The 72,089-nt window shown below is 39.6% G+C and overlaps 4 protein-coding genes across 5 annotated transcripts in view; 2 read left to right on the forward strand and 2 right to left on the reverse strand.

Annotated features, from left to right (window-relative positions):
• The first annotated feature begins 1,811 nt into the window (after window positions 1–1,811).
• Window positions 1,812–6,555, forward strand: LOC149297696 (cytochrome P450 1A5-like). 2 transcript variants are annotated; one of them, XM_089488246.1, is made up of 7 exons: window positions 1,812–1,833; window positions 3,201–4,006; window positions 4,469–4,595; window positions 4,780–4,869; window positions 5,188–5,311; window positions 5,608–5,694; window positions 6,255–6,555. In XM_089488246.1, the coding sequence occupies exons 2-7, from the start codon at window positions 3,311–3,313 to the stop codon at window positions 6,553–6,555; spliced, it is 1,425 nt and encodes a 474-aa protein (XP_089344372.1). In that variant the 5' UTR covers window positions 1,812–1,833; window positions 3,201–3,310. The 2 variants fall into 2 exon arrangements, with proteins under 2 accessions (XP_089344372.1, XP_089344371.1); XM_089488245.1 differs by lacking the exon at window positions 1,812–1,833 and having other exon boundaries at window positions 3,158–4,006.
• A 5,786-nt stretch (window positions 6,556–12,341) lies between these two features.
• On the forward strand, window positions 12,342–26,600 carry LOC149297697 (enhancer of mRNA-decapping protein 3-like). Its single transcript, XM_089488340.1, has 6 exons — window positions 12,342–12,514; window positions 12,905–13,191; window positions 18,805–19,149; window positions 23,378–23,531; window positions 24,798–25,015; window positions 26,266–26,600. Exons 1-6 carry the CDS (start codon window positions 12,351–12,353, stop codon window positions 26,598–26,600), a joined length of 1,503 nt encoding a protein of 500 aa, XP_089344466.1. The 5' UTR covers window positions 12,342–12,350.
• A 7,922-nt stretch (window positions 26,601–34,522) lies between these two features.
• Window positions 34,523–41,987, reverse strand: LOC149297698 (dual specificity protein kinase CLK3-like). The gene is made up of 12 exons (XM_089488171.1): window positions 41,839–41,987; window positions 41,149–41,371; window positions 38,806–38,899; window positions 38,034–38,100; window positions 37,837–37,953; window positions 37,010–37,176; window positions 36,739–36,833; window positions 36,535–36,664; window positions 36,300–36,382; window positions 35,899–35,978; window positions 34,977–35,067; window positions 34,523–34,705 (listed from the first exon to the last, which is right to left on the reverse strand). Exons 1-12 carry the CDS (start codon window positions 41,985–41,987, stop codon window positions 34,523–34,525), a joined length of 1,479 nt encoding a protein of 492 aa, XP_089344297.1.
• Window positions 41,988–69,407: 27,420 nt separating this feature from the next.
• The window catches only part of LOC149297699 (synaptotagmin-4-like), a 7,689-nt gene continuing 5,007 nt past the window's right edge, over window positions 69,408–72,089 (reverse strand). Inside the window, exons 3-5 of the mRNA XM_089488172.1 lie at window positions 71,886–72,048; window positions 70,318–70,484; window positions 69,408–69,557 (exon numbers count right to left, since the gene is read on the reverse strand). Of these exons, the coding sequence (XP_089344298.1) occupies window positions 69,408–69,557; window positions 70,318–70,484; window positions 71,886–72,048 (480 nt within the window). The remainder of the gene's footprint in view (window positions 69,558–70,317; window positions 70,485–71,885; window positions 72,049–72,089) is intronic.

Genomic DNA, 72,089 nt, shown 5'->3' on the forward strand with positions numbered 1-72,089 from the left:
GGGATTAGTATACCCTAGTATTACATTGTATTAATAAAATTGATAATATCAATTATATTGATACAAAAGGATAGATATTACCCTTGGTGGTGCATCATGAGGTATAACCCCCCGACATTATTATGCTTTACTATTGTAAAATAACATATTTCCAGGTGCAATATAGTAAGGTACGGATCATAAATTACCAGGGCATATATTTCTTCCTGGTGAGGTATGTACCCCAATATTGGAGGCACTATATGGCCATTTCAGTACATTGTTATCATATGAGAGCTCTGTACTCTAACAGTGTGAAATATGCTCCCTGATCATACAATGGGGATGGTGCTGCCTAGATTTGGGTCGGTACGTGTGTGTTTAATACAGGGAGAGGTAAGTGTCTGTGATGCTGATGGGACAGCTGTACCGGTATATCCTGAGCATATAGGAGAGGTAAGTTATGAATGAATGTAATAAGAACACACGCAGCTACAGGATGCGGCGCGCTTATCTCTCTAATTCGATCTAGCTCCGTTTAATTAATGATTTCTAGGAGGGTCCGTGTTCTTCACGCAACTAGTTGCACGCGTGCCAGTTATTTGGGGTTTGGAGCGATTTGGCTGCCGTTCAGCTGCACTTTGGTCATGTGACAAGAAGCCTTGTCCAATGAGGTGTGATGGAGGCGTATATAAGGACGTGCCGCCAGCACACACACTATGGTACTTTTTTAGGGACAGGAGAACACTGACCTGAAACGCTCAGCCATACAAAGGAGCACTTCACTGACCTGGAACCTTAGCCAAGGTAAGGGTTTTATTCACTTACTGGGTGCTAATGGAATTCAGCCTGTTACTACTGTACATTTTTAAACAGCTGGAAATCATAGTAAAATATTTTTTTTATTGTGTGGACTGTGGAATCAGATGTTTGCCCATGATGCAGAATTTATATTTGATATTAGATATTACAATCACAAAATGCAACATGTAAATTTATCTTTTACATACAGAATTGTATTTAATGAAATGAAGAGGTTATATATATATATATATATATATATATAAACCAGTCTCTACAGGGTCACTCTCTGTGGCTGCATGAACTTTGCATTATACAGCTTCTGGGAGTACAAACTAGATGTGGTTGGCCATTCATAATTTATAGTTCATAAATGTGGTGGGATCAGAACAACCAACTGTTTAGTGAACAAACTCCTATGAAAATTGGTGTAGGGAAATTGTGAGTACCAAAGGTGGGAGATATTTCAGTAAATAACCTGTGCCGGTGGTACGGGGAGCTGTAGGCTGCTGCTGCATCATTAGTATATGTTAGGTAATGCTTATATACAATGCAGATGTAGCATAAGAAAATTGACCATAAAATACAAAGAGCCAACCCTGACTTCTCTCAGAGAGGAGGATCATTGGCTTCTCTAAAATGATTAAGAGTTTTGCTCATAGAAAGGTTTGCTCATAGAAACACAGTAATTCAGACTAAAAAAAAAGATACAAGTTCAACCACGATGTAAATCCATAGAAGAAAAAAACTATAAACCAGGAATAGTTAAACTAAAGACAAATAAAGGGAATCTTCTAAATGAAGATAACGACCTGTTGATGTAGACTACCTAGATTTCAGTAAGGCATTCTACACTGTCCCCATAGAAAAGTTAAATTGCAGTCTTTGTGTGTTGAATATATGGATAATGATTGAGTGATAAGCGGGAGAGGGCTGTAGTTAATGGTGTATATTCAGAGGAAGGACTTGTTACCAGTGGGGTATCTCGGGGATCTGTACTGGGACCAGTACTCTTTAATATATTTATTAGTGATATTGCAGGAGGTCTTAATGGTAAGGTACGTCTTTTTGAAGATGACCTTATGGGTGGGACAATCAAATTGCAAATGACCTAAGTAAATTAGAAAAATGGTCACGACTGTGGCAGCTGCAGTTTAATGTTGATAAATGTAAAAATCCCAAGGTAGCATTTAGCATTGGGGACATTTTTCTGTCAGTGAAAAGCAAGAGAGTGACTAAGAGTAATTATTTCTGATGACTGAACGATAAGCAGACAATGCATTAAAGTGTCAGGGGGTTAGAAAACAGGGTGCTGTTTGTAGGTTGTACTTAAAGGGATTTAACAAAGTAGAAGAAGCAAGCTTACTTGAAAGGAGGAGCAACATTAGAACAAGAGGTCATAGTCTAAAACTACAGGGAGTTCTACTTTACTTAGAGGGTAGTAGATAAATGGAACAGTCTCCCAGCAGAAAAGAAACTAGAACAGGAGTCTGTTCACCAAGATTAAGCCCTAAACTGTGCTTAGTTAATGATCGACTCACATTTTCACCACATTCATGCCCATACATTATAAAGTGCTAAAGAAGTTTTATGCTAAAGTGGATATGGTCAGTTCCCCGGTAGGTAGTGTATGTAAGACACTAACTGTCCTTAATCGGCTTAGTATAATCATAGGCTGGCTGGACCATTACAGGAAGGGTTGGAGCAGCAACATTAACACTGTTTTTCCTAGGCTCTGTAGGTGTACAATAAGTGCATCTCAAATAAACATTTACAGCATCTGAAATTCCAATTTGCTAAGATCTACTTTGAATAGACATGTGATTTACTTTAAATTATGAAGCAACCTACATTAAAGATGCTGTTCCACTTAAACAACCAATTGGTCAAGCTCACTAGTATGTCATGCAAATACACCTTATATAATGAACAGTATAATTTGGAAACTGTACAGGCTTGTATATTGGGGAAAGACTTGTGCATGGGACATATTTACCCTTACTCGGTGTGTGGAATTCTAATAGTATTTTAAGTGGTTGGGCAAAGACTCAATTCAATATATGTAAGGGATGCATATGAATGTTTAGGCACATGTGGTCAGAGGTAGCCTAGTGTATTGAGAAATCCAAGTATTGTGCTGTGCACACTAACTATAGTGCCCTTATTCTGTAAATTAAATGTAACCATGCAAGCCTAAGAGGTCCTAATGTGATACCAGTCGTAGAACCCAATGTAATCCTATTCCATGTCTACAATGCAACCCACTAGCTCTCCAGCACTGCCACCTTATCAGACACACTGAAATCTCTAAAACTGGGGTATCTGCGTTTTTAAGACAAAATCTCACTTGTATGTTTTACGTTTTCTTTTCAGAAAAATGGCGAATTTCCTTAGTTCCATCCCTGAGATTATAGGCAAAGTCTCTACCACACAGCTACTTGTTGCATTAGTGACCTTTGCAGTTATCTACTTGCTCCTTAAGTCTTTTAAGCGGAAGATCCCACTAGGAACAAAGAGTGTGCCAGGCCCAATGCCCTACCCACTTATTGGCAACCTCCTGCAGTTGAGCGAGAATCCCCATCTTAGTCTGACCAAGATGAGCGAGACCTATGGAGATGTTTTGCAGATCCAAATAGGCACAAAGCCTGTGCTGGTCCTAAGTGGTCTGGAAACCCTAAAACAAGCTTTGCTGAAGCAGGGTGATGTTTTTGCTGGACGCCCAGACCTCTTCACCTTTCGCTTGATTGGTGATGGGCAAAGTCTCACATTCAGCAGTGATTCAGGAGAAGTGTGGAGAGCTCGTCGCAGGTTAGCAACCAATGCCCTCAAAACATTTGCCTCCTCGTCCTCGTCCTCGTCCTCTGGCACATGCCTGGTGGAAGAGCACATTGCCAAAGAAAGTGAATATCTAATAAAGAAGTTCCAGGAGTTAATAGAAGAAAAGGGAGAGTTTGATCCCTATAGGTATGTGGTTGTTTCTGTAGCCAATGTCATCTGTGGCATGTGCTTTGGAAAACGCTACAATCACGATGATGAAGAATTCCTGAGTGTGGTAAATCTGACAGATGAGTTTGGAGCAGCAGCTGCCTCTGGAAATCCTGCTGATTTCATCCCTATACTCCAGTATCTGCCTAGTCGCAGCATGAAATCCTTCGTGGATATAAACAAGAAGTTTATGGCCTTCGTAAGGAAGATTGTGCTGGAACACTACAAAACTTTTGACAAGGTGAGACCTACATGAATATCTACTACCAATGTTGACACAAACTGTTGCGTGTTAATGAGCAGTTAATCTAAGACAGGCAGGTTATAATGCTGACTTATTAAAGATTCTGGACCTGTATTATGCATTTGACACTTGGCTAAGCGTCTCAATATTGCAGCTTGGAGAATGCTACCCGCCTATGGGCTCTATTACCGTCTCTTTAAAGTATCATTGGGTTTGGTGATTATTTATATCATAACATTTTCCCCATAAACCATTTATATTCAAGACGTCTAATGACACCTCAAAATAAATTGTTACCTTGTTAAACTACCTATAAGGCCACAGCATCTATTCTGAATTTTCTTGTAGATAAACGGGTATCCACTCGCCAATAGTATATAATTATATAGCTTTCTAAATATAAGGATGACACCTAATCATTGTTTTTATTACTAAATGTTCTTTTATCCTTTCCATCAGAATTGTGTCCGAGATATTACCGACTCTCTTATCTACCACTCCCAAGAAAAGAAAGTTGATGAAAACTCCAATGTTCAATTGACAGACCAGAAAATAGTGAATATTGTGAATGACCTCTTTGGAGCTGGTGAGTATTGGTTACCAGATCTGAAAATGATCACTGAATACAAATAGTTAAAACTATTTACATGTCTATCATAAACTGATCAGCCAAAACACACCAATTATATATTTTTCCAACCTACTAAATAACACAAACCTTGATAACATTCAATAAATCCTATAATTTAATTTCATAATATTTGTTTCAGGATTTGATACGGTTACTACTGCCTTGTCGTGGAGTCTCATGTACCTTGTAGCCCACCCAGAAATCCAGGAGAAGATTCAGAATGAATTGGGTAAGCACAGAGACCCTAAAACAAATGTTTAAACAAGTAATGAAAATAAATTGTGTTATCATTGTAGATATAACCCCTAGGTTGTTTTTCATAAATTCAGAGGTCATATCAGTAGACCATATCCTCATTATAGGTAGATAATCTATGGACTGCTGATAAGTTAAACTGTTTGATTACAATGTGCAAACAACTGAAAGGTTTTTTTGAGATCATACAACCATTCAGTTAAAAATTATTGAAGTAGGCTTTTTTTCACCTGATTATGAACATAATTTGATGCGTGCTTACACTTGGTTGTCTTAATTCATCACTTAACAGATCAGGTAATCGGCAGGGAAAGGAAGCCCAGGTTATCAGACAGAGCCCAGCTGCCTTACACGGAAGCCTTTATCTTGGAGATGTTCCGCCATTCCTCCTTCCTGCCCTTCACAATTCCTCACTGGTAAGTCCTATCAGTAGCGCAAATGCTGAACCATATCTAATAAGCATTTCATGGCCAGCAGCCATTTGCAAGGTATCTTAGAAGGTCTGATTAGTTGAAACTGAATTACTGTAGATGTTGTACTATATATTATATACTGATTATCATATGTATGCATAACCTGTGCACTTGGATACAAGAGAATAAATTCTAGTTTAAAAAAAATACATTTTTTTTTTAATTAACTTTGTTGTATACTATACTGAATGTTCATATTTCATTGTGTTGTAGAATAACATTTTGTCTCTTTATTTCAGCACAACTTCAGATACTGTGTTGAATGGATATTTCATCCCTAAGGGAATATGTGTGTTGATCAACCAGTGGCAAGTCAATCATGACCCGTAAGTACACAAAGAGCACCTTCGTGTTAAAAGCTCGTTATGCAATAATGTTACAGAACGTATTACAGAATTACCGACACAATAATACATTTATTTATACACCAGCAGATTCCGTAGCGCTGTTACAATCGGTGGATAATTTAAAGTCCCACAGAATAACAAGCTGGCACAAAAGAGGGCCCTGTCTTTGTGAGCTTACAATCTAGTCAGTGGTGGAGGGGGAAGTGAAGCAGTAAGAGGACTGCTTGGACAGGGATAAGTTGATTGGGCCTGGATGATCTGTTGAGGTTGATCGTTAAGAGGGTTTGAATAGGATGATGGCTGAGAGTGCTTGGAGGAAAGGTTGTACACTTCTTTAAAAAGGTGGGTTTCGAAAGTTGCGTGTGAGGGAGAAAATCTGTCGGAACGAGGCAGGGAATTCCACAGAATCACTTTGGAGCCCAGGACCATCACAGCTTATCTCAAACCCCCAAAGGTGGCTGTAATGTAATTTTGGGATAATTTAAGATTGAGTTCAATTTGTTGGCTGTTTTTCAGCGCTAATAAAATATTTATTTCAGGAAAATTTGGAATGACCCGTACAGCTTCAATCCAGATCGGTTCCTGATGGCAGATGGCACCTTGAACAAAAATGACATTGATAAAGTCATGGTTTTTGGACTAGGAAAGAGGCGATGCCTTGGTGAAGCCATTGGGAGAATGGAGGTCTTCCTTTTCCTCACAACTTTGCTTCAGCAGATGAAGTTCTTCAAGCAGGAAGGAGAGAAGCTGGACATGTCTGCAAAGTATGGACTAACCATGAAGCACAAACGGTGCCACTTAACTGCCAAGCTGCGCTTTCCGCTGGTGGCTTCTGAGTAGTGAATATAGAGGCAGATGCCTATTTGAAGACTGTGTGTCTATTTGGACACCCATAAAACCTGGATGTATATCAGGCTGGACCATTGTATTAAGGTCTTTTACTCAGTGGTAGACTAAGTATATTATGTATGCAGTAACCTAATGTGAATGCTGAATTGAAGCCTGAGTTGAAACATTGCTGTAAATGATGTTCTAGAAGCTCTGTAAATGTGAACAACTAACCAGCAGAAATTCCCTATATCTCACAGAGGGGGAAATGTTTTCTTACCAAACCTGCTTGGTGTTGATTGTCGTATGAAGGAAGCTGTTATAGCTATGAACTAAGCTAATGAACATTCAGCTGTTAGCAGAATTAGATGTATCTAGTTAACCCATTTATCCATAATAGCCAATATTATGATAATTGCTTGATTAAGCAGGAAATTAAATATTACTCAGCTAAATACATAATTTTTGTGCTATGGGAAAATGAAACGTTGGCAACCATCTAAATTATTAAAAGCAAAGGTTTTTTTTCCCAGCAGTGTATTGAACATACAAAGCTTTCTGAAATGTAGTTACACTATCAACTATAACGTGATGACCTCTAATAGTTATCCTGCTGCTCGGACTGGCCATACCAAACGGATGTGATATATGATATATTCTCTACCTACACCCGTAGCATCTGACTTGATGAAACTACAGAGGTCGTGTGCTCTAAAGCCAAAAAAGGGCTTTACTAAAAATATGCATTGATCTGTTTTTATAGAAAATTCCGACCAGAGACAAGTGGCCAAGTGGACATGGGTCATGAGTCCAGTGGTTCATCTTTTTATTTTCTTCGCACTATTTGTAAGCCTGTTTTATGTGAATGAATGCTATATTTTGTATATATATTTGTATAAAACTATAATCTCTGTGAGATAATAAACTATGAATGATTATGTTGGTCTTCTATTTGTATAAATTGTGTACATAAGCTCTTCAAAGCTGGGTATAGCAAACATGCCTCAAATTTGGCAAGTTAACCACTGTAATAAGCCTGGGGTGACAGAACTGGGAGTACTTTTGCTCAAATGAAACAATGCTCAGTTTTACAAACCTTAATGAGCCTGTGCTATAAAAGTAAGGGTTTTTTATATAGCATGTATAATATATGACCATCAGGAAGGCTGGCAATGTATCAAATACCTTTAAATATCCTCCGTAGCATTTATAGATGACAGGGACCATTCAATATAGTATTTAATACTGAAAAGTTTCTGACCGAAGATAATTAAGATGATATTAATGAAAACTAAAAACACGTTGCTAAATGGCATTTGATTTATTCTTCCACTTTTAAGGGCCAGTTACCAAAGGTGTCAGAATTGCAAACACCGCAAGTACCAGACATAATTATGCTCAAACTTTACTGCTAAACTGTCCTTTGTCCTTATAGTTAACTTGATCTGACCATCGGTTGTAAAATAGCAGTGCGTACTTGAGCTTACACTGGTTTTATCCGCTAAAAATGCTATTTGGAACGAGTACATTTCCAGGGTGCAGACACCAAATGAAAGGGGCAAAAATCAATAAATGTTTTGGGTCCCCCTGCTGGAAATATTTGGGCACACAGTACTTTTTTTAAACTTGAAGCAGTTTTATTATTATTTACCTATATAGCGGCAACAATTTACACAGGGCTTAATAATACAATACATATATTCAAGGGGTATGACAAGACGAGAAGTGACAAACCGATACATTATGTGGCGAGGGCCCTGCTCGCAAGCTTACAATATTGAGGATTTTAGTATTTGGAGTACAATGAAACGGATCAGACACACAAACGTAAAATACGATCCAGCAGGAAACACTGATTACAATGCATTCACAAACTGATAAATATTTCCCTGAACAGCTGCTGTAAGAAAAATTCATACTTTCAGCAAAAGTCCTACTCATGGTATTAAAATGTATACTTTGAGGAGACCTGTAAAGATGACTTGCTTCATGTAACTATTAATAACAGCACATGTAATATTGACACCTTATAGCATAGAATGTATGAAGGAGACACGTCCGTGCTTTAATAAAATTGAATATGGATCAGCACATGAAGAGGATCAGGTTAGAAAGTAGCATGTAGATGAATCTTCAGTCTGTAGTTAGACTTGGTTGAATCCAGACAGAAACAAAAGTAAAATGACAGAGGGGCAAAATGTAATGATTCTGGACAATGTATGGTCTGATCACAAGAACTGGTGGAACACGCCTGCTAATGGATCAGTCTATTGGTAACTACAGTGATAAGACTACTTTTTTAAATTTTGGATCAGAATGACATTTTGTAACTAGATGCACCATTAGAAACACAATGCTTAATACTGCTCAATGCAAAACCTTACCTTAGAATGGCTGGTGGGGAAACGGCTGCATGAAAACAGGTAGAATAACTCATATTTGTGACCTTTACAACATACTATACCGTCCTATAAAACATGATCTAGATGACCAAGGATGTAATAATACATCCTATGGTTTTTACACCATTGGTATGCTGGAGATCAGTCTGCGACCGCAGGTAACATCCCAATACCTGAGAATGCCCAAACAGAAATTAGGACATTCTCTGCCGGCAGTACCAGCCCTGACACCACTAGAAACAACATTGGAAGTAAGAAGGTTCCCAGAGGGTCTATCGAAGGCAATGATGCACCATGCCGTGGAAGCCGTGCTGAGCCTGCACAGCCTCCATGGTGTTAATGGGCTGTTTGGGGAGATCTCCCACGTAACCGGCCCACTGTGCAGCAGGACACCAGGGGCTCGATCGTCCGCTGGATCTGCCTCTACTGGTCACGACATCACAAGGGGAACCACCCAGTTCCAAGAGAAATCCCTGGGATTTTATAAAGACCTCAATGGGACCTCCAGTCAAAAATGTAAAGAATTTTAAAACATTTAAAATATTAGAAATCGAAAAAAATGTTAAATAGGTGCCCAACTACCTCTTACCTCGCCCACTAGAAATATCCATTAAAAATAACCCCATCCTTTCCCCCAGTCCACAATTCAAAATTAAGAAAAAATAGTGTAGTATGTAAGAGAGCATTTTGCGACCTAGAAAAATGAAAAGCCCATGTGGGGTATTAGTCTTCTCAGAGCATGATGCAGAAAATAAATCAAGGGAAAGGGGTTTCCTAAGCAAACTTGGAAAAATGTTCCTTTTCTTCTTTTTGGTTGTTTTTTTGAAATTTCATTCAACTGAAATTAAATCAAATGAAAGGCTATACAAAAGGGGATGTGGCCAGCGGGCGGACAAAGATGTTTTATGCGACTGTGATATTTATTAATGTAACCCTGTAAAGCATTTAGAAGAATAATATATCGTATTTACAAACCAATCCAATTTATTATCCTTTATTTATATAGCGCCAACAATTTACGCATTGTTGTGGCTTTTCGGCTTGTAGAAAATATTGCGAGATTAACCTGTTTGTAAAATAGTTATTGCAATAGTAGTAGGTGATAACCACACACATTATAGGCTAGATTCTAACTTAAAATGTATCACAGATTTTGTCTGTCTTTGCTATTTCAGTCTATCGCAGAATTACATTTTATTAACAGCGATATATGACAGTAGAATCCGGCCCTATATGGGTTAAATTTACTAGATTTATACGGGCAAACAACACAGATTAAGACAAGAATGCACCGGTATATAATTGTGTTTCTATGAGCATTGTTAGCACCCAGTCACTTGGCGCACCGACCTGAACGTCTGACGCCTTCCTTCTAAACTAAAGGCGCCAGTGGTAGCCATAGCAACCACCCCTTAACTTTCCGGCCGGTAGTGGCGTCAGGGGCCATGCGTCCGGAACCGGAAGTCTACTGGTGACTACTGATTAGTGAGAAGTGGGGTTGTCCGTTCAACCGGACTTTATAATTGTACGTATGTCCGCCTCTGTGAAGTTATAAAGCGCTTTTATGTGATACGTTTATTCCGGGGTTCAATTAATATGCTGTGTATATCCGTAACATGCGTATACCACTGATGTATGTACCCGTTTGCTGTAATACATGTAACTTTTGGTCTTATGATACTTTGTGTTGACTTTTAGTTTGTGTGTATTTATCTATATTTGCATATATTTAGAAAATACCTATTTATAAAACATTTTATCTAGCATTTCTTGTAAAGGTTCACTAAATGTAAATTACATTTTTGCCTGATTTTTGTGGACACATTCCACTTACATAGAAGAAACCTTATCTCAAACACACCAATGTCTAAGCCTGCTTTCACACACTACCCCTACCCAATTTCCTCATCTGTTTTTGTTTGCTATGATTCTATAACACTACTTTTTTTTTTTTCTGGGGGGATTAAATTCCATCCCTATTAGAAATAAATGGCTGGCTATATACGGTGAGCAACAAATGATGACTTAACACCAGACTTGATTACACTTAGTTACAATTTCCTGTATTATTTTTTCCCCCCAGATTTCTATTTTTAATAAACTCCAATAATTGTAGTAAAATATTAGTTCACAGAGAGACGCCTAGGCTTGGGAAGTTGCCGCTCTGGATGGGAATGGATACAGTCTATGAAAATCAATAAGGATGCGTTTTTGTTGTAGTTGCTCAGAGGAAAGATATGCAGAAGTCAAGACTGTGAGCTGCTACACCATGGCCGGTGCTGATATGTATACATATACACAAAGTATTAATTCTTAGAGTCATGTCACGGAGATTTCACACAACAGGGATCCCAAATAAAGTAAGAGGTGCTGGATAAAATCTCTGGAGAATTTAGAAGTGATGCTTCCATAGTAACAGTTTAAGGTGGCACAAAACTTTAGGAGCAGCAATAACATTTGATTGAACATGCAATTTCACTTCCTGGCTCTTGTGAATTGTATGGCCTGGCCATAAGATATCTGGGGGCTTGGATACACGCATTTGGAAACAATTTTAAAGGGGACGCTCAGATGTCATATGCATTATAGGCGTTAGTGAATGAGTCAACATTTTACAGGGTTAAAGCATTATCTATGAAGGGTTTGGATATTCAGCAGTCCTAGGGGGATGTCTCTAATGCTACATCTAGCTCCAAATATGTTTAAATTAATCTGGAGTTCCTTAGTTCAGCAATAGCCAGATAAGAGCTTTTGATCATTACTAGAGCAAGTGAAAACAGTGACATGTGCTCTTGCAAACCATTTTTCAGGGTTGGAGAATAGAGTAAATGCTTCAGAAGTGTGGCACTGTTGGATGAGCGTCGACCTCCAACCATTTTCATGTCCAGTTGTGCTTACACCCTTCCTATCTGTTCATTACTAACACGTTGAAAGGTAATTTCTAAACTGAGCAGCCCTTTTTGCACGTTATGGGAATTATAACCCTCTTATTTTAATAGTGGACCAAAGCTAAAAGGTAGAGACACAATGACCACCTTCAACCTGTTAGTGGTAGTGGAGCCATGTTGTACTCCTGTCTTACACCAGATGATGAGTTTGTTATGTGAGCCATTATAATATGTCTTCCTTTACTTTCCAATTTAAAATGACTTATGTTCTTGGAAGTGTGAATGTTAAAAATCCTCACAGAAAGAAATGGAATAAACTGTTTTTTTATGAATCTGTTTTTAATATTTGGTACAGGTATGAGCCATGCAGTACACAATGTGTTAGGTAAGAGTGTAACACTGAAATTGCCACTTAGTCTTATTGTAATTGCATTGTCTCACATGTTTTGTGATGTCTGTTGCTAAACGTGTTTTCTGATTTTCAGTCATAGGTTCTGTAGTAATCCTGGAATAAAATATGGCGGCTGATTGGCTTGGGAGCATTGTCTCCATTAACTGTGGAGACACCTTAGGAGTGTATCAAGGCCGCGTATCTGCTGTTGACCAACACAATCAAACTATCTCTCTTACCCAGCCTTTCCATAATGGGGTCAAGTGCCTAGTGCCAGAGGTCACCTTCAGGTAAGAAAACTACTCATCATAAACTAAGCTAAAAATCCTGTTCAAACTGCCCGGGTTTGTAGAGCCACTCAAAATAAATATATTATGTTCAAAATGTAGACTACTAAATATGACAAACATTAGTTTGTGTCCTAAAATCAGTTGGGGAACTGTGATTCTTTTCTACAAATCAGCTACTGTGATAATATAAGTTCAAGGAAGCTTGATGTGTTCATAACACTCTCTAAAAGAATAAGTAAAAAAACTATTCAAAAAGTGCAGGCAAAGTGAGCCAGTTTTGTTTTCGTAACTGTACATATGCATTTGATACTAAATACAGTATTTGTACTTTTATATAAATGTTCATAGCTGTGTTCAGTCTCCTAAGAGACTTTGTTTCTTCACCTGTAGGGCAGGGGATATTGCTGAGTTAAAGATTTTAGAGATTCCTGTGGATAATCAACAAAACCGCCAGACCCATGACAACGCATCAGCCACCTCCTGTGTGCCAGCCAGCCAACAAAATGGTACAAGCAAGCAGAAGCCAGTCAGCGCACCGCAGAGTATCCCTCGAAAAACCGATGCACGGACCAATGATCCAGCGGGCACCTCGCCACAGCCCTGTTCCAAGAGCTACGCAGATAAACACACTGAAGCAATCAACCAACCCAAAAATTTCCGCCGTAGACACAACTCTTGTAAGTACCCTTTTTTCCCCACTTAAACCTCTGTAACCAGTTTGTTTTCTCCACTTCACAAATTTACCTTTTATTACACGCAATATAACTGAGGAAAGTCAAGTGGTTTATTTGGATAGGACATGTTTCAAATCCGAAAGAAGAGTGCAGTGCTGACTTCGGATTGTAACATACAGTCAACGAGAGCACAGATGGAAATTAGTGCTATGCTGACACTTTGTTTTCCGTATCAGCCTACATTTCTCTGTGTATTTCTTATCTGTAGAAGTTAGTCTAATTAAGTTTCCACATTTAAACTCAATACATTTCCTGAAGGTGCATTGCTAAACCCCTCTACCTAGAAAGCTGAGATAAGTTTTATTGCAGCAATTTCTCTCCCTTTAGCTGTGAAGTCTCAGAAGATTTGAAAAGATTATGTGCATGTAATAACGCTCCATAACTTGTTTAATGTTCTTCAGAGATTTTGTTCAAATTATCTGGTTACAACATTAACAAACGTGTGTCACGTATTTGAATCTTTCTCTACATGTGGTCAAGATTCTCCAGCTTAATTTTCATTTTAAATGGCAACCTGTTTCTCCTAACTCTACTGGTGTGTATTTGACAAGGAATGCAACCAACAAGAAGGGCTTGGTTGAGCCTGCCAGATATAATACCTTTTGCTCGGGCAGGTATTTGCCCTTTAAAATGATCCTTCTTCCACAAATTATTATTATCTATTTAGGATACTTCTAATTCTGCTCAAGATACAACATTTATCTGTAGGAGTTGTCAATCTCTCAACATAGAGTTCATTCACAAGCCTGTTACTGACTTACTATACATTTTTCCACATAATCAAAATATGTGGTAGTATGCCTTTCAGCCCTGATGGTAAATCTACACCAGATCCCTGGACCACACTCCTCAACAAAGGTGGCAGGAGGAAGGTGCTGATCAAACCCAATTAATAGTTGAATTCATCAGGGGAACCTTCCAGTCACCATCAGGGGAACCTTCCAGTTCCGAAAAATGTAAAAAAAATCCGTGCATGGGGGTGTCATGGAAGCCTTTGGGACTTGGGCGGAACCTGGATGCTGTATTTACAGGAGGTATCGCTGTACTCGAGGGATGTTGCTGAACACATATTGGGGTGTTGTGTGACAGTGACATATACTAGGGCCTGTAAATTCATACCGAAAGTACAACATTTTGTGGGAACAATACACACAAAAAATACTGCAAACTTTGACAAAGGCTGGTGGTAAAATATGTGCATGGAAAGAGTTAAAATACCAGCATTTGAAGTACCCTGGGATGTCTAGTTTTTAAAAATATATGGTTTTATTGAGCACACTGAATTGGCTAGCTTCAAATATGTACCAAATAGGGCATGGGCACAGGATCACCAAATGTCAAAGTTCAACATTGAAAAATGTGCATGCCCTAAAAAGCCAGGCAAATCCGTGCATGGGGGTGTCATAGAAGCCTTTGGGACTTGGGCGGAACCTGGATGCTGTATTTACAGGAGGTATCACAGTACTCTGGGGAATTTTGTTAAACACATATTGGGGTGTTGTTTGACAGTGACATATACCAGTTAAAAAAGAAAAAATGGTTCAGCACTCAACTCCCAGGAAGCTGGGTGCTAGCAGGAAAAAAGGGACAGCATAAACCCTCTTGAAGTATACACAGAAAAGAATCCCAGCACTCCACACGGCTTCCAATCCTTAGGTTACTTTATTAGAGAAAGCAAAACAAAAAAGGCAACGTTTCGGCCAAACAGGGCCTTTGACAAAGGCAACGTTTCGGCCAAACAGGGCCTTTGACAAAGGCCCTGTTTGGCTGAAACTTTGCTTTTTTGTTTTGCTTTCTCTGAATAAAGTAACCTAAGGATTGGAAGTTGTTTGGAATGCTGGGATTCTTTTCTGTGTTGGTGACATATACTAGGAGCTGTAAATTCATACATGAAGTAAAATGTGTGTGAAAAAAACCGCAAAACAATGACTACCACAAAGTTTGAAAAAGACTGGCGGTAGAATTAGTGCATGGAAAGAGTTAAAATACTAGCATTTGAAATACCCTGGGGTGTCTAGTCTTCAAAAATATATGGTTTGATGGGGTAAATTGCATTGGCCAACTTCAAAGATACCCGAAATGGCACATGGCGGGAAGAATTACCAGATTTGGAAAAAATGGTTTTGACGTAGCAAAACGCTACCTGTACTTATTGCCCCATAACATGCAGAAAAAAGCAAAAAAAAATTAAAAACATTGGGTATTTCTAAACTCAGGATGATTAGTAGAGTCTATTTAGCAGGTTTTTTCATTAGCTTTTATGGAAGAGTGAAATATTTTTAAAGTAAAAGTCAGTCATTCCCCCCCCCCCCTCTATTTTACACTTTTGTAATGGTAAATAATATGATACAATCAAAACAATGACTTCTAAAGAAAGCCCTTTATGTCCTGAAAAAACAATATATAACTTGTGTGGGTTCAGTAAACGGGAAAGAAGAAAATTACAGCTAAACACGAGCAGCGCAGAAATGTTAAAACAGCCATTGTCACAAAGGCTACAAAAAATAAAACCAGCCATTGTCACGAAGGGGTTAATTCCAGAGAAATTGGCTCCTGTGTGTTGTAGACAAGCATTTTTTCACAGCTGAAAACGAGCTAGCTTTTTCGCCTTTTTCCAGGTAAAAGAAAAGACAAAAAGGGTGGTGTTTTTTTCGGGGAGGGGATTTGTCCGGTCACTGATTGCTGATTGTGTCTGATTATTCAGTGTTTCATTGAAGGCTGCTTCCTGCTAAAGAGGGAGCACTGCTTTAGTAAACTAAATACACAGAGATTAGAGGTTCACAAAAAAACATGCGCTCCCCTTGCTCAGAGGAGCTGTCCGGAGATGTGTTGTTTTACTTAGGCCTCTAGGTGGAAATTCCAGTCTGTGTTTGCTAGGCTGTCACTCTTACAAAGAGAAGGGCTCCTTTTGATACTTATGTGAATCTGGTATTAGGTTTTGATAAGAAGTACCTAATTCCGGTACAAATATTGCATGTTTCCATTCATTATGTGCAACATAATAAGCAGGAAGAGTCTGATATCTTCTACACTCAGTGCCGTGTGGACTATTCATTCCCCATACATGCCATGTGGTCGGCATCCATTGTTTTTGCACCTCTTCCAGCCAAATTAAATTCTGCTGTAGTAGTAGTTTTGCTCTTTAATCTGCACTGTCGCAGAATGCAAAGCAGGATCCCTGTCCCTCAGTGAAGGGCTGACCATGGCCCTATTTTACCTGTTTAAGGGAGATTAATCCAGCTCATGGACACAGAGTGTGAAACATGATCTAAATGACCTTATTTGTGGGGTTCTTTGATGGCATTTTCAGATTGTACCCAACCAACAGGCACACGTATGAACTTCGGGAAGACTGCCATAGGGGAGATGTGTATGTGAAAAAAGTAACAAAGGGCCCTGCCGTGAGGTCATTTGACCCGACTACGATATCAGCCAATTACTGAGACTTCCTCATGGGGCAATCAAACTATCACCTGTCACAATTGAGTCCAATTTCTCTGTATTGCAAGTTCTATGTATAAACAAACTTTTTTTTAAACCTGCAGGTATATCTTTTGGTTTTTCAAGTTTCCATGAAGGGTGTATTTAAACATTGACTTTAGTGGCATGGTTTCTTCCCTATGCAGAGAAATTATATTGCCTGGCCTCCTGCCACAGTATGTCTATTGACTTTGGATTATGTGTAAAGAGAGTCTTAGGTGTTTGATGAAATACAGCATTTATAGTTTACGCTAATGACTTTTTCATAAAGGTGCCAGTTTACTTAACATTGTATATTTTTAAAGAAACCGCCAAATCCTACTTTTTTATGTGTTAAGAAATAAAGATGTCCACACCATCCTCACTGCCCTGCATAGTGTTTCGAAGGGCCGCTGATGCTGTTACCCAGTCCGGTGGCTTGCACAGGTCGTCATTGGATGCATTACCAAGCATAGTAACGGCTAAATGCCTTGGTAGCATGATACTTGCACACGTTTTCTCAAGAAGCACATAACCTGATGCCTACCACAAACCACAGTTTGGGAACAACCAATCCACTTTGGTGCTGGCCAACTTTTTCCTAATTAAGATTTAGGATTAAATCCTATTGATTAATGGTGTTGTATTAAAAGCCTTGTGTTTTCATTTCAAAGTATGGGCTGTGGGCAAATGTTCCAGTAATCCAAAATAAATATCATAGCTGTCACAGAAAATGGTGTGTAGGTTTTTCTCTACAGCTAAAATTAAGGCTCCAGATGCTTTGTCCTCTACATAACTGAAGCCCACCAACTCTCTAACTGCGCAGTCCCAAAGGAGCCGTCCTTCACAATAATCCAACACTTTTACTGTTTTAAGTAACTATCTCTACAGACACTATCACTACACAGGGAAATAAGGCACATACCTCCTTGTTTTTAGAATTATTTCTGAAATACATCCATATGGATGGCTATATAAAATTACGCTTTGGTTTCATGTCTATTTTTCGTTTTTAACCATTTCTGTTTGCTTCAGAAAAGCTATACAGTTCCTTACTACTCTCTTTCTTTACATTGATTCATTAGCCCAAGCAAGTGGATAGCATGCTGCTGAGTTTATGGAGCAACACTGCCTCCAGTCACTAGGGGCATGTATACATTCACAAGCACAACCGGGTTTATTTGTTTAAGATGTTACTGCTGGAGGAATTTGTGTGTCAGCCTGGAATGTAAAGAAAATTGTATTGTGGAGTAAATCATAATTGTATTCAGAAGTTTTCATTTGAACTCCGTTCAGTTCTCAGAACACCTCATAGTACAGCACAGGCAGTTCATACATTCACTCCGTCTTTCTCACAGACCCGACCATGCTCACAAAACAGCATCATGGGTATTCTGGATAGGGTTTGGATACTATGCTGCCTTTACAAAAGGGCAGGTGCAACAGTGCTTCTAGCTCAGTAATGTGTTTGGATGCAAATTAGGTGCCCTCAACGTTTGAAAAATATGTCGAAAATCATTGGTTGAATGGAATTTTTCTTCTAATTTGGAAGTAGCTGATCGCTTTCTTAAATAGTAGGAATGTGGTTGGACATTACAATATTGAATAGTTTAGCTCTCCTAAACAGTTAAATCTGCGCATCCTTTGCAGAATCAGTGAAAGTAGGTATTCATATTGAGTAGCATTATTGGGACTCTACATTTTACCTCTTTACTTTGCTTCTATGACTTGCCATGATCAGCCAGCATGCGGTTGGCCATAGAGTCCCTCCCAATAGGAAAGCCACAGAGCGTTGGGTATGGAGCAGATGCAGAATCAACAAGTAGCCTTTCTGAGAAGACAGAGTTCTGGAGGGGTAAGGTTGGAGTAGCAGTTCAAAAAAGTAAAGTAGTGCTTGCTTAAAACGTCTTTTTTTTGGTCCATTTTATATTTCTCCTTGGTTTTTGCTTCTTTTTTTTTGTTGTTTTGGTCAATAGCTTTTGTTAATCAATATCTGATTGTGCTTTTGTGCTAATGTAGGATGTGCACCACACTGTTGGCGCTTGATTTATCTAAAGAAGCTTTATCCAATCTATTTTTCTTTTTATTTGGCCAAAGGGTCTTCCAGCAGCCGATATCCTAATCAAGTCACACCAAAGAAGACTGGCCCAAAGAATGGGCAGCTAAAGGCTCGTGATGATGAGTGCTTTGGAGATGACTTAGAGGAGATTCCAGATGCAGACTTTGACTTTGAGGGGAACCTGGCTCTCTTTGACAAGGCGGCTGTTTTTGAGGAAATTGACACACATGAGAGAAGAGGTGGAGGAGGGGCAGCAAGGTCACGGGGAACTCCAAACGAAAGACCTCCAACGTACAGGCATGATGAGAATATTCTGGAGTCCGAGCCTATTGTATATCGAAGAATTATGGTTCCCCAATCTGGAGGAAAGGAATATTGCACAGGTAAGATCATACAATGAAAGCTGCACAAACTTTAAAAAAAAGTCTAGTCAATATGGATTAAAAAAAACAAAAAAATTGGAGTCCGTTTTATATTTTATTGGTATTAGAAAATGAGACGGATGTGTCATTTAAGTCCCTGGCAGTGTCTACTGATACCAGAAAGCATTAGTATGTAAACATCTTACACATTTCCATGGCAATTCAATTGACGTCACTAAAGCAGCTGCCAATTATATATAGCATGTTTATATAAATTAGCATATATTAATATTCAGGTAGCATACTTATGATTGGCTGGCAATTGTATAGACTGGAATACAAGCTCTACTTCGCGTGTCCAAGAGGCAAAGTGCGGTATGCACCCTGCTTTCAAGTAGGGAGCAGTTAAATGAGACAGAAGTCTCATTTTCTTTTTTTCTCAATTCTCCTTTATTGAAAATATGCACAATGAGAGAAAACAAGAGCGCACATAAAGGTTATACAGACAATGTGCACAGTAAATCAGACAAGTGTAAGACGCTTCATAAGCAACCTAGAGCCGAACATTGCGGTCGGTACAAAGGTGGAGAGCACCGGGTCAAGTCTCATTTTCTAACCTTATTATCCTAAGAATTCCTAAATGAGGGGAATGCACTGGAGTCCATGCAAAATGGCCTTTAATATACAGAATTAAGAGTGCTCCTGTTAACCCAGAAAAGCCTCACTCTTCTATAGAGTAATTTGTACAAAGGAGTGCCTTGCCAATCTGAACAGATCTGTTTATATATAATTTTTAGTTATCAGTTTAAGCGTTTAGGACAGTATTATGTTACTCAAGGCAACAGTGTGTATCTTGCTCGTGACCTATGCACCTCTTACCACATTGTGAATGATACCTCTGCCTGCACGCTCTGTTGCGTGCAGCTGAACTGATATCTTGCTTGGTTTCGCAGCCAGCTGTAAAATCTCATAGTAAAACTCCACAAACAACCCCCACCCTCCTCCTAATTACTTGGCTTCCGGAGCAGCCAAACCCCATGGCTTCCTATCCCAAGTATGAGCTGTTCTGAGTGTAATTTAATCGTGGACTTGGAGTTCTATGTTTTGCTTGGCGATTGCTATCACTTGCTCTCAACTGTTTTTCATTTCAGTCTTTTTCTGCCTTCTCGCTGTCTGCTTTTATATCTCCCATTTATGAAAGTTTACATTACATTTCTCTTTATGCGCCGTGTGGTAGTATGCACGTGTGTGTGTTTGTGGTAGTAGGCATGCCTTCTATACTTGCACACATGTTAATTAAGGAAGGCTAAACATTAGCAGTAAAATCTCCTGGTTGCGTGAGAGTCTCATCGTGGCCGTTTTGAAATCCTCATTAACTTGTATACAAAGCTACAGCTTCCCGGTACCTCTGTTTGGAAGCAGAATAGTTAAACACGCTGCCTGCCAGTTCCTGGAAGTTCACTTCCTAGTATACGGTGAGCGTGCCAGTATAATGTTATGTGGCACGCAAGGTGTTAGCACAGGGACACTGAAGCAACACTTAATTATGATTACATGATCTATTTAATGTGCAGTAACTGTCAGACAGGTTTTTATTATGAAGTATAAACACATAACCTATTTTATTGTGACATTTTGGTTATAAACATTGGTGTTTGCTCAAGGGAATTTGCTGGAGAGTTATGTTTTTACCTAACTTAATTTACTATGCATTATAAAGGACCACCCTGGGTATTGTCTGTAGCGTGACTGAGCTGGCCCTGTATAATATGCAGTGTTTTAGAGTATGCTTTATATAGGCTCATCCAAGCAGTACTTGAAGCAGAAGCTCCCTGGGATTGGGTTTTCATAAAGTGAAGTTTGTAAAATGAAATTACAACTCTATCTGGTGAAAAAACCCCAAGGTTGCTCAGATTAGGTTAGAAAAGGGGGAGCAGGCAGCCCCAGGAAGAGTCTCCTCTGAGAAGGGCCGAGTTGGACCTGGACATTACATATGCATTATTAGAGGCTTAACTCATCCAAAAATCATCACCAGGGATGGCTGTTTTTAATTTATTTTCAGGGCTGCCATTTCTATGATGAAGCCACGGTTTCAAAAACTGTTGTGTTTTTTGGCAAAATACTGGCGTTTAAACCAACCATACACAATACATATATTTTGCAATGTATAATACACAAGCGCCCCACGGTGTTTGTGAAAATGTGTTACTTAAAATATTTGAACCATGCAAAACCGATGCAAATAATAATTGATTAAAACGCATTTTGTGCGTGACCAGATGTAGTATAAGGTCTTCATCCCCAGTTATGATTATGAAGGGGTTAAAGAGTTTCATTGCACAACTATGTGAGAATGAATGAACAGCGCAGTGAATGAAGTTGCGTGTGAGTGCAAAACATATCTTGGGGTAAGCAGGTGCATCTGGACTAACCTGTCTGACAGCTCACAGCCTCTCATCCATGCCTGTGCACAGGCCTCGGCCTCGAGGGTCTCTGTCGGATGTGTGCATGATGTAAGGAGGACTGCTTCCTTTCTAGTATTTAGTATCCATCGTCTCGGTTTTGATAGCAGTCTTACGTCCAGCAAACATCTCTGCTGAAAGATGCAGTAAGCCCAATGAACCAATTTCACTATTTGCTCTGCTTAGTAATGGCTCCGAATAAATCTGTTTTATGCAGTGTTGTTTTGACGGTAACAGCTGCCGTGATACTTGACTCCTACCTCCCTCCTGATCAGCATATCCCGTCTTGTGTGCCTGTGCATGCGCGGGCTTTAGGAATGCTATGGGTGCTATTAAACTTCTATGAAAAGTAGTGTGGGTGTCTATATGTTTGCGAAGACACATACATATCTGTCATAGTTCATATGTTTTCTTACACTTGTCTGTCTTCGAGCTGGGAGGCCAGAATGGTGATATTTCTTTTACACACTGGCTATCACAGTTTTACATTTCAAAGAGTAGCGAGGAAATGCTGGCGTTGAAAAACGTTTCTCCATGTTAACGATGCTCTGTTGTGCCATTTAAACTCACACTTATTTGGGGGTTTTAGACGAAGGTTTAGAAAAAATAGCTGTGGCTTGTTGTGTTGTATAGATGGTTAAAAAAAGTATTTTTAAACGAAGAAATGTGTACACAACACCATTACCTGCCAGAGAAGATTTACAAAGCTACAATCCTCAAAATGCCTTTGCTGTTCCCATCCTCACAACCCTTTCCCTGAGCTTTCCCCACTTTCCAGCGTTAGCTGTAATGAGCACGATCCTGTAGGTACAAGAGAAGGGCTTGGCTGAAGTCCAGTTCCATGTACATAACGTGAGAAGGAGATGTAATGTTGCCAGGATTCACTAGCTGCCTCTGTTTGAGGTGAAAGCTTTGGCTGGGTGCCTTGGCTCAGTGTCGCTCTCGTGCCAGCTCTTAATTGCAGCTGCTAGACATTCGTGTTATAGAACAACAGACTCTGCTCTATACGCTCCACGTGGCTGGGGTGGCACCTATAATCAGACGACATCTCCTTGTCGTTGCACGCAACTCTGCAGGAGCGACAAGACCCATTGGGGATCTGAGGAAGAGGCTCATGGGCTGTGCCCAAGCCACATTCTCATTTAGTAACAAAAAACAAATTACCAGCTGAAATCCAACCCTACTTTCAATAAACATGGAGCTTTAGTGTGGTATTTTGGTCAAAAGTATATAAGATGACTAGTCGCCACATTAGTTTTTACCAGGGCTACCAACCACTTATTAAAATAGCCAATGTGGCTCTTCTGTGTGGGTTTTGACACCCCCCCCCCCGATTCTGTGGAATTAACGCTTTCGGTAGATGAAGATGTAGAAATCATACTGTTATAGACTGTTTTTGGTTAGCATGTGGCCCCTGGAGATGAGAATGATTTATGTTATAAAGGAGACAAAGGTCCTATATACACCATAAAGGATACATAACTTATTGAGACCAAGTTCATTGTCCCTCCAACTTATTAACATAGGTCTTTTTCCAACCTAAATTACTAAGTCTTTCAAGTTCACCCCTTCTACCAATCCTTCCTGCCTTTGATCCAACTTGTTGCTACATTTAGCAAATCACTTATTGAATTGCTGAATTGCATAAAGCCTGTATATTTATTTTTAAAAAAACATGTTGAGCAGAATTTATTCAGCACTTGCTTTTCTACCTAACAGTTCTTAGTAAGTTCCGTTCACTGCTGCTGTTTTTCACTGCTGACATATGTTCTTTTATTTTGTTACAGATTCTGGCTTGGTGGTACCCAGCATTCCATACAGCCTGCACAAGAAACTCCTCTGTGTGGCAGAAAGGCACGGTCTGTCAGTGGAGAGGCGGTTGGAAATGTCAGGGGTTTGTGCCGCTCAGATGGCACTTACGCTTCTTGGTGGCCCCAACAGGTAGGTAACTGTATAAAATGAATATGGCAGCCATTTAGTGACATGCAAGGGCACACATTAGAATGAGGGGCATCACTGGACCCTACTGGAACTCTTCACGCAAGCTGGTTGGCAATGAGTATGTGCCCTATTGCCTGGGAGAAGTGCTTAATCAAAAGCATTCCCAAAATGTGAATTGCTTAGAGGTTGGCATAGGGAGCAAATACATTCAAGAGATTCTTGTATATCCATATATATGTTTGCTCTGAGACAAACAAAAATGGACACACAGTTGACATCAAGTAAGCGTTCTAATGCCACTTCTACTACTGGAGAGCTGAGCCACCAGGCATGCAAGATAAGAATGAGGAATGAGGCCAGTTCTACAACCAGGCCCACGTTCCCAGTGTTAAAGTGATATGTGCAGCTAGGAATGTCTCATTCTTCACACGCGATGCAGCTCTTCAAGTCATCTGTCTTCCTACTCTTACACCTCTCTAGTAATACCAGTCCTTCGAGGCTATTGTAGGTCGTGCTTTGAAGGCTTTGCGTGTGTATAAACAAGTATAGATAATTTACTAGGTGAGGGCATGTCTCCAAAGCGAATAAACCGGATATCATTATCACAGCGTTCGACTCATTGACATTGTTGGGGATTTATGTCTCTTAACAGAAGTACAATGTTGGTTTATGGAATAATTCCAAAGCCCTTTGCACACACTGACTTGCATGCTGCTTTAGAAAAGTGACAGAGTGATCCAAGCCTGTAATGATATCTTTGTGCCGGGGTCTTAGATGATTACACAGTGGGTAACCAATGGCACTTGGGAGAAGCAGGAAAATAGAAAACACATGATGTTAAAATGTTTTTATTGCATGGGCTTTTTTTTTCTCTTTTGGTTAGTATTTCAAATAATATGATTGAATTGAATGCTTATCCTCATTTTGTTCAGCTTTCTAAATGTTTTTCTGTTCTGTTTTATCCCTCCATCAGTATCACTGTGTTTTTGCAATTCTGTACTAATTTACCAAACCAGACTTGAGCTCATAGGTCACAAACACACCAGGAATCTGCATAACCATGCATGCATACATGTGATTTAAGTTAGATATTTAGCTTGGGCTTCCTGTGCTCACACTTGGGATATCCAAACCCCTCGGTCAGGCCCTTTCTTTTTTTTGTTCCTCAGAATGAAGTAGACCTTCTTATATATATTGTTAGTTATCTGTATATTACATGTTTAAACTGATAATGAATACAGAACTTAAAGCACTGTTTTATTTTAGGCTGAACCCTAAGAATGTGCACCAACGCCCTACTGTCGCCCTGCTGTGTGGGCCTCATGTGAAGGGAGCACAGGGCATTAGCTGTGGGCGTCACTTGGCCAACCATGACGTGGATGTTATCCTGTTCCTGCCAAATTTTGTAAAGATGCTGGAACCAGTATCCAATGAATTAAATCTGTTTGGACAAACTCAGGGCAAACAGGTGTCAAGTGTGAAAGGTCAGTATATGTTAATGTGTATTGCGGGCCAATGACCATTTGGTTTAGTGCTTATGGAAATATCTTAACTTACTTTTGTATATATAACAGCTAGTTGTTTTGCTAAGTTGTACCTATTTGCAATGATAAAATTGGACTCACCCACTCCACAATGCATTAATTTGGCAAGCTGATTTTACCCCCTTAACGACAGTTAATGTGCCAGGAAAGTCACAGAAATGCATACAGTTAGTAGCTGGCATGTCATGGAGTTAAACAAGCTTAGAAAGCGATCTGCTGCTGGAAAGTGCTTAGGAAGCAAGAAAGCTCGGCCAGTGTTGCTGAATGCCCCAATATCGAGGCATTTCAGCAACAACCAAAAATAAAAACTAAAAAACAGGCTTTATCACTCTCTCCCGAGCATGCCTTTAGCAAGATGGCGGCATCCTGGAAACAATGGGAGTAAAAAAAGTTCCAAGACTCTCCCGAGACCCCTGCAGGCCGATTACGGGTACTGCAATCAGCAATGTGGAACAAGCCCTGTAAATATAAAATATAAAAAATTAAGCATTTTAAAATGGTTAAAGAATAAAAACATATGTAATAAAATTAAAAACAGCCTCCATTTATGTCTCCATGAAATTAAAAGGAAAACCATCCAGTTTGTGCCCCTCCTGCTAGAAATATTTTTTAAAAAGACTAAAAGATTAGTGTAGAAAAAGGGGCCATTTAACACCCTTATTAAATAGGAATACACTACTTGCAATTATTGCCCTATAACTTAAGTGTCGCAAAGGGTACAGAACTTGAAAAGCAGTTTGACCTATTGGTTACTTCTTTTGGGCATTTTTCAATTAATAATTTATCCTCTGGTGTTAAACAATAGAAACATTAATGAATATTGTGTTTACAAATACAAAGTCTGTTGCACAACAATAATGCATGAATTAAGGTTACGCTGCCTATTAAAACTTAATAGGGGTTTGTTTGCCATCTAGTGGAAACGTATGAGCATTACATGATCACAAACATTGACTAATACATTTGCCCCAAAGCAGTAAAACGGTGTTGCTTTACCTGTTATGTATGGTGTGACAAAATCATGTACTCTTCACAAAATGTGATTGGTGCATCTCCTTTCCTGGGAAACAAGTTTTGATGGCTTATTTTGTTATTTTGCAAGCTACATGTGTTTTTTTGATGATAAGATGTACTTGAATGTTAGAAATATGCACTAAAAAGACTAACTATTTTTCATTGTTGATCTACAGATCTGCCAGATTGCCCGGTGGACCTAGTTATTAACTGTCTGGACTGCCATGAAAATGCATTTTTGCGTGACCAGCCATGGTACCGAGCAGCTGTAGAGTGGGCCAACCAGAACCGTGCTCCTGTGCTTAGCATTGACCCTCCCGTTAATGACCAGGATCTTGGTATACATGCCAAGTGGTCACTGGAGCTGGGGCTCCCACTGCCATTAGGGGAGCAGGCAGGACGGGTCTACTTATGTGATATAGGTATCCCACAGAAGGTGTTCAGGGAAGTCGGTATCAGCTACCACTCACCCTTTGGCTGCAAGTTTGTCATTCCTTTGCACTCTATGTAAAGATGGCAGCTTCACAGACACTGCTGCCTTAAGAAGATGGGCACAGAATCCTTCCAAAGCCAACATGATCCTTATTTGTGCTGAACAGTACACATTTTCAACCTTGCCAACAATTGTATTAGGAGCAAATGAGATTCTGGAAAACTTTTTTTTGTTTTTGGTTTTTTCCCTCGCTCTTTTATTTCTTGGCAGTTGGCATATGTATATGTGAATTTACCTTTCTTTTGCATTTTCAAAGACCTGTTGTACCGTATGACTGCCTGTCCAAAGTGTCCACTGTTTATTCGGTACCTGTGACTGTCACAGAGGTGTGAGCAATTTAAACAAAAATGAACAGCTAAGAAGTGTTGAAAGAGTCAGGAAATACTACTGTGTTCTTTACCAAATGAAAATACAGTGTGTATTGATGTGTAATTTGTGGTTTTTGAGTGACTGGGGGTTTTCTTGCATTATCCAAAACATTGCAGCCCAACCAGAGAAGTGCCTGGACTTTAAATCCACACTTAAGTAAGGGGTATGTGCTGTTATGTACCAGTCTCCTTCTATACATCTGTCACTGAGAGGCTCCATCAGCGTGATTATAGATTTGGGAAGATAAATGCAATCTGACAAATTCACCAATGAAAATTTACCATTTTAATACATTTCCATGTTTGTGAAGTGTCAAATCTGCAGACACTCTCAGGGATTCTAGTATGTTTGTACCTAGGAATGCATGCATTATTCCCAGTGTGTGTGTGCCTGCGTGTGTATGTGTACATATATAAAGATTATAAGTTTAGTTCAGTGTAAGGTTTTAACACACTGAGCAAGTGAACACCTGTTTTCATGAATTAAACCCACCCAGCATCCTTACTAATGGTGCCAGAAAAGCCTGCCAAATTGCTTGTGAGGCAGGTATATGAGCTAATTTCTAACATCTCAACAATTGTTTGTTTTCCTTTTTACTGCCAAAAAATAAACAAAGATTTATGCAAATCTATATGTCTACATAGTAACAAGCATTTCAGATGTGTTTAAAATTCAGACTAGATGGGCCGAATGGTTCTTATCTTTTGTCAAAAACTAAACCTCCCATGTTGTACAATGGACCCCATGATCCCTGTTTGGGGGATATTCATCTCAGGGAACTAATGGAGCGTGTGCCTCAGTGGGGTCTCGTTTGAGTCACCCGAAGCGTCTGCTCAATCGACCCATGGACTACTCGCAGTGTTGGTGCTACACATCCCTGGCCTAGGTTGACTGACTGGGAGTCCAAGAATGTCTCTCATTCTTATCCTTCAGGGGATACAGGCAAAAAAAGCCAGACGCAGATGGCATTAGTCCATATCATCTAGCTGGAGCTTCTGAGCACACCGTTTCCCGCAATCCTTCCAATCCAGGAAGAGGATGTGCCTGGAGGCTGCGCCATTTTGGCAAAGTTTATCAGGAGGTTATGTCCCTGTCCAGTTGTCCATGAAGAAGTGGACAAAGAGTGAAGGCTTTTTGGAGCAGCCGAAGAAGACAGAAGAACAAGTAGATGCAAGATCAGGAGCTGGATGGCACAAAGACACGGACAAGGAAGTGGTCAACTGAGAAGGTGGGAGACATTATGAGAGAGAGAGTGAATGAGAGTGTGAGACTGTGAATGAAAGAGTGGGTAAGCATGTGAGAGTGAGTCAAAGAACCTAGAATAATTAAACAAATTCAGAGCTCTGCTTCATTTTCATCTGTTTCTTTGGGGTCCCTCATCGTTTTCGGTGAGCTTCTGAATTGCCAAAACATGCAAATTTCATTAACCCCCTTAATGACAAAGCCCATAGTAACATAGTTCATAAGGTTGAAAAAAGACCAAAGTCCATCAAGTTCAACCTATATACATATTGTGTCCCTACTGTGTTGATCCAGAGGAAGGCAAAAAAAACCTTATGAAGCAGATGCCAATTGCCCCATACCAGGGGGAAAATTCCTTCCCGACTCCAAATATGGCAATCAGAATAAATCCCTGGATCAACGTTCTGTCCCTATTAATCTAATATCCATAACTTGTAATATTATTGCTTTCAAGAAACACGTCCAGGCTCCTTTTGAACTCTTTTATTGAGTTTCCCATAACCACTTCCTCTGGCAGAGAGTTACATAATCTCACCGCTCTTACTGTAAAGAACCCCCGTCTGTGCTGGTGTAGAAACCTTCTTTCCTCCAACCGTAGAGGATGTCCCCTTGTTATAGATACAGTCCTGGGTATAAATAGGTCCTGGGAGTGATCTCTGTACTGTCCCCTTATATATTTATACATAGTTATTAAATCCCCCCCTAAGCCGTCTTTTTTCCAAACTAAATAACCCTAATTCTGATAATCTTTCTGGGTACTGTAGTCCTCCCATTCCCCTTATTACTCTGGTTGCCCGTCTTTGAACCCTCTCCAGCTCCACTATATCTTTCTTGTACATACATGTACTGGCTCAAAATGCATTGTTTTCAATGGGTTTAGGGACCGCCCATTGTTCTTAAGGGGTTAAAATGCACAAGTCTGGTCTACATTGTATTTCAGATTTCAAAAACAAGGACATTTCAAGGACTTTTGTGTGTGTGTGTATACACTGTGTGCACATTTATTAGACAAGTTGTATTTTTGACAATTTTATTATTGAACATAGGGCTGAAACAACTAATCGATAAAATCGATAATAATCGATAATGAAAATCGTCAACGATTTTCATTATCGATTAATCGAATCGATTTTTATCGATTATAAAAAGAGGTTTTTTTCAGAGCAAATGCTCTGAAAAACTCCTCTCCTTATATAATCCGACCTCAAACAGAGATCGGATTATAACACTAGAATCCGGATCCCCCGCAACGCTGCAGGGGACCTGGATTCCCCTCACTGTCGGCCGGTCTCTCACTTCCGTCTCTCTCCCCCTCCCATACGTCACTCTGCCTCTCTCCCGACTCCGTTATTGACAGGCACTTTCACTGCAGCTTCATAGAAGCCTCAGCGTGAGTGAAGGGCAGTAACGGAGGCTGTCTGTGTGATGCAGACCCCCACCAGCTGACAGAGAATCGAGGTCTCCTGCAGAGGATCATCCTCTCTGTCAGCCGGTGGGGTCTGCATCGCACAGACAGCCTCCGTTAGTCATCTTCACTTACGCTGAGGCTTCTATGAAGCTGCAGTGAAAGTTCCTGTCAGTAACGGAGCCAGGTAGAGAGGCAGAGCGGTGTATGGGATGGGGGAGGAGCCAGAGTGGTGTATGGGAGGGGGAGGAGCCGTAGTGGTGTATGGGTGAGTTATAGTGGTGTATGGGGGGTATTATGAATTTCAGGGCAGGACCGGCTCAAGGCAAAATGCCGCCCCCCCCCCCCTTATCTACCCTTCCTCTCCCTCCGTCCCTGCTGCCCCCCCCCAATTATCTACCCTTCCTCTCCCTCCATCCCTGCCGCCCCCCCCTTGTACTTACCTTTCAGCAGTCCTGCGGCGGGTCTCCCTGTTCGGTCTCGGTGCCGGCTTGTAATGCACTCAGCATTACAAGCCGGCACCGAGACCGAACAGGAAGACTCGCCGCAGAGGAGAGAGAGAGGGGCGCCGAGCGGGTACTGACAGCTTGGTAAGCGAAAACCACTCGGCGCCCCTTTCTCTCTCTTTCGCTTTTAAAAAAAAAAAAAAAGGGCTTGGGGCGGCAAAGTGCCGCCTGGAGCGGTTGCCCCACTCGGCTCCATTGTCGGTTCGGCCCTGTTTCAGGGCATATAGGGGGTATAAGGCATATCAATATTAGGCATATCAGGGGGGCATAAAACATATCTGGGGGTAAAAGGTTTATCAGGGGGCTCAGTTGGATATCACTGGCATATAAGGAGTATAAGGCATATCGGGGGCACAGTGGCATATCAGGGGGCACAGAGGAATATCTGGCATATAGGAGGTATAAGGCATATATGGGGGCAGAGTGGCAAGCTGGGGGTCAGATGTGCATAACCAGGGGCAGTTTGGTAAATAAAAAAATGTAAACCAGGCTTTTTTCTCAGTTTTTATTAAATATGAAAAATAATTAACATGAATTAATATTTACTAATAACTTTGCATTAAAACCTAGTTTGAGAAACACCGTGTTTGGGTTCTTGTAGCTTTTATTATTATGTTAGTAAAATAAGAAGGTGAATAGAGAGAGGCCATTGCAATAAAGAGATGAAAGTGTAAATTGTACGGTTTTTATTACATTATTTTAAATAGAAAAAAAATAGCATTTTTTTATCCGATTAATCGATTATTAAAATAATCGTTAGTTGCAGCCCTAATTGAACAACTACAGTGCTCTCCGTCAACCTGAATTTTTAAGAAAGTAAAAGTGAGGGCTTGACTTAGAAGAATATGTGTGCACAATTATTGGGCAACTAAACGAAAAATTATAATTTTCCCATATTAAAGTGAGGATACTAAACAAAATCCAAAATTTGCAAATAAACATTTGACATTTCCAAAAAAAAAAAAATCATTGACTAATATAGCCAGCCTTCTTTTCAATAACAGTCATAAGCCTTCCATTCATGGAGTCTGTCAGTTTCTTGATCTGTTGACTATCAACCACAGCCTCCCAGACACCGTTCAGGGAGGTGTACTGTTTTCCTCCACAAGTTTTCAATACGGTTTAGGTCAGATGAGGAAGGGGGGCATATATTTCATAATTCTTTTGTGGGGGGTAAACCTGTGTTGTGTTTGCAATTGTTTCATATCAATGTGAGCAGAGTGTTGTTTTTTTTAAAGAAAATATCAAAGGTTAAACAATAAAGACAAATTTTCACAGCCATATTTACCAAGGTTGCCAATATTTGCAGAGGGCACTGTATATCCACCCATTTCTCCAACTTGTTACGAAGTCTCGGTATATAAAATTAAACCTAAGCCCAAATTTCAAATATGCCTCACATCTGTTCTAATACAGAGCTCAATTTAAAACAAAAAACTGGTGTATGCGATCATGAACTCTTATTTGTGGCATTGCTATGCTCTTGCATTAGTAGGTGTAGTCTGTATATATTTTATTTGGATTACCAACAATAAGAAAATATGATGCCGATCTTATAAAGCATCAACAAAAGCATAAGTTGATTTGCAATGTGTTATCTTACAATAATGTGGAATTCTCAACCATTTTTATATTCATATATGGGTTCATTCAGAAAAAAAACAGTTGACAGAGTTTTGCAGAAGGTTTGTTTGAGGACCTTCACAGAGAAGTGATTTCTGTAGCACTTTGTTTTGTTGAGCAGGGCATAAGAACCTTCTGTGCTAACTACTTCAAACTGATGGCAAAGGCCACTCCGACCTGATTTGGGCTAGCCGTGCCCAAAATCAATCTCGCTGATCAAAGGCTAAACAAACACCTAAAAAATATAGACTAGGTTGTTTTCAATGCAGTTAATAACATGCATATACACTGTATATATAAGTATATAGAGAGCATATACCTGCACACTACATTCACACATGGACTCCATTAACATCTTACATGAGCAATCCTAATCAGAGCCAACATCTGTGTAACAGCTAATAATATAACTTAGTTCCATCTTTGATTTTTGGCAGATATTCTGCAAGAGGCCGGGGTCAATCAAACTGATCTTGAAACATGCAATGGCTCACTCTTGTACAAATATAATCTATGTGCAGGTTCTGAAGAAGTTGGAATTGATAGATGTCAGGTAAGAAGACAAAAATGTATATTTCAGTATGGTTTATAAACCTGCACCGGATATTTTGCACACATCTTGTTCCCCGGCACATATATCGCTAAGACAAGTAGAGTTTGTTTGTCATATGGGGCAAAAAAAACAAAACTATATGCCTTTGAAAGGAAGATGGATTACAATGAAAACCATTCACATGGATCCAAGATATAACAGATTTAGGCCACCATGTCATATTTATACTATGTTTTAGGCCTCCTTGTCACACTATTTTGTGACTTTTGTACTCGGTTGCTTAGGGTGTGCTTTTGGAAACCTTTGGGCAGCGAGACATTCTATTTACACTATTTTGGTGAGCACAAAACATGAAATTTAGTATTCTACATTCTATGAGGGACACTAGAGGGAGATAAACAGGGCTTCAATAATAGAGAGGGTGTTGGCAGATTTATCTCACTGACTTTACATTATGAAGAGTTAAAACAGAGTTTGGATGGCCCTGTATAAAGCATATCGGCTGGGTTTCCTGAACGTCAACTTACTGCTTGAGCAACGAAGGGCTAACTCAGCCACCCCGGCAGATAAGTTAGCCAGAGATAACCCTTTATACAATGCATAGTGAATATGAAGAGCTGAAACCACAACTTTCCTAAAAACTCCCCAGCCAACTGAATGAATCATCTTTGCAAGGGGAGTACAGTTTATATAGCAACTCTATACTAAAATGCCAACAACCCACAAGTGATTTGTACAAGTTACTCCCCAAATAGCACCCATCAGCTCAATAAGAGAGCCTCTACTGGTTTGTTAGTTACTCCAAAACCCGTATATTTTAAAGACCTTGAAATATCCACACAACTATACCTAATCACACTTTCTCCAAAAGCAGGAAACTCACTTTAAATACGTGGGTGACTTTGCTGGTTATTCTGGGGAGACAAGGGTCACAGCACCAACATAGCCTCCTAGGGGGCAGGTTAATAAGCGTATTACAATATAGCTAGCGGGGTATTAGACTGGTTTTGTAGCATTAGATATACCTTCACTATTGAAAGTTTTCTACATAATTTAACACGTTAGTCGCTACATTTTAATAGAATTGGTGTTATACCGTACATTAGGAGTTTGAGGTTGGCATTTAGCTATGGGTAGCACTTTCTTTTGTCTATTAGTTCACTAACTCCCTGTGTGCAAAACATATTGAATGGCGAGTTTGCATGCCTTAATTATCTGTATCTATGATATATATCTTTCTATAGTGCGTATGTTATAATATACACACATAATTGTTCAAGATATTTAAAGGACTAATTAAATTATAAACATTATATGCTTAATAAACTGAAGCACATAATCTAAATGTCCATTCCAACTTTATCCGTCTCAGAGTAACAGGAGGCTAGCGTGCTACTGTGTATGGAAGCTTGATCGAGGGATTCTGTAAAATCCTTGGTATACGGTATATACTTTACATGCTTAAACTAGAACTAAGCTTTAGAGCTTTGCATAGATGTCATAGATGCTATGGATTTGCAGTCCATTGTATACCATCACAAAAAAAGGAAAAAAAAATTCTGGGTTTTTCAATACTCCAGTGTGCTGTCTACAGAGATAACAGATTGCAAACAACCCTGGACATAATATAACGATAGTATCATTAAGGAAACTGGATACCTGTGAATAAAAGCTATCTGTAGATGCACATAAACATAAAGAAACCAGCCTGCAATGTATTCACGGTTGTAGAATCCTGGAACAAGTACTTAAGTATTTTTATTAATCTTTGTCCCTGAGTGTACAAATATATATATATGTATAAAATATGAACATATAAAGACTTCCCCATACCCACCATGCATTGAACCTCGAAGTCAAAGCAGAAAGACATGCATGTGATCTTAGAGACGGAAGTCATCATCCCCATGAAGTGTTAAGTGGCGGCAGCAGCAAGTATCTTTCGAAATTTGCCCGTGTAACTATTTGTAATGGTTTCCTGCATGGATAATTTAACCCTCTTAACACCTAACAGTGTTTAGCCGGCGCAATATCGAGAGGGGGTTTGACATCAGAATGCAAAGTGCCATCCTCTTCAAAACGGCAATATCACAGAGGGATGATTTTGGGAATATTGACTGCTTTAGAGCTAGGAGGTATGCAACACAGCAAATGCATCAGAACTGTCATTTCAAGATGTCCAAGATATGTGTCATCATAGTGGTTTGAGGCAGTGACCAAATGAGGGCAGATATTGTCATAGTCATCTGCTGAGGTCTCTAGAGGTCCGGCAGCCCAATGACCTTTCCTCAGGACTAAGATTATTGAAGAATGGGTGGCTCAAGGCTTCGGTCAAGGTGATCCTCAATGCAGGGTTAAACTCAAGCATCTTTTGCAGCAGATCAAAAAGCTTAGCATCCTCTGGTGTATTATTTGTCTTGTAAGTCTGAAGAAAAAAAAAGTCCATACAAAGCAAAAAATTACTAAAATGTCCAAATTAGTAAACAGAAGTATTTACAGAGCACAAGACAGCAGCAACTATGCATTAAAAAAGGCTAGGCTAGTCATAGTTAATAAAGTATCCCAATGCTTTACTTTTACGCGTTAAATCAGGGGACACTTAGTTCCTCATAACATAGTATTTCTAATCAGTCATCATATTTATTTATCCCCTGGTATTCTTCAGATGTACAGGTTGGGGCAGTGTAATTGCTTACCACGAGTGGGTGACAGTTTTTGCTGACATAGCGTCCATCTGAAGATGTCTCATCCCAGATCAAAGCACCATTTTGGAAGTATTTTTGTTTCCTAAAGTGAAAGATGTTATCTTAGGTGCGGCAAAACAAAACCCATCATAGGATAAAATTAAGCCATTGCAACAACAGACTGCAGATATTCCAGAGCCCCCAGAAGGATTCTATGCCACTTTCTGCATAGTTCAGAGTAGAGTTACAAAATCCAGTCGGTTTCACCTACATCCAGCTGATTCAAGCCTAGTTAGATTTCACCACTTTTACATCAGTTACTGTCACAGATTCAGTAGGTTTATAATAATCAAAAAGTTAGCCCTCCACAAATGTAGTCATGATTACCTGTCATAACCTCACTGAATGTATAGGTATCCACAGAAACACACATTTAAGTCAAATAAAGAGCCATTACTATATTATCCAGGTTACTGATGTGAAGGCTTGTATTATAAATTATACTAATAGCTCATAAGAGCCACCTTACCACTGTCCGCATGAGACATTTTTCTTGTAATCATGGATGTTTTGGCTTGTTACAAAAAGATTGTTACTTGGTGTTTTTTGTTTGTTTTTTGTTTTTTTTATAGGCAATCAGTACATATCAAGAGCAGTAGGTTAAAGAGAGCAAGCAGGTTATTTCATTACATCAAGTGTGGCAATACTGCACGCAACATTTCAAACATATTAAGTTCCACTATAGGGCTCAAAGCCTTACTGTCCTTTGTACAACGTTTCAGTTTAAAATTGTTAAACTAATCTCATCCTGAAAAACCTGTCATTTTATTTTCCTTTCACTTGTTACACGCACCATTGGCATTTTTGTAGTCTTAAACAAATATGGCACTGAAAGGGTTAATCACCAACAAGTAAAAATGGTTGCATCACTCACTTTGTCTTGTACATCATACGACGTGGCATCGGACCGACAATTTTCTCCATCATAACCAAGTGCTCGCGGTTATCATGAGTCTAGTATAAAGAAAAAATGCTCATGAGTTCACTGCATGCATGACAAGCTGCCGTCTACAACTTGCTTTAGAGACCCTTAGTTTTATATCTGAGCAAAGATATAAAAAAAAAAATTATCGGATTTGAATGATTCTCCTTTTGTCACAGTGGGAAAGACACCTGAAGCACCAAAGATGCAGTGCTCAAAATCAGAGATAGATTTAAGCCAGTAAGAGAAAGTATGTTAGAACCAATTAAATGAGACCTAGACAGATCATGGAATCAATAAGCATGTATCTGTGCTCTGTCAGATGTCACAGAAACTTGTAATGGGAAGAGTACCTGGAAGAGCGTGAATCCAGTGTAATACTCAAACAGAATGCAGCCCAGGCTCCACACATCACACGGCTGAGACCAGCCCAGCTCTGCAAAGGAATAGAAAAAGAAGCTCAGACTATTAAATAATCAAAGACTGATCCACCCAATTAAAGACTAATCTAGATTTACCACACCCTGGACATACATATTTTTTATAGATTTTCTTTCAATCAGAAATAACCCAAATCCACAGACTCACCCAAGATCACTTCTGGGGGGCGGTAGTGACGAGTGGCTACAATCGTGGTATGGTATTCATGATCAAATGTGGCACTGCCAAAGTCTACCACACGGATGCTGGAATTCTTTACAAATTTCTGCTCACATTTCTAAAAGAAGGGAGGGCAGCACTGTAACAAATGTAAAAGCAAATCGTATCGTAGTTAAAAGGTCGGACGCTCACCTTCCCCTCATTGTAACTGACATCAAATTCAGAGTTTACAAAGAGAATGTTCTCAGGCTTCAGGTCTGTATGTGTCAGCTGGTTGTCGTGTAGAACTGAAAAGGAACAATAACTGCATTATGGCAAGGAACCACAAACAGCTGCCTGCTCTTGTAACAGAAATAAGACACTTTCAAAAAGGTTATTTCTGCATCATCAACCTATAAATATACAAATTACTAGGTAAGAAGACAAAAAAAAAAAAAAGGAGGGTGGTGACAGGGAAACTCACATTTCAGTGCATGGCATAGCTGGAAAGCCATATGTCGGATCTGAGGGAGCGGATATGGCAGAAAGTTGTTCTCTTTCTGGAACTCGAACGTACTTTTCCCGAGCAGCTCAAAGGCGATGCACACATGGCCATGGAAGTCAAACCAGTCTCGCATCAGGACACACATGCTTGAAAAGGAATGGAGATTAACTGATGTTTAATAACGATTTGTTAAACTTTATACTCCAAATGTATTTATAAAGACGGACTGACTAGTATAAAATCAGTGACACAAGGAAGGAGATAGTTATATTAGCAGTGTTTAGTTTAAAGTGATTCTCTGCACCATAATTGATTTTATTGGTTAACACACTGGCTAAAAATGTCGAGCTGCGGTTCTTTGCAGTCTTAGATTAAACCTCTACGTACACTGCTATTCCATGCTGCCTGACTTTAGAGTGTCAGGCTAGGTAGTTAAGACTGAGTGGTTCTATTGTTTATCAAAGGGAGTAGGATAGGAAGTCAGGGCGTTTATATGTGCTCAGCGATCCATCTGCTAATCAAATGGCCCCTATGGGCCATGATTTGTATGACATTTTATACGACAATATCTATGTGATTTGCACGCTTGGACCAAGTACAGATGTCATGTGTACTTTATAGAGACATAGAATCTGATGACAGATAAGAATCATTTGGCCCATCTAGTCTGCCCATTTTCTTCTACCGTATAGCCTAAAATCTTAGCCAGTCCTTGGCCGTGCCTTAGATTCAGGACAGCCATATGCCTATCCACCACGTTTAAAATTCCCTCAGCTCACAGAGGAACAGATATGAAACAGACGTACTATTTGTTCTCCCGGTCTCTCTCTTTGATCTTCTTTAGGACATTAATTTCCAGCTGGGCTGCCTCTCTGTACTTCTTCACATTGCGGATAATCTTAAGAGCCACTCGAGTTCTCCCTCTACGGGCAAATAATAAATTGTGATTGCTTAAGCCAATAGATTTATCCCCCCCCCCCCCCCGAAACTGAAGTTTACAAACCTGCCATGGTCCATGCACTCCACAACTTTGCCAAACGTCCCCTCTCCCAGGCTTCCCACAATCTCATCTGAAAAACATAGGAGCCAAGTATTGTAAGACAGACAGAAACTAAAGACTTACACAAAGTCTATGGAACATACTGACACCAATTTCTTCAACAGAACTAAACATCGATATACATGTTTTATTAAAAGTCCAAGCTATAAAGACGACCTCGGCTGTGGAGTCTTTAGCATAACCGATAAGCCACAGTTGTACTGTCTTTGATTCTTCACCTAGCAGTGACCAGTGAATTATATATATGTCTGGACGTAAGCCCCTGCCATTTTAGTGTTTCTGGAGTCTGGTTACAATTCTAGACTTAATCTTATGTAGCTACTTTCAATGTCAGAATAAAATTCTCTTGATTGATTCTAGTAATCAGTTCTAACCAACTCCCCCGTTAATTGTAGAATCTAGCTTTAAATAACATTGCTTCATTAGAAGCATGTTTTCTCATGGCTATATAGTGTATATCATTCATCATGCATGTTGTGGTTAAGCCACACATATTAAGACCCCATGCCAAGTCTCTGCTAATTAATAGCTTGCTGGGAAATGGTAAACGATGATGTCACTGTTATTTTTCCAATGAGATAACATTAATTATACCAGGCATTCCCTTTACCCCCCTCAGCCCTGTGTTTTTTTTTCTTTGTAAGAAGTGGGGAGGTCAGGGAAAGGTAGGGGGAAGAATATAGAGGATAAAGTTTTACGGAAGAGCGGTAAGTACATCTCTCCGTGATGCGTTCTCCGGTCCGGCACAACAGGTGCCCTTCTTTGTCATCCTCCACACTCTGGCCGTCCTTTGCACTCCGATGGCTCTTCTGCAAGTCAACCCGCCAACAGACGTACGGCAGACCATTGGCGGTACAATTCAGGGAGGCAGGGACATTAGGGAGATGCGGGTCCAAGGCGGTGGAGATTGAGAGGTGTGCAGACGCATAAAAACATAGAACGATAGGGGATATTGCAAAGGGAGACGTGCAAGTTAGAGACGGCTCAGAGTTAAGGCCGAACTGAATGCAATCAAGCACTTCCTCCTGAGTTAATGGTAAAGTCCGGCAAACCTATTTTATACTCCTCTACCCCTTAGTATATGACATATCTTTACAAAAATATAGTTTCACCTTTTAATTTTGTCCTGTGACAATTTTACAGCATCGCTGAGGCATCTGCGTAAGTAGTAAATGAGGAGTGTGGGGGATGCTACGCAAATCACCGTTTCGAGAACCAACAGATTCTTGACTGCATGCGCTGTCCCACTAATAACCAGATGACAGATCAGGCAAAATATATGACGCAACACCGATCAGCCGACTCTGGGGAACAAGCATGGTCAGTGAAGACAGTCCCTCGCCACCACAGGTGCCCGACAGCAATCAGGTTATTAACTGGCGATAACATTTTACAGTACAACATGTAATTGACTTCACGCAAACATTTTAGTCAGTGAACATATGATTTGTGCAAGTATGATGGTGGAAATAGTTACTAACTGTCCAGTCACTGCTACTTAAACAAGTTACATCTCCTGTTATATCACCCATATCCAGCACAAAATGCTTCGCACGCTTCCGGGAAACCTGTTGGGGAAAACTGCTCTGTCAACGCTCTATTATAAATACAAGCACGTAAAATGCTCTGAAATATCCTCCTGAAGCCTTCTCAAATATCAGGATCAAACTAGGATTTCACCATACCCACTCGGGTTATCATATCATCCTTTGGCTCCAGGACACATGTAAGGCACTGCCCTGCAGTATGTGGGATTTATAAACCGAGATTGGATGTTTTACTATAGTAATTACTGAAAAGAAGGTGGAGCGGTCATCTTACTTTGCACACATTCATCACACACCAAGATCACTTCATTGTCTAAACCAAACTAGAACTTTGTTTAAGTAGAGGAACAGAGTTAATAACTAGGCTGAATAATGTGGGCAAATAATGCCTTATACAAAATGTCAATACTTTTACAATCTGTTGGTCCAATAAACAGTGTCGCATTCTACCCTCACTCCTCATTTATTACTAAATCAATGACATTCCCCAAAAATCAACTATATAGCACGTTTTTTACAAATGGCCGATTAATTGAAGAGTCAGCAACGGAACAGCGTGCCAGCCTAGAAACACTGTTTAGAATGGCTGGTATATTCAAATTATATTTTACTTTTAAATGGTACGGTCTTTACATTTATTCTAGGTCTACAATTGCTTAACTCTATGTTCTCACTACAGGTGTTGCTGCCTGGAGATAAAGCCCGAGCAAACTCAGCGCAGGGAAAAAACCCACAAGCACAGGTCGCTGGGCCATGTTCACTAAGAGGCATTCTGGAGGAAATTGCTAAATGTTAGAATGTGCTAGGAACAATTAAAACTCTCCAAGGATTGCTTTTTGTAAGAGAGACAGTTACCCAGGGGGGAAAAAAATAAATATATACTTTTACATGAAAAGAAATTAAAACTATATGCTAGGCACTTTGTCAGCAATGGCATAGACAAATGGTTAAGTTAGCGGGGAAAAAAATCAGCTATTACTGCTGTGCTGATAGATACTTAAGGCATAGAAAAAACAAATCCAAAAAGACGGCTGCTGGGAAGGCAATGCACGTGCCGGCATTGCCTAACATAGCAACGTCCTGAGGACTGCTGGCATACGCAGCACAACTGCAAACATCAAAAAATTATATTTTTACATTTCATGTGGTTTTGGTTTTTTTTTTGGTTTTTTTAAATACTAATAAAGATTCCAAATTCAAAGGCATAAAAACGTGCTCGACTGGGACACCATCACTGACAATGTTGGTGTAAAACAAGACCAAATGGAGCATAACATTGGATGGACTAACAATGGTTTCCTATCAGATGTAGCAAGCAATGTTATTTCGAGTAGGAGTTTGTTAACTTACCCCAGTCCCATCACAGCATAGTTACAGTAATGCAGCTTTTTGCCAAGGTAACTCGAGGATTCAAACATGACTACCCAGCAGCATACACATTAGGGGAATCAAGCCTTCAGCATGAGGTATGGTTTTTTCAGAGGTCACTCACCCATGTAATCTATACTCACCGAAGAATTCCAACTACCAGACCTGGAGCGCTTGCGCGAGCCCGAGCGATATCGCTTCTCATAGCGGTTTCTTTCGGGATTCCTGGAACACGGACGATGGGGTGAATGTGCAGAGTAAGAGTAGCTCTCGCTGTAGGAAGAAGAGCTGGCACCCTCCGAGTAACAAACATCACCAGAATATATATTATCGGGTTTCCCCCAGTATGTGTTTCTGTTGTGGTGGCTGCACACAAAAGAAAGGAAAATGTCAGTTTGTTCCAAAGTACAGTTTCTAAATACATCTAACGTATGATTAGTGTTTTGTTACTTACATTACAAACATATATGTGTATGTAGTGCTACTGACTAGAGCTAAAGCAGGGGGCTGGAAATAAACGATTACACCTCCTTTATCAGATAGAATCTAAACTTTAAAACACAAAAATCCAGGTAAACATAGATTTTGACATTTTCAATGGATAGGCTTCCTCAGCCAGGTAATTATATATATTTTAAGTTATTCTCACCAGTTATCTTTACCTGAAAAAATGCTTAATTACTGCAGAACTGAAGACAAAATTGATCGAAACTGTATTTAACCCTAAGAGGGCTGTCATTCAAGATACGAAATATGTAGGCAGCTACATAAAGCTCCAGGTAGACAAAGAAAAAAAAATAATTACAGATTTACAACTTCTGCCAGATGGTTACCTCCTTGAGCGAGACCTGCGTGGAGATTTCCATCGCTGGCGTAATCTTCTCCTTTCTTCTTGCTCCCTGCTTGGCGACCGTCTCCTCCTCTTCCACATCTGAGTTCTGTAGTGCTCCTCAGGAGACCAGTACCTTTTCCTACGGTGCATCTAACGCAGAGACAATACCCAGCTGAACATGCTTGCATTCACTTATCACGTCACACGCACAACTATTCAATCCCACAGCAAATAGCAAAATCATCAGCGATGTAACGTATAGGTCAGTAACATCTGCAGAGCAACCCGTTGGCCACCATTTATATACACTGTGATAGCCTAGTATGAAAGTACCGCTGTTTCCACACTGCTCCCCAGACTTATCTGGCATTTACCCATAAATGACTCTTCTACATTCTTAGACATCTAAAGAGTGTTTAGGTCTTTAGATGTTCTAAATAAAAACCAGTCAAGCCACACATAAAAAGTGATTAAAACCCAGTAAGAGTTTCTACATTAACACTGAGCAGCTAAGAAATGTACATATTAAGCATACAGTTAAACGGCCATTTTGATTTTGTTAACATACGTAAAGTAATTTTACGCTAGCACCAAGACGACATGTTTTTGCTGCCAACAGTGTGTATGAGTTTAAGGGAACCGAAGCTTCATGCCTTGTGAAACTGTCCCCAGTCTGCCTACCAAAAGGATATATAAATGGATGACGCGCTTACCTTTAATATTCTCGAGCTGGATCGTAAACAGATTTAAACAGCATTATCCGGCAGGTGCTTCTGCATTCACAGCGGACACCTTGGTACAACACAGTAACATTTCATTTAAACAGTAGCCATTTTTTTCCCCCCCCCCAATACATAAAAGTCTTAATAAAATGCAACACCTGGCAACAAAAAACTTTTACTAATTCACAAGTGAGAATTAGCAATAGAGAGAGCCCCACTATAGTAGCAGGTGTGTCAAAACATAAGAAAATAAAAAGGTAATATTTGGGGATTGCACATAGTAACGATGTACCTGTAAAAGGTATAATGCATATGATGTCCGCTACCAAAGTTATAAAAATAATTTATAACCTTAGGTCCCAAATTATTTTGCAAAAGTGTTTTTTTCTTTGACATGCTTTCACACACACCTATAGCAATACCTGCATAGACACAAAGGCCTCTCGCCTAGTCTGGAAGGCTGTATTCCACCTATAAGGCCCATATTTCAGCATCGCCAACTGCAAAGTGTAATTCACAGCAAACATACTCCACGTATATAGCGTTAGAATGCAGGATGAATTTGGGAGAGTCAGGGAGGATGAATCGGGCATCAGTCATTCCAATACGGAAGACGTGATGCCTTCTGACTGGGCCAAGTAATGTACAAATTCTGGCTGAGGTGTGGTTACAACGAGCTTTCGTTAGAATAGCAGATTAAATGGAATAGCACAAACGGTTAACACGCTCTACGTATATTAGCTGTGAGGCTGGCAGCCGAGTTAATATGAGGTTAATTGCTGCATCACGAGAGCTAGAAGCCGGACTCGAACGTGTAATCCCAGCGCTTAACTCCGCCATTAACAGACACGCACACGGGGCTAAAAACACAAAGCTGTACCGACGACTGCTTTACTTAACACACCAGCAATCTCAAACACAAGAAAGGGCAACCACTCCATTCCCACCAACGAACTTACCGCGCGACCCTACCGCAAGTACACAACCGCCACTTACGTCACCGACCGGTACCCCCGCCTACTTCCCCTTCGCTTTCTTCTTGCGTCCCAAGCCTCCTTTCAACCCCGCGCATTGATTGGTAGAAAGCGGATATACGGTGGCGAAAGCGAAAAACGTGGGATTCGTAATCCGCATTCTAGTGTTGGGGTATTCAAAGGGCGGGAAAGAAATAGCTAGAGTTTAAAAAAAATCATACAACACTGGAACCTTTCCATTTCTTTCGAATTAAAGCGGAAATGTCGGAGTGGAGCGTCTGAGCCACCTAATAGCAGCGTGACTAATACGTGTGCAATATTTTTGATATTAGAGGCGGAGTGTCAAGGAAAATTTTTCCCCGGGCCTTAAGTACATTGTTATACAGTAATATAGGTTAACTTTAACAATAACCTGGTTTTATCTTATTTTGTTCTAATAAACTTATTGTATATGCAGACCTGGAGGCAGCTATTATTGCCAATCAGATTTTGGGTGATTTTCTTGGTTTTCAATGATCAGCAGGGTCCCTTTGCTAAGGGCAGTGCTGCTGCGTGAAGCGCTTGGCTGGCCCTGTATAATGTGTAGTGAAATCAGTGTGAATATATACCGTATATATATATATATATTAAACTGGGGTAGTTCAGCCCTGTCGATGCAGCTTTCCAGCACTGGTCATTTATAATGTTTAGTGAAAGAGGGAGTTCAAATCACAGCTTTGCCTTTAGTGAATACATTACAACTAAGAACAGTTTTTTGTTTTTTTAAAAAAAAAAAGCACAATACTTTTGAAAACGTATTTTTAACATGATACTAGTAAAACAATGACAGGAGTTTCCCTTTAAGCTGTGCCTACAACTCAGTGTAATGTAATCGTGAAAATGCGAGTCCTATAGCCGTATTTGCTTGAGTATAAGACAACCCCCCAAAATCTGAATATTAATTTAGGGGGGGAAAAAAAAGAAAAGGCCTGAATATAAGACGACCGTATAGGAAAAAAGTTTTACTAGTAAATGTTAATTCACGTAAACTATTTTTTTAAAATAAAAGCTATGATTGAGAAAAAAAAATGTTTTTATTCCCAACCTGCCCCCCAGTTATGCACATTTGCCCCCAGGCTTTCCACTCTGCCCCAGAAATGTATTATACCCCCTATATGCCACTGTGCCCCCGATATGCCTTTTAACCCTCTAAATGCCACTGTGCCCCATGATATGCCTTTTTCTTTTTTCAAAAATCCAATGTTTATTAAGATTTTCAACATTTTCCACGGGGAGGGGAAAGGGGGTAGGGATACAGAAAGAAAAAAGGGATGGGGGCGAGGGAGGGACAATCGAGGACACGCATGACATCATACAGGCAAATGAGCCATTAAAGAGCGTCAAAATAACAACAACAACAAGATGATTACAGTCAAGAGTACAGAGTAGGGTCAAGCAGGGCTCGGCTCCTAGCACACAAAGCCCCAGTGGAAGCGAGAAATATACATCAACACAGGGGCCAGGCTGGGAACACCAGACCACAGAGCCTACAAAACGTGACGGGACAGATAGTGATATGCCTTTTGACCCCCTATGTGCCACTCTGCCTCCAGAAATGCCTTATACCCCTATACGCCACTCCGGTATTTAGGGAGTTAAAAGGCATATATTATCACCTGCACCAAGCTAGCTAGTGGGATCGGATACTCAGGCGTTCACTAGAGTGACGTAGAGTGAATGTCGCTTAGCATTTAGGCTTAGACAGGGGCATAAATAGAAACCACAGGGCCCAGGTGCAAAAATTGCCCAGAGATCCCCCAAGTTCCCTGAGCAACATGTCCTACAGTTCCACCTTTGTATGCACATTCATGTTAACACATATATACATAGACATTCATACTCACATACACTTATACACAGACATTCATGCTAAAATACATTTATACATAGACATTCATGCTCACATACACTTATACACAGACATTCATGCTAAAATACATTTATACATAGACATTCATGCTCAAATACACTTATACATACACACTCATGCTCACATACAACACTTTAGTACCACCCCAGTGGCACAGAGGAACAAAACCTGTACCGAAAAGTTGTGTTGCAGCCCATAGATAATGTGGGTTGGTAATCAAACCATGTAAAATTGTCCCATGACATCCTATGAGCACTTATCTAAGGCTTAAGCAAAATAGGAACAGTCTAGTTACTCCTGCTATATGCCTTCCCAGAAAGGGGCAATTGTGCTTGTGAACCATTAACAATGGTATGCACTGGGGAAACTTGGACAAATTATTTAATGACCTCATCCGATCAGCACTATCATTATGCAAAGTCTAGTTATCACCAGTTCCAGGGCACAATAACTTTAATCTGTTTGGATAACTTCCACAGTATGTCATACTAACCCATCCATATTTAGAGGTGGGGCCAGGGCTCTACCAAGAACTTTATGTGAATTTGTAACCCATTAATCATTATTAATGCAATTTAGTGAAACATTTCAATGACAAATTAACTATTTTACTTATAAACTAAAAATTCTAAGTAGGTGGGACCATCCATCCTAAACATAGTCACTTTGCATGTGTGAGCCATCAATGTCTCGCTGTCACTAGTTGAAACAATCTCCTGTTTTAGTAAATGTGAATAAACACAAATTACTGAAAAGTTACCTTTATCTAAGAACAGAGGGCTTCCCTTATCCCTTCTCTAATCTGGTATTGTTTATTTAGCCCAACCCCTGCCTATACATGCATTAATTGTCCAGACAGATACGTTTGTAGTAATGATCATGGCTGTAGAAGCATGTCCATTGCTTGTGTCAGTTGCTTGGTTTCACAATCTAAACTGGTTAATCAAAAAAGGGAGCAGCTCCAGTCTTGTTGCTGGATGTAACCATAGAAGCGATCTCAAGCTTCCATTTACTCCTTAAATTGTTCTGAGATTTAGCAGGGCACACAAGGGAAAAATCTCCTCTCCTATACCTCGAAAAATCAGGTAAGTCTTTATTCTGTCCCCATAATACCTTTGGCATACATAGCATCCAGTACAGGAGCTGATTAAGTAGGCATTAAATAAAAAACAACATAGGGCTCCCTCTCCTCCACCTTCACACAAGCATGCATACTTACTATTATGCCACTTAATTGTATTATTATCTAAAAAAAAAGTCTTGTTTGGATGCTCTTACTGCTTTGCGAGTAAAGAGTTTCTAATTATAAAAAACAGTATTTAATATACAAAAGAAGTCTTGTTTCCTTGCAAATAGTATTTCTTTCAATACTTTTTTATATGAGCAATACTTTTTTATAACATGGAGTGTGTTAATTGTATGGTCCTAATCATATCTATCACACTAAAAAAGTTAAATCACTGATGTGCTAAAAGGATATTTATATTTTTCTTTAGTTCGGTGTAAATTATGTTTTCAATGTTTTTTGATAATATGTATCATAGTGCTGGAGGGGGGGTTGTATAAATGAATATATTATGTATGAAGTGAAGCACACTGTCCACTGAGATATAGTCCTGCTAGAGCTGTGTCCAGCATTCATATATTGGTTTTATTAACACAGATGTATGAATGTTTTATGTCACTGAGGGGGTAGTAGATACGCTTCCCAGCATAAGTGGCACAGGTCAGTACAGGTAGGGGATATAAACTTGCAAGGGACAGGCATAAGGCTGTCCTGAATACCAAAGAAAATACCAATTTCTGAATAAGGTTTAAGGTATTTAAAGCATGAGGAAAGAGAACTACATGGACCAAATAATTCTTATTTGCCTCAAATTGTCTTTATATGTTCCTCTGCGTGAATGTCACATGGCATGAGGACTTTGATGAACCAAGGCATGATTCCAGTTAATGACCAGCTCTCATAGGAGATATACCCGTTATGTGTGCACCATATGTCATTGACTACATGCAACACTCAATTCTTGGGAAGGAAGATCTACACAAACAACTGTTTTCTCTTTCCTGATTTTAGGGATTTCATTTCCTTTGTTTTTTATGTACTTAAAAGTTCTGGTAGACTTGTAAACGTATGTATGTCAGCTTCTGGTATCTATACTGAATCCAGCCATAGAACTAAATTCTTAAGTAACTGAGACTGTTTACAGACATTGGTAGTAATCTGTAACCAGGGCCGGCCCAAGGCAAAATGCCGCCTGGGGCGAATTTTAAAATGCCGCCCCCCCCCCCTTATCTACCCTTCCTCTCCCTCCGTCCCTGCCGCCCCCCCCTTATCTACCCTTCCTCTCCCTCCGCCCCCCCCCCTGTACTTACATTTCAGCAGTCCTGCGGCGAGTCTCCCTGTTCGGTCTCGGTGCCGGCTTGTAATTCTGAGCGCCGGAAATCTTCCGGCACTCAGCATTACAAGCCGGCACCGAGACCGAACAGGGAGACTCGCCGCAGAGGAGAGAGAGAGGGGCGCCGAGCGGGTACTGACAGCTTGGTAAGCGAAAACCACTCGGCGCCCCTTTCTCTCTTTCGCTTTTAAAAAAAAAAAAGGGTTTGGGGCGGCAAAGTGCCGCCCCTTCAAAAGTGCCGCCTGGAGCGGTTGCCCCACTTGGCTCCATTGTCGGGCCGGCCCTGTCTGTAACAATGATAAGACAAACAGCTGGCATGAAGGTGGTGAAGAGTGATAAAGATCACTAACCGTAAGACTAGGCAACTACCACTACTGTTTGTGGTTTACAGTTGGCTGGAGTTCTAATAGGATGCATTTGTCCCACAGGATTGTTGCAGATTTTCTTCTGTAAAAAGTAGCTCTGAGATATGTTTATAAGTCAGTGTGTGAGTGTGACCTGTGTTTACATACGTGGTAGGTCTGTGCGCAAATAATATGTGTATATACCTGAACAAGTATGACGTATATGCACATTTTTGCCTGGTGTTTAGCTAAAGGTACTTGCAAGGGACTGGAGTGGTTCTGGTACGTGGCATAATCTTTTTCACATGCTAACCTTGTTTTGTCTCCTTATGTTGTATTTTAGGTAGATTACCTGTTCTGTTCATTACCCTTGGCAGAATGTGGACAGTGGTGATGTAATAGCCCTTTCCCGGTTATTGTTACATCTCCATCTAATCACACCCTATAAATGTCGTATCGCGTCTGCAACGGCTACGTCAGTTTGCCCTCTCGCTACAGCCCTTGTGGGATCCATCAGTACAATGTGGACACTGGAAGAAGGTCCCCCCGTGGGGTCTCCAAGAATCTGGGGAGCATCCAACATGAAATGGAATCACCAAGACCTTTCGCATTATCTGAACTGGAAAGGCACATCGAGGTGACCGAAGAAAGTGTTAAATAGATCACAGCGCCCATTGTCAACATTATAAATGTACTACTTAGTAATTGCTCGACCAGCTGTATACATATTCTGAATGACAGCAAACATAACTTTCTCTAGTCAACGCTATTCGGTATAGGACATTTAGGAGTAGTTTGTGGACAGGAGATTACAACTAATCAATTCTTTTTGACCTAGTAACAAAAAGTTAAAGCTAGTAGTTAATGGCTCTCTTGTAGAACCATTTCCAAATATTACCTATGAATGCTTCTAACTGACCTTCCCAAAGCCCTGGTTCTGGGTTTGATTGATATATATATATATATATATATATATATATATATATATATATATATACAATATATGTGGTCAGACCCAGCACCCAAATTATACTTGGTGAAAAACCCTTAGGATCCGGCCCTGAGTATCAGGATTTTCTTCTGTAATCCTAAAAGAAGTTGGAAATTGGAAGAAAGACTTTCTGGAGTTAACTTCTTTCCCATTGGTGTTTTAATGCTAGTGTGTTGCGGTTGAAATCCCTGCTTTGCACATAGAGGTTTCAGATTGTTTCAATATTAAAATGATATGCTGACCCACATATGGTGAATCTTCACTTTTGGGTAAAAATATATGTGTTTTGAAGGGGCCAAACATCAACTCACGTAAATGTAAAAAAATTAAAATACAGATTTCTAATGCCACGAGACTTTTAATAGATTTCTTTAAGTTCTGTCCTTTATTCTACAATAAGCAGTTCTATTCTATTTTAGTTAAAACAAATTTGCTTGAAGCGGGCTGAGCTGCCTTCTAACTTCTTATTTTGTGATTTGTTCTTTGAAAGGCCACTGGACACTACAGCAGAGGCACCGAGAGTCCACGGCAATTGGACAGGTCGAGATCTGTGAGTCCTCTGCGGGGCATCCACTCTCTGGAACACTCCAGGTACGTTGCAGCACATACTGCTATATCTCGCAGGAAAAAAGTACTGAAAAAAGGCAATGCTTTTCCATTTAGGCTTCACCTCTAACTGGGCACCAACCACTAAGAAATCCAATTATTTTTACAACTGTGTCTATGCAATTCGTACTGGGTTTTTTTGTTACTTTTTGTTTTTATGACATGCCTCCCTTTTACATACACAAAAGTCTCTATTGTTCCTGCATTTAATTCTGCAACCTACAACCTACCCAAATGTTCAGGAGGATTCCAAATTTGAAAAAGGCAACCCCATTCGAAAAGCTAGTAGGTTTGCCAGGTTGGAAATGTTAAGAATATGTGCTATTTTATCTACAACACGGCATATCAATAAGATCCTGGTCATGTAATATTAGCGCAAGATATTATTGAGATGTTGAAACATTTAAAACAATGTTTGTTTAGTTGCATGTGACCCAAATTATTTTACTCTATAATGGTTTTTTTCTCTTATTTGTTTTGTCAGTAAATTCCCATTTGGCACAGATTATGCCAAGAACCTGCCAAGCCCACCACTTTCCCGGCAACATTCCCTTTCCCGCCTTCCAGCGTCGTCTCTCGATGAGTCTGGTCTGGAGCTTTCATTGGGCCACAGGGGATGGAGCAGATCGTCCTTGGACCTTAGGGCATCTCTGACAGAGAGTGCCCAAAGTAGGGCAGGTCTTGTGCAGTGCTTGAAAGAAGCCAAAGAAAAACTGGAGGGACAATCAGAAGAGCTGAGGAAGAGGGACAAGGAACTGGAGCTCAGCAAAGCCAAAATAGAGATGCTGGCCCTAAAGCAGAAAGTAAGAACCTAGAAATATTTGAGTTTCAAGTGCGGTGGGTGCACATAGATAGTAGAAATGTGAAGCAGCTTTTGTACAGTGTAAATGTATGCAAGTTAAAGGCAGACCTGTTTCCAAATGTTTCATTTTGCAGTTAAATACATAAACATTTGCAAACATGTTTACAGATATCTATTACAACAGAGGCATCATAACTTCATATTCAAAGGATTTGTACGAGTATTCCTCAAATCAGTCTCCTTTTGTTAAGTTGCAGTTCCACTTTGGTGACAATTGAGTGTGACTAGAGAAGGGGATATATCATCAGGTCAATATCAAGTTCCCTGAAGTAAAATAAGCCATTTATTACACCCAAAACTTACATTTAGTACAAAAGGGGAAAAAATAGGCAGGTTGTAGTTATGTTAAGAGCTGTGAAGGTGAGTTTCCCCTTGAATTACAGTGGAAAAATAGAGCAACATTAGGTATGAAAATAATGTAACTGCTGGGGAGCAGTCTGTTACTCACCCAGATGCCGTGAAACTATTCTTTGAAGAGAGGCATGGCTAGTCCACACAATATGTTGAAAAGTGAGTTTCCAGCTGTGAAAATCAACAAAGCTTGTTTTCTGCCATCATCTTACTGGAAAGATAACTCTCAGCATGCAATGTATTCTATGTAAATAGAGTGGGACTTCTGTGGTCCTAAAATCGGGTGATGATGGTATAGATGATTGATTCATGTTTATGCTAATTTGGTCAGGAACACAAAGGTACTTTTTGTGGGTGTTAAAGCCAAACCAATAAACTCACCCTAAATTCCATAAAATAAGAGTAGCAAAGTCATCAGTGAGAGAACACCAACCGCAGGACATGAAACTAGACTTGATGTCATCTTGGATGATCAATAAGCTAATCCGAGCCAAGGACATAATGGCGCAGATTCCAAGTATCGCTGATGATAAAGCAGAGACTATTTCGAAAAAATGTAGTATCAAGCAGGTTGACCAAGAGACACGAGGACATTGCATGGATGGCCATCCAGGGAGGCCATCACTAAATACATTCATGCATGCTAGGGGGCTATGCAGGTATACACACCATCAACAGCACATTGTAATGGAGGGGACATCACTACATATGTTCTGGCAGTGTCCTTTTGCACAGGTTTGGCTGGGATCCCTGCAAAATTAACTTAAATTTTCTGTTGGGGGTGGGGGGCATCTCCTATCACTCTATATGGGCTTTTTCCAGGAACTCACAGAGAGGGTGCCATTGAAGGAGCATGGCAACCAATATGTTGTGTTAAGGATGCTTCGTGGTTTGCTGATTGTAGGAAGACAAAAACCCCACAACCTCTCATCTAATCCCCTTAACCCCAGGTGTCATTCCTGACTTAACCCTTGGAAAAGTTTACGTTTTTACTGTTCCCATGACTTGCTGCTTTTTAATACATTAGGCTAATGTATAAATCGTTGATGCTATGCTGTGACACGGTAGAGTATTTACAAATTCATGAGGGTTTTGCTGTCTAAGGTGTACTGTTTTTAATATTATTGACTGTACACACATCAAGTCTGTATATACTTGGTGAAGCTGTCCTTGTTTGTGTTCCACACTGTGTCACAGCATGCTTAAAGGATATAAAATGTTTGTCTTGTCTATGAATAAACTCAATAGAGCCGAGTCATCAGTTCATGTAAAACACTTCTTTCCTTAATAAATTATAGCAGGGGAAGAAGAGATTTGAAGTCACTGTATATATTTCACTCACTAAGGCACTTAATGCCAAATCTTATTCTATTGTTCAGAGCTATGGGTTATGATGGCAGTATATAAATAAATAATAAGAAACAGAAACCAGAGAAATTGTAGGCTTCATTGAGCGTTCTTATTCTCCATTCTAATTGTTGTTGTTTTTTAAACAATACATTGTCATTTTTGCAGTATGATCGAGCCTTAAATTTGAGTAAACATCATCAACGATATACCATGTAAGGTTTTTTTTTTTATTGTGAGGTACATAACATTTAAAGAGAATTGATATTAATCAACTATGTGTCTGTGCTATAATGTAAGGCGAAATGCCAGGTATCTGTGGCGTGGCAAGCTCGGCAGGATGCTGGAGCACTAGGTTCACTTCACATGCATTTGTGCCCATTTAATGTTATTTTTTGCTTTTTGAGTGCATCAGAACATGTCTGTACTGCATATACTTTGTATAATGGTAACATTTTGCTTCATTTCTTCAAAAACCTGCCCTAAATCTGTATTTTCAGCAGCTAGAAGGTTCCATATCTGAGCTGGAGAAGGAGAAAGGTTGGCTGGAAATATCTCGTTATGAGGACAAGAAACAAAGGGGAGAACTGCAAGACAGGTTACAATGGCTTTTATGTGACTAGAGATGTCTATATTGTGATTTGATACATGATTGTTTTCCATTGTTGTTTATAATACAGACAAATCCATTTTTGCTGTACTGTGTTTTCAAATCGCAAAGCTATGGTTAGTATTGGCACGTAGGGCCAGTCATCAACCAAATAGTGCTTCAGGCGTGTCCTTTTGTTATCCACACATGAACATGTCATGTGTGATTATTTTTTTTTATATACATTTAAAATGCCAGTATAGGCCTAGAATTTTTGTGCATGCCCTCCAAGATGTACACATTGGGGGGTATTTTCAATAGTGACTACCGGTGCCTTGCTAGTCCAGGTGCCCCATATGGCTGCCTAACTTGCCTGGCACTAACATGGTCCTATTCGCAACCCAGCATTTAATGCAGGCCTGCTTTCTATAAATACAAAAAAAACAAGTAGCCTTAATAATTTTTTTATTTTTATTTTGTTGTGGAATAGCATTTAAAAGATCTTACTACATGTATTTTAAAGTATTGTATTTTAAAATACTACACGTATTTTAAAGTAATGTAAAGTATTTTACATTAGTATCACTAATACTCCTTTAAGACAGGCTTTTTTAACACAAAGTGTGCATCTGATTACCCAGGTCCCTAAAATCACATTTGCCAGAGGAGTTTTAAGGTCTTATGAACTGCACCCTACTGATGTCATAGAAGTAAAGCATATACCTACTTTGTTTCTCTTTTTTGGAAATGATTTCAAATGCAATTCAACCTCAGTGTTTCAATCTTTCATCTTTTCAGTATTATGTAATTATACTTCCTCTGCTCTGTTTCCAATCAGGATTGTCAATTTGGAAATCGAAGTCATGAGGGCTAAATCTAACCTGGAAAACCTGAATTATACCAATATGTTCACGAACCAGAAGAATGCCACGGTAAAATCATGTCGTTTAACTTAACAATGCGTTATAAGGGTTACATGGCAAACCCTTTTATCAGGCTCTTTCTTACTTTGTCTAGCAATCTTAGACATTGAAATTATTGGGAGTGCTTGACTTGCATGTGCACGAGGGTCTGAATAGACCTCCGACCACATTGTTCACTGAGCCAGCTCTGGAGTCGGCTTGGGGTACGGATATCACGTGCAGATAGATGTCGTGGGCCGAACACATTACCAGCACGTGAAAGAGCTGGATGGTGCGGGAGATGCAAATACATATGGGGTGGATTTAGCAGAATCCCCCAATGCAGTTACAAAAGAAACACCACAAAAATGAATGTTCGTGTGACGGCTGGAGCTTCCCTTTAATGTAATCTATAAAGGAGAAAGTACATCTCATCACCTGGAGAAAAATGAACATTTTCAATGGCATATGCTTATAAATGCCCAGTAGTTTTTGGCCTAATGTAAACACATATACATGTTTATCTGAAACCTTACAACACTATAATTTATGGTTTACCAGTATAGTAACACTGTGACCTCCTCTGCGGTTCCAAAGGAGAATGATGGTATGGTCCAGGAGCTCCGGACAGCCCGTGAGAACCTGCTCTTTTTCCGGAACCGTGTTAAAGGCCTGGAGGCTGAAAAAAATCATGCTCTAGAGGAACTCAGAACATTGCGAGAGGTGGGATTCAGAAAATGTATTCATTTAATGATGTAAATTAAATTACGCTGGCAATGTCCCTCTTCCGCCATTACTATTTACAGTCTGATTATCGACATGTATTATTTATTTTCCTGTGCACATGTGCAGGTGACAATTTAAATGAATACAGGTCATATCATTTTATTTATAGGGTAGTCAACTGGCTCTCAGCCAGACCAATGAGGCGAATCAGAGGGCTACTGATACAATACAAGCCCAACAGAACATGCAAGAGGAACTCACTGATCTCCAAATAAAGTACAACAGCACCAATCTGGTATGGACATCTCTCACCTTTAAATTACCTTCTGCTTGGACCTGTTCCAGTGAGCCATCTGTAGGAAGTTTCACTTGTAGTTAATAGTGGACATTTAAGAACCGGTTGACAAAGAACCATTGATACGGTGTATATGTCTGTAGGAGCAGTTAAGGGAAGGTTTATGAGTGAATCGATGAGCACTTGGGGAAATGGATATTTTTAAATATCTAGGAAGAATACACAGAGCAATAAGAAAAGAGTTGTGGGAGTGATTATTTTTTAATTGAAAGTGGATTTGTCACTTTTTCCATTTATTATATTTTACAGCTCTGTAACACAAAAACCTGACTAGTATTGTTTGCAGATAAATATATTTATGCACTAGAAATCCACTTTATGTATATGCTACTGGGAACAGCCATCCTAACTTCCCGTTTACATGATTTGCATTATCGTTCTTCCCCCCTAAGTTTCTTCTCCCGTTTATATAAATTAGTGCTTCTCTTTAGGCTTGAATGTTCGGTATGAAGTCTGAGAATCCATGAGAATGTATGAATACTTTGCATTTGCCTCAAAAACGTTGTCATTATATGGAGGCATGTTGCTTTTTTGTTATCATTGTGCTATTCTCAACAGGAGAAAGAACTGCTGTCCTCCAAGGTAATGAGGCTAGAGGAGAAAGTTTCTGATCTGGGTGTAAGATTAAAGATTGCTCAGACAGATAAAGAACGATTCTTGCAGGTACGAACGGCCATACACTGATCACTATAGGGGACACCCGCAAGATGCTCCAACGCACACTGTGCTGGTATATCTGCGGTAACATCAAAGTATTAGCAACGTCCGGCTTTCAGAAACATTAAATCATAAGAAATAGTAAGAAATGTTTTAGCAAAAACACTAGATGTGCAGTGATTCAAACGCTGCCAACATTACAGGAGAAGCTGGATCTCCATCGACGCACACAAGAGCTTTCTTTAGAGCTGGAGAGGGCACAGAGGGGCCGGGAGGGGTTTAACGACCAGGTTAGTGACCTCCACATTGAGCTGGTTGGAGCCAAGGCCCAAGCTAACCGCCAGGACCAAGAGAAAGTACAGATGAAGGAGGAGCTCGTGTTACTGAAGCAGGTATGAATAAACAAAGCCTTCTAAACTAGTGTCAACACTAAACTCGACTGTTCACCAACAAATACTCCTTTAGTATTGATATGAATGCAACGTTACAAAGTAAATTTGAGTTTTTGGTGGTTTTCTATTGTATTACTATAGTTTATTCTGCCCAGGTGAATGACAGACTGACACTGGAGCTGGGACAGACACAGCAGAAACTTCAGAGCTGCATGGATGAGCTGCACCAGATCCAGGCAGAGCATAAGATCTCCACAAATCTTGCATCTGCGCTAGAGGCTGAACGTGCGCAACTCTTGGCGGAGAAACAGCTGCTGCAGACAGCCGTGCTGAATGATGAAGAGAGTGACAGTATACGAGAACTCAGGTGTCTGGGGGGTTTATGTGACTCATTAAGAAATACGGCATCAAACAATAGTATCCTATTTTCTTAAGAGGCTGTACTCTCTGTAGAAACACGGAGAGCCGAAGAGCTTTCCATTTAGTTTATTCTGAATTTGTCTTCTAGGTCTTCACGTGAGCAGCTTCAAGAGGAGAGGGATGCGCTGCGTACCCGTTGCAACACCTTGGAGGTAGCTCTGGAACAGGCGCATGAACAGATGGGCAACCAAATACAGGAGCAGCAGCAAGTGACATTGTATTGGAAGGAGAGGTGGCAACAGGCAGCCCTGAATTTGAAGAATGCAGAAGAAAAGCTGGAGCAGACAGGTCAAAAAGCTGCCGATAAGGTGATTAAATAGTGTAAGGGGTACACCTCTGTATTACAAACAATCATCCACACATTTGCTAACAATTGTAGATGAATTTATGCTACAGAAGTAGACCACATATATGGCTACCAGAGGTCATACACAGTGCCATCTGGGGTTTAAAGAATGGAGGAGCATTGACCCTTATGGTATCATTGTGCAACCCTAACGCATTCAGCTATTTGGTCTTAATCTAGAATTAACATGACAAAAACAAATTGTTGGTGCTGTTGGCTCAACCATTCTCTTACCTTGCAGAGCACAGAGCTGTTACAAGAATGTGAAATGCTCCAAGAAGGTACGGAGGAGCTGTCTGAACTCAGAGCAACTGTGAACAGGTTGGTCAAATACATTATACATGTTGTGGTTGTGCTGCTCCGTGTTCATTATTCTACAGTTCACTAGTTCACAGCTAGTTCTGAAAATCATTTTCTTTTGCTAGACCTTTTTTTCTGGATATTTTGTATTTGACAAACTTTACAATGCAATGTAATTGTATTTTTAGTTTGACACATTTTGCAAGTTCTCATGGATATAAATGTAGCTGTTTATTTCATAGAAATATTTCACATTATTGATTCAGTGATTCTCAAATGTGACCTTAATGGCCACGAACAGCACAGGTTGTGAGAGTTATCACTTTATCTTTTTAAGAACGGTTGCTGCTGAAATAATTGAAGAAAGCTTAAAGGTTTGTCTTTATTCTAGTCTGAAGGAAGAAAACAACCAATTGAAAAAAACGATAAAGAAACAGGAGCAGAGTAATCGCCTTCAACATCTTCAAAGTGACATCCAGACCACCATGGTATGTTTGAAACACACAAGGGTCGCATGGATGTTGGAAGGATATGTTAGAGCAATTCAGAGGGAAACAATTGTCCTGCTCTCCTTGGCAGCATGGCCCAATCTCTAGGAAAGCAAGTTTGTGAGGCAGGATTACTTATATGGCAGATTATTCTGGAGAACAAAGTTTTAGAGACACAGCAGAGGCAAATGGAAGAACCTTTGCACATGTATTCACCCATTTCATATAGATTAGAACCTTGTTTTAGAGTGTTCCACTACATTCCAATCAATCATATTCCTTTAAGACATTTTATTTTTATAATTGTGTATTTTTGGGGAGAATCATGTTTGGCCTTCTGCTGCCCCATTTGTTTCTGTCCCACCCATTTACTGCTTCTAGACCTACAAAATCTATGGCCCAAAGCAAGATGGGTGTCTTGCCATGCAGTGTAACACTATACAGATTTCCTCCTTCTACTGTAGGGGCCACTTGGTCTAATGCCTCTGCCTTATGAAGTATTCATTTCACTATTGCTGAGCCAGAAGATGCTATGACATCAAATACTTTAGTTATTTGTTTATTGTATTTACACACACTTCACCGAGACTGAATGTTCTTGCAGCAAACTATCCTAGTGCAAACAAATCAAAATATTTGAAGTTTTAAATACCACAATAACAATGTTTACATGTTTTCCTGTACAGGATGATAATACAGAAGAAGTGAATTATCCACAAAATGAACTCTCTGCACAGTTACAGAGAACTTAGTGAGTTACATGTTTAGACAATGTCATTCCATATTGATTGAGGGACTGTATGATGATGTATCATTGGACGTTTATTATTAAAGAATACGTCAAGGGTACATTCAGATCATCAATAGCTTGTAATTATAACCTTCCCTAAAAAAGGGGACACTGTTTTACCTCTAACAAATACTGGCTATTGTGCATTATAGTTAACAACCACTCCAATGCCTGTCCCTGTTTTTTGTATCTTCCTTATATAGTGCATGTCCTGCAGGCTTACCCACAATGGGGAATTTTAAAAGTTATCACCAGGCCATTATAGTTTTATTTTTTTAGAGTACAAAATGTTTGGGGGGGGGTTTCAATATAACATTGATACAACAAATACAAATTAGAATCTTGTCACCTTTTATTCCTGAACTATGAAACCTTAAACAATGGCATTTGCCGAGTGTGGCAAGGGGAGCATTCGTCCATTCACTCGAATGTCTGGATTCCCTCCCCTCCTCTGCACAGCTGGTACTTTTTCCCAGTACATTTGCTGCCACTGTTCAGATATCTACACATGTTCTCAAGTTCCTCTGGTATGAAGGGCTGATATTTATTTCTCTCTGTAGTGCTAGAGTTAAAGTTCTGGAGAGAGAGCAATCAGAAAAAGACATTGAGATCAGAAAGCTTAAGGTAAGCTGAGTTGGGATGCTTTCATTGGCTTTTGTAGAAACTCAAGCCCTTACTGAATATCAAACGTAAACTCAACATTTGTTCCCACTTACGAGTACGATTAACATCTACAACCTAAACAGACGTGTCTCCAATGTTGATCTTGACGGCTAGGTTGACCAGCTCATTCCTAGGGAATCACATCAGTCGCTGGTGCTATTTCTGTAATGTTGCCTTTTCTGGCAAGACATCACCATCACTTTCTTGTCATGTAAAGTATGATTTCTGAGCTGTCTGCTCTCCACACTTGACCCTTGATCTCTAGACATGGATATGGCTTCTAAAACCATTATCCAGATAAAACCCCAAAATATCCTGATCTCTCTCAATCTCTCATTTTGTGCATTAAAATCATGATGTCTGCTGCCCCCACCAGATTTATTAGCAAGTCAATTTATGCCCCAAAGTATAACTAGTAAACCTTTCTTTGTCTCTAAAGCACTCACATTCTCCATTACCACCAATACTGTTATTCCTCCTCCTAATAAGTCTGAGAGCATCAATCATAACATCCTACTACCTGCAAAAACATACATCCTCGCCTATATTCACATTTCTTTTTGTGGTGTTTTTAGGCAGGGGAGTCACCGTCTGGCCCAGGGCAGCACCCCCAGTAGTCCCTGCAGCTTGTCTCTGAATTGCTGTCCTCTGCACATAGCTGCAGCATATGACAGGCACCTGCACCAGGGCCAATTTTAATCCCCAGTCCGACCCTCCATATGTATTTGTATGTGGATGTTATAAAAGTTTAACCGTTTCCCCCAAAACAAGCCATAAACAGTGCCACAATTAATGGACAGTGATTGGTGGGTTGCCAAAATTGACAAAGGGCAATTGTAAATGGTAAGGACACCATGGCTTACCACATTGTTAAAATAATGTGGATGAGTGATGATGTTGGATTGCCAGTTTTTCGGACCAGTTCATTTACCGTGCAGGCAGAGAGTGGAGCTGTCCTTCGTATTGAGCTGGATGTTTGTAAGCAACAGCTGGATCTGGAGAGAAGCCACAGAGCCGCTCTGCAGGATAGAGTTGGGGAGCTGGAGTCCAGGCTCAGAGCTGAGGAACAGGGTGCTGAGGTGAGTAAACCTAGTATCAGGTTCAGAATCCTATGGTCAGGTCCCAACAACACTCTTGTTGATGTCAGACAGCAGGCTGTTAGTGGAACAGAGACTTTAGGAAGCAGTCGTCTCGTTTCTCCTGGCAGACAGTCTAGGAGGCTTAAGTTGTGCTAATATTGCTTTGAAGGTTATACATAAACTGGATGCCCTTCAATTTCACTGGAAGTGCATTCTATGTAACAATTTGAGTGCTACTCACTACTATAATCTTTGATACTATGAAAATGTTTGGATTCAAGCAAAATCTGGCTGTACTATGCAGCTTTTTTTGATAATTTGTAAAGAATCACTTTAGATGTTTGAAAACATCTTTAATTAAATAAAACATCAGAAACATCATCCCTAATAATGCCCAAAGCTAAGGTTTATTTTATAAACGTTCTAAATGCTTTGTTTAAGTGGTACAACTTGCTGATTACAAAAACACGAGATATTTATTTTCTGCACAATTGACTGATGTTAAAGGCTGTGTGGGCAACATGCACTATGAGATGAAGACCACCAGGTATCATAAATTCAGTGATCATAACATAATCCTTTCTTCTGTGTGAAAATTATGTTTTTCTGGTTTTAACCCATAGGCATCTTTTATTGCAGGTTCTTGAGAACAATGTGGATACCCAGAGATCTCAGTCCTTTACTGAGAGGTGTGCACGTAATCTGTGAGCATAGAAGTACTTGAAGATATTATTACTAGATGGATACTACTAGACCAGCTCCATTCTAAGCTGAGTTGAGAATCGGCAGTGACCAATTGTCACCTAAATGGCCACAATCCAATCTGGGGAAAAACAAAGGAACATAACTAGAGGGCTCCCTACCTGCATTTATCTGTCTGCAGGGCGGTATATCAGGGGCATTATCGCCGTTGGTCTAGTGAGACACCATACAGATTTGTGCTTCTGTTGGGAATTATGAAATTTTTGTTCCCCATGTCTATGTTTTCATCTATAGAGAGATTTAGGAAGCCTAGTTATGATATACCAGTATATGTGACTTTTTGTTTGATTTTATTGTTCTTTGTTTTTTTTTACCCAGTATATTTATTGGTAGCTGAGATGCTATAGTTAGAAACCTTGATGCTTTATTGCCCAGTAATTATGTACGCCAGTAGTTCATCTTTTGTTTAGAGCACATATTTAAAAATGAGACCTCTTTCAGGTCAGCATCAGATGAAGCCAGATCACAAATTGTAAACCTTCAGCAACAGCTGGAAAAGGAGAAAGAAGTAAGGATGCAAAAAGATGACATAATATTATTATTGAGAGAGGTAAGAAGCCGTGACTCTTTTCTATTTCACTTAGCCAATAATAACTGGCGTATTATTATTGACTAAATCTGTCAACGCACAAAATGCACATGCAAATCCTTATGGCAAAGTTTCCATTTCCACTAGGTTTTTTATAAGTTTCGGTATCGGTATCGATACTTTGCATTTTTGCGAAGTGGCATTGGTTGTATGAGATATTTGTTTAAGAAGGAACAGCTCACTTAATGGCTCTGGTAATAGAAACCGTGTGAGCACATATTCAATGCTAGCGCTCCCCTACTGCGGTCCCCAACAGCAACAGAGTATTCCCAATGAACTCGCGATTGCCCATAATGCTTATTATTTAGACTTAATCTGTATATGTCTTTAGGAACTAGAAGAGCTGAAGCACAAGAAGCCTGGGGAGATTAAGGTGAGTCCAAATTCAAGTAGAATTTTCATGGATAGCTGCTAATCAAGTTGGCTTAGAGGAGTATTGGCAAGTGGGGCTAAGTTGCTTTATCTTTGTCTTGTACTTTAGTTTATAGACAACAATGTAATGTAACCCAAACAGTTGGAAGCCACAAGGTGTTCCAAACAATTTAACCTTTTCACTGTGAGAAGCAATATAGATGTCATACTGTGTATGTATACATCATACTACAACTTATGAAAACCTGCTTGCTTGTATGTAGTTTTCAAGCCAGATGAGCTTTTTTGGGGGGTAGTTTCTTCTAATACATGAGATTTCTATTGAATTGTTTACTTTTGCATATGTGTTTCAGGCATCTTTGGAGGAGGTGGACTCAGAGCTAATTTTGGTCCGCGAGGAACTTCAGAAAGTATGGGACATGTTGAAGATAAAAGACACAGAGCTGGAGGAGCAGTATCAAGAGCTGAAGTCTGCTCGGGGTCAGGTACTACATTGGGTACAACTATAAAAATTGTATAGTAGTTTTAGCAGCTTGATGTATAGAGTTTATTGGACCGATAGGACAACTAGGAAGAGCCTACACATCTGACACATTTTCAGGCAGTTCTGTCATCAGGAGGGTGACCAAGAGGAGTCACATTGTTTTTTCTATTCGATTCTAACCATACATAAACAATGCACTTAAACCTAACCCCCAGTTCCTTCTTGCAGTACACGGAATGCAGCAATGAGAACCTTAGGCTGGAGCAGTTGGTGGTCTCATTGCAGAAGCAGCTGACAGAGTCGTAAGTTACACATAATGCATCATATGGAGCTTCACCCTGAAATCATTAGTCACTATTGTTACTATAGATGGAGTTAATACATAATAGGTTGTTTTTCATTATAAGGAAGAACATGGACAGAGTTAAATGTGTGGGAGCATGATGGCAATAGAATAGCACTGAGGTGATCACTCCCCAAACATTTTCATCACAGAGTATTCTTAAAGTATGTGAGCAGAGGGAGGCTGGCACCTTCTGGCCTGGGGGTTAGGTAAAGCCAAGTGGCCCCATTTACACACACACACACACTCTCTCATGCTTACAAACGCACACTTACATACACACTAATTATTACATACTCCCTTTGTGAGCAGCCTGCATCACATGACCCCATCAAGTCCCCGTCTCTGCAATTTGGCCGGTCCAAGTCAGCCCTTCTACTGGTAAAAACTAGCGTTGATTGAGTGCACGCAGAGATCCCAGTGAGTCTCGCTAAAAGTCTCTTTTTTGAACTCCCTCAAGTTCCTCAACTCATGAGTAACTCACAGCAAGTCTGCGGGGTTGGTCTCAGCATTCGCCATCCCATGAATGTTGGTGTATTTTTCCTAGGAAGACAAATCTAAAATGGTGGCAGGACCTGGGCTGCTTTATTTGAGACAGGTCGCTCTATTGAGACAAAAACTGATGTCCCTGCTTTCAGGAGATCAGAATGTTTTTGGTAGACACAAAATAATTATGTCAAAACCGGATGCTATCTGAAATGGAAAAAACGGGAGGAGCTGCGAAATAATATTTATTCCTGGTGACTTGTAAAGAATAGAGTTGGATGAATTGTAACTTCACTAAGCACACATCCCCTGGGTAAGTTGCGTTACGTGTCCTGACTTAACCCCTAAATAAATGCCTTTTGTTTTTTAATGCTTGGTTTCAGGGAGCAAACAGTGAAACGTCTCAAGCACATGAGGGAAGTGGAAAAAACAGAGATGGATATTGAAAGGTCATCACTGGAGCTAAAGGTAAACACTGAGCGCGTACAGATAATGTAGGATTGTAGTTTTTTTATCTGAAGGTTTGTGTGTTTTATTTCCTATTTATAATCTACCTGTATCACTTTCATAGTTACAAGTTTCAGAGGGAGTAGTCCGCTAACAACTCTGAGAAGTAGGATTTACCGATAAAGGCCTGGTTTACTCCTTTTGGGTTTCACAACTGGGTTTTAAGTATAGGAAAAAATGTGATGGAAGTGTTGGAATCAGCAGACCACTAATTAAAAATATAATGATTACATTAATGACCAAAAAAGAAAAAAGACAGGAATAAAATGTTATTTTAGGTCGCCAAAAAAATAGTTTGTGGCGATCCGGTAGAGCAAAGATAATAAATTAGTGACATTTTGAGCCTACATGTCTTCCCTTCTCCAGCTGGCAGAGGCACGGGAGCAGGCTGAGGAGGTTTCATCCCAAACTGGTCTGAAGAGACCAAAGGAAGTCCAAGCTGCAGAAGGTTCCCACCTGAAGTGTGCTCGCTGTGACGTCTTCCTGCTACAACTAGACAAGGCCATCAAGGGTGTGTGGGGGACATGGGGCCGCTTTTGTCAATTTTTTTTATTCTTTTCCAAAAAGTTTTGTTGTGTCTATATTATTTTTCTGCAATTAAGTTACTCTCTTGATATGTTTTGACTGGCTATTTAATCTTATCATGCTAAGTGTTGTGGTATCTCAAGAGTCATTATGACGACATGTGGTTGGATGCTTTTCGTTTTTGTAACCAGGATGCCAGGGACGCAATGTGGAGTTACAGGAGGAGAAGAGCCAGGTGTTGGCGTCATTGCATCAGCTTCAGGAAATATTAACGGTGAACAGTTTTTCATTTAGCCCTTACATAACCTCAAGTAATTAAAATAAAAACTTATGTCTAAAATAGGAGACGATTATTTAATCCTCTAACTGCTTACAGGGGCAATGAGTTTGAGACATACATTGGCTTTAACCAGCAACTAAACAGTAATAAAAAACTACACTAGCTGTTTGCACAGGCTGCAATGGATGGAAATGGAAAGCAGGACACATTCTTTCCTTTGTTAGACTTTCATTTGCTACAGAACACCTTTTTTTTTTTTTTTTTTTTAACACATCTCACTATCGTGTATTCCAGGGTAATTTTTTCTCTCCCATTTTGTGTCTCTATAGGATGTTTCTAAGCAGACAAAAATGAATGAGAATGTGGCTCAAACCCTACAGGTGGACAATGAGACTCTAAAAAAGCAGCACAATTTGGTTACAGAGCAGGTAATAAACCCATTCACACCATATGAAGAAAGCTGCATCATAGTGTGACTTGGTATGATGACTTGCACTATCCCGTGCGTATATCATTATAAAGCCAGCGCTCTTATTAAACAGGGCCGGATACTAGGTATACATACCTAAATATAGTCATAAGTATAATAATAACTGCTAGTACTGGGCTACTGAGCTTCCAAGGAGATAGACAGATAAGGTCGGTACAAGCAAAATTCACTTATTATACTTTTTTTTTAAATCCTTAATGTTCAAAACTTTTTTGACCCAAATCATCTCGTAATTATCATTTACTAAACTAATACTTATGATTCCTAGAAACATGTAATATGCATTTCACACTTCTTGAAAATAAGAATTTCTATAAGTGTCAACTGCGGAAAGATGACTGTATGTGTGTATTTTCTAAAAGGTTCTTATTTTCTCCTCATTTCCCTCTCTTTTTGTAGCTCAAAAATTTGTTCAAAGAGAAGCAAAGTCTGGGAAAAGCCTACAACAAACTCCCTAAGGAGGAGATACCAAAGGAGGAATGGGCTGTTAAGTCAAAACTGGTTAAGGTAATCTATGCTATTTCTTATATTATAACCTGGCTCAAATATCCAGATCCAGTCCTCACATCAGTCTCTTTTCTTAGAATGTGTTAGGCGCTATCAAAGACAATGAAAGACATCAGGAGGAGCTTGGTGGTCAGATAGATCAACTACAAGAAAATGAAGCCCAGAAAAAAGAAATGAGAAGCCTAGAGAGACAGCTTGATGAAAAGGCAGACCAGGTACAGCACAACATATAACCTATGCTGGAGGTAGTTGGGGAATTTTTATGTTTCAATTCTTATTAAATTCTTGGATGTAGAATCCTGCCAACTTCCGTGTTGGGCAGGAACTGCCAGTGCCCCAACTTGTAGCATAACTAAATTAATTATTTAATGAACGGGGTGGGGGTTATCATAGACCAGAGAAAAGGATGTTAAAATGCCTTTCCCATTGTATACAAATTAGGATTTTTACTTTAATCTGTAAATTACCCATTATGAAGGTTTTGGAAAAGCTAACAAGTCTACTTAAAGACTGGAAATGCTGCTGGTTCTACAGAGTCTAGCTCTAGACCACAGTTCCAAGACAGTGACTTTTAGCTTCACTGTGCTTATGTCCAACTACTTTCTCATGGAATCTTGTTATTTCCAGATATCCTCTATGGCGTCTGAAATCAAAACATTACGAGAAAAAAATGAGTCTTTGATGAAAGGTAATGCACACACAAAAGGTACTATATATGCAAAACATAACCTGATTATTGTTATAGTATTTATTAATCGGAAACGCAAAAATGTTTGTGAAAATCTTGGGACAGGAAACAAAAAAACAGTAGCAGACGTCCTGTTTGTTTTGCAGTTTCCTACATTTATATATATAATAACTTTGGTGCTTTATCTTCCTCATGTTTATTTAGCTAAACTGCGTTTCCAGCAGCAGGTCCAGCAAATAAGGAGCATCTCTCAGCCACACCATGAAAAGGAGCTGACAGACCCTTCTGTTCCCCGGCTGTCTGCTGACCCAATTGACGCCCATCAAAGTGTTAAAGCAGAGTTTATATTGTCTGGGAGCCAAGAGTCATTGGCTGCTTCAGCTGAAAGCCAAGCATCATTTCAATGTCCATCCGAGGGATCTTTGACAGCATCCCCCCAAAACTCAAGGCCTGGAACCCCCTTAAATCCCAAAGTTCATGGATCACCATTGAGACCCATCTTTCCAGGGACTGCAATGAAAAGTTGGAAAAGGTCCTCAGAAGTATCTCTGTTAAGTCCTAGGAGTCAGGCTGACAGCGAGGGTACAAATGATACACAGGGTTCCCTCACTCCTAGGGCATCTGCTCTGCTTTCTCCCAGACCATACCGCCCTCAGAAGACCATACAGACCTTTAAATTTAGAGATATCCAGGAACAATCAATCAACTGAAAGTATAAGGGACTATTTGGTTCATGGATAGGATAGAAACAGATAATTATATTATTCCATCAATGTGAAAAACTCATCAGTTTATATTTTTTACTATAAACTATGTTGGTTCATTTACAATTAACACAGATGACACAAAAAAGTGGTCCCTTCATCTTCACAGGTTATCATAACTGGGTTTTATTTGAGTAATATACATTTTGTACTATGAAATATAAATTGTGGCAAAAATGTTTAAACAAAATTTTGGATCAGTGAGTCATTTACTGAAATGAAAATATCAGTCACTTGATTGCTTCCTTTGCATTATTGCTGACCTCAAGAATTTATTTTAGTTTTATATTTTACCAACCTGCCGGTAATACTGGCGATATGGCAACAGTATCAGACTATTAATGCATCAATGAAATGTTGGCTAAAACGTTCATTAAAAAAGTTCCTAAATAAAGTAAAATATGTGAATGAGAACAAAGCCCTATCTTCTAAAACACATTTATGATTTTAATTTCACACATTTATATAAATACAGAACTTATACAACTATATTTTTCTAAACATGAAATAATGTATTAAAAGTCTTTATGTGAGATCAATATTGTTCAGTGGATAAGAATATTTTTTTTTGTAATTTATTATTCTTTACGGATCTGATTTTCAATGGGCTGGGTAACAAATCCTGCAAGTGCTGTCTGGGGATGGATGCTCAGTGAGGAAGTTGGCAATGTGCACATTGTTAAAGTTATACCAGTCTTGGATGAAATTATGCTATGTAGGCTGCATAATGATTGCTGGAAAATATAAGATTCACAAACTTATACATTGAGGAAAGAAAAGTAATTGTATATAACTATATGTCAAAAACAAATCATTCAGTATTATAACAGCGGCAAACATTATTTCCTTCGTGGCACAAGGTTGGAGTGTTCAAAGAAGGGCAGAATATTTTTGCAGACTAACATAAATATCAACTATTGTTTTTGATTACGGTACTTTATAAAATATGGCATATTGTGCTGCAGTTTAGTGCTGAAAGTGTACAGCACAGGATAGGTTGCATATCCTAATAAAGGGTTTATTGACAAATGGGGGTCCACGGAAGACTAGTAATCTTCTTATGGTAAAGCCAGCGCATGCTGAGAGGTGATGGATAATGTATAAGAAATCAATTACATTAGTAAAACATTTCTTGAGCTCAATGCCTGAATGCACATAAAACATGAAATAAGAAATTCATTATAAATGCTACAGTCAATATTTTGGAATCTGTATTTCAGACACTAAGTGACATCATAACAGTAAACATTTTTTTTTTATTATTTAAATGAAAAAGCAAAAGGCTATTTTACTTACAAATGTTGTTGCTTTTACTCTTATACTTGGCTACTTAATGGTTACTGTATTTCCATAACCTACAATGTATTAAAAGGCACCAGACCACTTGTTATTAAATTGGAAATAACCCCTGCTTGTCCTGTGATGAATATCTCAGTGTGGCCCCAAAGGGACTACATTTGGACCAAATGTATGCACATACCCAATGCCCATGTATATAGCATCGCCGTGCAACACCCAACAGAACACAATTCCTTTATTGGCCTTGTGATGTCAGAAAGAACTCATGCAGTGAAGCAAATCATGATCTACTGTTCACAAAAGAAACCGTTTATAGTTCAGGTTAAAGATGCAAAACTTGGTATTAAAATTTGCTTTGCCTCAAAGTTCTACAATCTGATATAATGTATACTTGGAAAAAATGAAGTAAAAAAATTTAACTTTGAATAGAATTGGTGGTGGAATATTTGATTGTAAGGATATTTGTTTAGTTTGGTTACTAAATATTGTTAAATAAAAGCCATTTATTGAATATTGAAACTTCCTTTTCTGCCTTGAGAAGTAACAATTTGTTATAAGATGAAACCACCATGCAATGGTAGGATGTGTCATTGCTGTTTCAGACTGTAACAACACAAAGATCCATCGGACCAGTTGAATACTCCGCAGCAGTCCAGAATTCCTAAAACTGCGATAACTGCAACTTTTGCTCAAACTCCTTGCATCACAAAACTTGATGAAGTGACAATACCTGAAATTTTCTTCTGAACACATAATTATTTGACATTATGGACATTAATCACCCTGATGAAAAAAGTGATCATTTAATGCATTTAAATCTATGTAAACATTAATTTCGTAGGCATTTGATGGGTAAAGATGTATATGTGTGCAAGTATAAAAACATTGTTTGCATATAATTTTGTAAATATATAATTTTGTGAGGCTATGCACTAGTGTTAGACTAAGCAAGACTGATGGATAAAATCTTTTTAGTTCCATTTCATATCTGACCCTCCTGGGTATTGTGGTTACCATGCATAATCTGTTTTTTTCCGTAAATTCATATGTTTATATACATATATTCCTCAATGAATGCATACATATATATTATATGACCACAGTACTGTAATAGAGAAACAAAGAGCAGTCCAGTTCTTAGATGCTGCATTGGGTTAAAGCCATTTCTCTGCTATCAGTACCTGCCCTGTCCAACAGAAAGCAGGTGCACCTGTCCATTGATGCGTGGTATATGTAAGCCACCAGGTGGATGCAGAAATATTCTAGAATACATCTGGTTGCAGTGCATGCCACCGGGCACACTCCATCGGCCCCTTGAAACACATCTCTTCCCAATGAGCCAGACCAGCTTCAGTGGCCCCTGCACCAATAATCACACGGCCAAGAATACGACCACGACTGTAAATTCGTCCCTAGTAGGAGAAAAAGAAGAACGAAGCATTGATTTGCTGAGAAGAAACAATGATGCTGCATCCAGTGCTAAGGTCTCCAATATAGAGCACCAGGACTGTGAGGAACAGAGTCGACATCTGATTTTAATCAGTACAAGTAATGAAAAGTTTTGTAGTTTTTGTCCCGAATTCAGGACAAACAGGCAGATTTTCAACACTATAAGGACTTCAAACAAAAGACATGGTTGGTTTTTGTGTATCAACCAGGTTTGCATCATGTCAGAGGGCATGTTATCTCACTTCTGGCTTATGGAACCAAATTCTAGCCCTATTAAAGAACTAGTGGTGATCTATTAATGATACAATACTACTGAATATATGGGCGATACATTTAGCTGTATGCAGATATAACTAATGGCTGAATAAATGCAAGGTATATATTAAACATATCTTAACCCCATACCTTTTTTTATACATAATTATCCTGTAGATATTGAATTTAAAGATTTGAGATCTGTGACAAAGTGTGCTGAAGCAATAGTAACAATAAAGCAATGCAAATCCTGAGAACTCAGAGATGAATATTATAAGGCTATGTACATTAGGTGAATATTTAATATGTATGTTTTGCGTTCTATAAACATTATTGCTTATATTTTGCTTTACTAATCTGAAAAATGTAAGATTTGAAAAAGTAGGAGATCCACTTTAAGATGTTCTAGGTTTCAAAAGAACATCTCTTCTATGATTGTGTTCTCTCTAATTTTTTTTCCCCACTCACCTGCATTACCAGGAACTCCAGGCATAAGGTCTGATCCTGCATAGCCCCAGGAGGGGCAACAAAGAGGAATGGGGCATTCCACACAGGGCTGGATCCAGAAACTGACCTTGTCTCTTTCATTTCCTTCAGCTGACCATTGTGGATAAGGCGTATGCTGACAAAGTGATCTGTGTTAAAAAAAATAAAATAAAAAAACCCAATAAGGTAACTATTGTAACTCTGTTCAGTTAATATATTCTTTCATTTTTTTCGTAATGGCATTAAAGGTGCCTGAAGAGGGATTATAAGCATCAATGTAGTTATGTGGAGCGCTACCTTAGGCTGCTACCACCTGGACCTGCCACCCTAGGCCTAGTCTCTGATTAGAACTGATGGTATAATACTCAGTGTCTATCAGAATGCATAGCAATGTAAAAATAAATTAGCAATAGACAAGAAGATAAGTAACATGGGAGAACACAAACAAGGAAGAATGGCCATGGTGGGTCTATGGCAAGCGTAACGTGTGTGGTGGTATTGGAGAGTTAGCAATACCACCACAGGCAACACAAGTAAGCGGCACTCTAGATTACTCTTGTCAAATGAATTCTATAAACTTTACTGTGATGACAATTGTTTTGTTTTTTTATTAAAGCTGCATCATAGAAAAGACAGAGCCAGACACACTTAAGCTCATGAATAACTATCTAGTGAGAAGCGTGTCTGCCTCTATGTCTTTTTTTATGATGCACATTTAATAAAGGAGACCATTATCATTGCAGTAAAGTTTATGGAATTCATTTGATGGGAGTAATCTAGAATGCCATTTACATTTGTTGCCTGTATGCATTTGCTTGGATGATCTGGATCCAGCCCCTGGTTTGCTCAGCACTGACCTTTTATCCCTTGAGGAGTGAGAAGCTTATTGGGAGTAGAGACGCACGGCTTTTGAAAGTTTATTGAATTTAAATTAGGTACTGACCGCAAAGGCGAAAATCCAGATGTGGTCAGTAAAGTCAAGTCAGATAAGTCAGTAAAGTAGCTCTTTTGGTGCTCACAACTCTCAGTCTTCAAGGGAATCTGGGATTCTGACACTGCTACTAATGGGACATATCAATATTCAAAGCCCGGTAATCAGGGCATACCCTACCCTCAGTATTTTGGACAGAATGTCACATAATATTTAACCCATGTCATGCAGGAGAAAATATACTTTGCCTGATTCTGGGACTGTGCATGCCAAGCTGCCTGCAGTCCTAATAAACTGGATATTTGCCAGGACAGCTGAAAGCTGGCACATCAGCCTGGTTGTCGGGATTGTCCAAGCTAATTCAGGACTCGTGTTAGCTTTGGTGGTAATTGCCAAGCTTTTAGTAATATTCCAGTTCCAAATTTAGATTAAAAAAAAGAAAGGTAGATGTTCAGCAACTATTAAGTCATGAAAAAGTTAATCATATGTAATTAACAATGAATAATAGGGTTATTATTGTGTGGGTTGCCAGTCAACAAACGTTTCACAATCTGCTTTTAAAGTACGTCATGCACTCTGAGAACAGCCAAGTGCCTTTGGATTTGGTTTTACTTCTTACCTGCAGCACCAGGAATACGCGTGAGCTTTCCAAGGTTTTCTGCCTTCTGTACCATTACTTTAATGCGATTTGCTAACATTTGATACTGCAGGAGTATGTATATCTTGCCCAGGGACTTGGCATGGGTTGCAGGAGCACAGAGAACATCCATGGTACTCAGACTCTGTGGGAATAGAAAGTTTTATCTTGTATGCAAACCAGAAG

Source organism: Sceloporus occidentalis, unplaced genomic scaffold (genome assembly GCF_023333645.1).
Source record: "Sceloporus occidentalis isolate IW3139 unplaced genomic scaffold, rSceOcc1.0.p SCAF_37, whole genome shotgun sequence".
Taxonomy (NCBI): domain Eukaryota; kingdom Metazoa; phylum Chordata; class Lepidosauria; order Squamata; family Phrynosomatidae; genus Sceloporus; species Sceloporus occidentalis.

Excerpts from the sequence above, each read along its gene's own strand:
- LOC149297698 (XM_089488171.1), bottom strand. The coding sequence starts at position 41,987 with ATGCACCGTAGGAAAAGGTACTGGTCTCCTGAGGAGCACTACAGAACT. Across the intron at positions 36,834-37,009 it reads GCTATGCCATGCACTGAAAT|TTCTACACGACAACCAGCTG; the intron begins GTGAGTTTCCCT and ends GTTCCTTTTCAG. Across the intron at positions 36,383-36,534 it reads CCCCCCAGAAGTGATCTTGG|AGCTGGGCTGGTCTCAGCCG; the intron begins GTGAGTCTGTGG and ends ATTCCTTTGCAG.
- LOC149297697 (XM_089488340.1), top strand. The coding sequence starts at position 12,351 with ATGGCGGCTGATTGGCTTGGGAGCATTGTCTCCATTAACTGTGGAGAC. Across the intron at positions 12,515-12,904 it reads GTGCCAGAGGTCACCTTCAG|GGCAGGGGATATTGCTGAGT; the intron begins GTAAGAAAACTA and ends CTTCACCTGTAG. Across the intron at positions 25,016-26,265 it reads ACAGGTGTCAAGTGTGAAAG|ATCTGCCAGATTGCCCGGTG; the intron begins GTCAGTATATGT and ends GTTGATCTACAG.
- LOC149297696 (XM_089488245.1), top strand. The coding sequence starts at position 3,158 with ATGGCGAATTTCCTTAGTTCCATCCCTGAGATTATAGGCAAAGTCTCT. Across the intron at positions 4,596-4,779 it reads GAATGACCTCTTTGGAGCTG|GATTTGATACGGTTACTACT; the intron begins GTGAGTATTGGT and ends TATTTGTTTCAG. Across the intron at positions 4,870-5,187 it reads GAAGATTCAGAATGAATTGG|ATCAGGTAATCGGCAGGGAA; the intron begins GTAAGCACAGAG and ends ATCACTTAACAG.